Source organism: Rutilus rutilus (assembly GCF_951802725.1).
Source record: "Rutilus rutilus genome assembly, chromosome: 4".
Taxonomy (NCBI): domain Eukaryota; kingdom Metazoa; phylum Chordata; class Actinopteri; order Cypriniformes; family Leuciscidae; genus Rutilus; species Rutilus rutilus.
In genome coordinates, this window is record NC_140212.1 from 42,504,028 (window position 1) to 42,576,116 (window position 72,089).

Genomic DNA, 72,089 nt, shown 5'->3' on the forward strand with positions numbered 1-72,089 from the left:
CCGAGGAGCTATTTTTAGACCTAACTTTACCCTGTCTAAACTGTGTTCCTATGTTCACCGGTCTCTGGAGTGTAGTCCTCATCAGAGCCAAAAGTGCTTTCATCGTGGAAGCTCTTACATGCAAATCACCGTATATGTTATGAATCTTACACGGAATTCACCTTCATCACAGTGTAACTGATGGTAATGGGAAAACATGTATCAATGCAACCTGTTTTTAGCTTTGCCTTATGTTACGAGCTCGTTACCGAATCAAACTCAATATATTTTAAACTTTACCAGTATCGATATGCTAGCTTGATAGTGAGTACTAACAGCCATGTTAGTTGTTTATATTTATAATGATAAAGTTAGGTATTTTATTACATGTGATTCTGACATGATGTCACTACATGCACTGCACTCCTTTCCACTCGGCGCTGGCAAACGCGTCCTCCAGCTGAGCGGTCGGCATCGCACGTTCATGTGTTTTGGGGGCGTGGCTTTGGAAGGAGCCCAGAAGGGAGGGGGTGGGAGTGAATGGAATAAGTAGCTGTGTTTATTGCGCCCTGAGAGAACTACAGACACTCGATTTTTATACTCTCTTTTTCAGAGTACTTACATTTTAATTATGTATTGGTATATAAATAAAGTTGAAAAAAATAGTAAAAAAAAAAGAAATTTTAAAACTGCCGACCCTGCCTTTAAACTGCAAATATGTTGTGTGCAAAAACTTAACTAAAAAACATCAACTAAACAAATAAATGAATAGACATTACTGCAAAACAGTTACTTCCTTTAAATAAAGCAACATGCAGCGTATTTCAATGTTTCTTGTTCTTCTCCTGGACTGAAGCACAGGCTCAACTCTTCAGCACAATGCTGACCCACAAAAGGCAGACCTCTGCAGGATGTTTTCAAAATCTTCTTGAGCAGATTTAAAATTACAGCTCAAGCAGTGGCGGAGGCAGAAAAGTAGATGATGGGTGGGCCTCTAAAAGTGAGGGTGGGCCAGAATAATTCACATCATCCAATGTTTTTCAACTGGCTTTATTTGGGAGAAAAAATAAATGATGGACCGGCCCTCAGTGGCGCCAACTAGGGGTGTACATCGGAAAGTTCATCACAATACGATACGATATTGATTCTCTCAGCCAGCGATATGATATTTGCCGATACCTCAAAAAATTCTGCGATACGATTCGATTCAGGGCTATATCGATCGATTAATCGATATTTAGATATTATGTTCACACAACCAGTTACGTTTTTATTAGCTCACAAATGCAACTAAAATATATAACATGGACGTTTAATCAAACTCTTTGAAAATTGCACACCCTCTCCCAATTGGGACATTTACAACAGAAGAGGTCATTTGCAAGTACTCCGTTCTTGTTCATTTTCATAAATCCAAGTAAGTGCATTCCAAGTAATATCAATCAAACTGCAGCTGGGTTGTTTTGATTAATAATAATAATAACTTAAAAAATACAGGTAAATTACAAAATTAAAAGTTAATTGAAAGTATGTTTTTTATACATTAAAAGTTAGTTTTTTAGCAGATACATTCACATTTCATGTTTCAGAGTTAAACAAAACCAAGTAATTGCTAAATAATACAACACTCGGTTAATCTTTGTAACGTTAATTTCCTCAGCTGACATAGACGCCTGACAAACGTTATTGTTGTGATTAACGTACACGCAATACAGTGAGCTTTTCCCTCACCACTAAACGAGCTGCTTTAGTAAGGTTCCATGAGGTTTCAGCTTTTATTTTCCTTTTACGCCCTGAAGAAGTTATCACGGGTTCATCAAGTTCATTGAAATTATCCATCCTCGATCACTTTTAGTCAGCTTTGACGAAACTCCTCTTAGCTTGCGCGTCTTTTCGAAGTGACATCTGACCTGAATACTGCGCGCTGAGTCGCTAAAACGGGTGCTACTGCTTGTCTGTTTCTGCTGTAAAACATGAACTTGCGATGCCTTGACAGTGGACAATACCGGCTTTTGTGACAAAACGTGTTTAGGGTTCAGTCAGTCTTGTCAGGCGTCCATTTCAGCAGAGGAGATTAACGTTATAAAGACACACCGACAGACAGTATGGTGAGTAAACGAAAATGCCCGCTTTGGTGGAAGGATGTTATGTGAGAATGTGGAGAGTGTCATAATAAAGCTACCATATATCGATATTTTACATGTGGCATCGATGCATCGTATCGTTAGACGTTAAATCGATGCATCGATCCATATCGATGTATTGTTACACCCCTAGCGCCAACTCACTAAAAGTCAAGGTATGTCAAGTTCAAATGATGTTATTTAATCTAACAATATTACGTGACAATATCAATTCAAGTAAGTCAAAAACGACAGATAAGAACAAGACAAAACTGCAGTTACAACATTAACCAACAGCACAAACCGATTTAAAACTTAAAAAATATATTTCCAAAATGTACAATTAATTTATTGATTGCACTATAAAAAAAATAAAGATAGAGGTGATTAAATAACAAACATGTAAAACAACAACATCAAAACAATAAGAAATCTCATAACAAAAGGGACACATAATAGTTACTCCACCTTCCCAGAAAACCACAACACACAAGTTTCACAAATTAGGCCTGTTGTATGCCCTAGTGGCAGTTTTGGCCTGCTTCACAACTTCTGCAGGGGGTTCGTATCTGAAGCAGGGTTCAAGACTGCTCATTTTCATTGTCATGATTGATTAGATTAGATTAGATTAGATTAGATTAGTTCCCTTTCGTAAAGGGAACTCCCGCTGCATCGATACTCGATACTTTGGGGAATGCCTTCGGCATGAAGCGTCTGAAGTCAACTATGGAACTATCCCAATCTTGATTGGTGCAACGTCACCCGTGACGTCGCATGTGACGGTGATCCGGAAGCTACAAAAGGGTCACAGGAACCAGGAAATGTTAGCTTCTGGTCTTCAGCAAGCGCTCTATGTCATCTTGTCTGTTCTATTTGGTGTTGTCTGTCCCGTGAAAAGAGTATTATTTATGGTGAATAAAAGAGAAGCTATTCAGGCAGTGTGCGTCCCCTTGCCCACGTTATTTAAGCGAGGGTGACACACACTCGCTTTGTGTAGTTTGTCTGGGAGTGGAGCATGCACGAGCGGTGCTCGAGGGCGCTGTCTGTGCAAACTGTTTTCAATGAAAAAGCTCCGCTCCCGTTTGAGCTTGTTCGATCAATTAGATCAGGCTCGCGTTTCCAGTGCATCAGGTCCCGCGTCTGTTGAGGCAGCGCGCCGCTTGTATGCATAGGATTCGCACGTGGGGCTGGCATATGATACTGAGACGGTTGCGACCCTTTCTCAGTGTTTATTAACCAGCTCCACTGGTCTCGCGCACGGTTCGGAAGCCCGCGCTGCGGCTTCTTCCGACCGTGTTAAAGACAGAGCGTTTGATTCGATCAAATAGATCAGGCTCGCGTTTCCAGTGCATCAGGTCCCGCGTCTGTTGAGGCAGCGCGCTACTTGTATGCATGGGATTCGCACGTGGGGCTGGCATATAATACTGAGACGGTTGCGACCCTTTCTCAGTGTTTATTAACCAGCTCCACTGGTCTCGCGCACGGTTCGGAAGCCCGCGCTGCGGCTTCTTCCGACCGTGTTAAAGACACAGCGTTTGATTTATCTGGCTCCGAGGAGTTAGATATTATTTATCAACACTGAATCACGTGGATATGGGGATTCGCCACCCCATATTCCCGTTAGTGAGGAGTTGCTGGAGATTGTAATCTGGGCAGTGGTTCAATTAAATGTTAAATGGCCATATAATAAGCAGGAAGCGACTAAGAAAAATAAAATGAATGAGCGCTTCCTGCAGACCCAGTCACAATCTTCGTGTCAGAGCCTTCCCTTTTTTCACTGATCTCCATACTGAGGTATCGAGATCGTGGAAAAATCCATTTTCATCTCAATTATTTCCCCCCCATGTATATATTTACTCATCCATTAGGGAATCTAATGAAAATGGTTATGAGGTGATGGCTCGGGTTGAGGAATATTTTGCGAAATATTTTCTCCCCGACATTGCGTCACCCCTGATAGCTCAGACACTTCCCTCCAAATCTCGTACATCGAATTTGTTAGGGAAAGCATATATGGCGGTGGGTCGAGCCGGTGCATGCCCACACACAATGGGGTTATTACAGGCATATCTGGCTGACCTCCTCAAGCAGGTGGATGATAACTGGGAGGTCTCACTCAATGGTATTACTGAATTTCATAGAGTAGCTGACTTATCTCTTCGTATTATTAAAGAGACGGTCCGTGCTATTGGCCGTTCTATGGCAGCACTAGTCGTCTCAGAGAGACATTTATGGCTTAATCGCTTGTGGATCGGGGAGAAAGACAGGGCTTTCCTTCTCGATGCTCCCCTTTCACCTTCCGGCCTCTTTGGCGACGCGGCAAGATCCGTTGTCGAGAGGCTTCAGGAGGCAGAGCGACAATCAGCTATCCCCAGTTGTCAGTCCAGGTCTCATGGGGTTGCTGCCAGGGGGCAGCCTCATGGGACAGCCGCCAGCTCCTCATATTTTGAGAAGGTTTCCTCTCGTGCCCCCCCGTATAAGGCTTGGGGCCAGAAGAAACTTTCTCGCACGAAGCACTCCATACCGAAGACAGGTCTGAGGACTGTCTCTCGGGCTAAGATGGCTTCAACTAAGAGGTCTTGTCGTAACACGCAGACCCTTATGGGCATTCCCCCAGGAGAGCGAGTACAGGAGTCTCGCCCCCTTATGCAGCCCTTAGGAAATCGATGTTTGCTTCCCGCCGCCGATGGCGCTTCGGGACACATCGGCTTCCAGCGAACACAAATCGCAGTATCTGCCCGATAACGTTGCGGCCCTGTCGAGTTCGCCGCCTCTCAGGAGGTCTGTAGAGAGCATATTTCGGTTAGTTCCTGCCAGTTAGCTGCTTCAGGTCACCGAAGCCATTTGGAAATTTATAGCCGAGGCCAGTCTCGAGGGACTGGTCCCCATAATGGCATATTTAGACACCCCGAGGGGTCTTCAAAATATATCCTAGGGGGTCCTGCTTACAGTGGAGCTAATATACAAATATTATCTACTAAGGGTGGTTCACATGTCGGCCAGCCCCGAGCAGGGTCGGTTCTTGGAACAGGAAGTCTAGTCCCTCTTAACACAGGAAACCTCAAAGTGGGCTCTTCCTTGGTTACGGGAGCCTGGGTTCTACAGCTGGCACTTCATAGTTCCTATGAGGGGGGGAGTTAGGCCTTATTTTGGATCTCATGGTACTGGATCAACCTCCGAGGGGGTTCAGATTCAAGTTATCGACTGTTAGTCAGACCAGCTCCGAGGACTGGTCTGTCTTGATAGATCCACAAGCTCCTTAACTCCTCTTTCCCTTCTAACCCTATCACAGGAAGTTTCCGGATCCGCTTTTGGGGGGAAAAGCGCATCAGTTCTGGACTCTTCCAGTCGGCCTAGCCTTATCCCCTCGCACCTTCACTAAATGTATGGACACGGCCCTTGCTCCATTGAGACTTCAGGGGGTCCGTATCTTATAGATGACTGGCTCATTTTGGCTCAGTCGAAAAGAACTAGCAATTCAACATCGAGATGTTGTTTTGCGTCATCTGAGGTGTGTGGGGTTGAGACTCAATGTGAAGGAAAGTTCCTTAACTCCTCTTCAGAGGACTACGTCCCTGGGAGTAGAGTGGGACTTAGTCACGATGCGGGCACAATTGTCTCCTGCTCGTATAAATACTATCTTAAACACATTGAAGAGTATTAGGTTAGGCCAGGCTATCACTGTCAAACACTTTCAAGGAGTTTTGGGTCTTATGGCTGCAGCTTCCACGGTAGTACCCTTTGGTCTGCTCCATATGAGGGCCTTGCAGTGGTGGCTCAGGAACAAGGGTTTTTGTCCTCTGGGAAACCCTTTTCGTACGATCAGAGTTACGCGCAGATGCCTTCGTTCTCTTGTCGTATGGAAGAAACCATGGTTCCTGTCTCAGGGCCCGGTTTTGTGAGCACCATGTGAGAGAAAAACTCTGACCACGGATGCGTCCCTAACGGGCTGGGGTACGGTTATGGAGGGCCGTTACACCCGAGGTACTTGGAAAGACCATCATCTCACATTGCATATTAATCGCTTGGAGATGTTGGCCGTATTTTTGCCCTGAGGCACTTCCTTGTAGACCTCAGAGGCCATCATGTTCTTGTTAGGACAGACAATATGTCGGTGGTCTCTTATATCAACTGCCAAGGGAGGATTGAGACCTCGCCCTCTTTGTAGACTGGCGCATCAAATTCTTCTTTGGTCCCAGGACAAATTTCTCTCCATCAGATCTATTTATATTCCTGGGGTTGATAATATGGGAGCAGACATCCTGTCGAGGCAGGGGCTGAGGCCCGGGGAATGGCGGCTCCACCCTGAAGTGGTTGAGCTTATATGGAGAGAGTTTGGCCGGGCGGAGGTTGACCTGTTTCGCTTATCATGAGAACTCTCATTGCCCGCTCTGGTACTCTCTCTCACATCCAGCTCCTTTGGGCTTGGATGCCATGGTACAGATGTGGCCGAGGTCACATCTGTACACTTTTCCCCCGATCGCTCTGCTCCCTGGGGTTCTAGAAAGGGTCAGGAGGTACGGAGTGAGACTACTCCTTGTAGCTCCGTACTGGCAGGCCCGAATTTGGTTTTCGGACCTTATTAGTCTCTTGGAGAGTTCTCCATGGAAAATTCCTATTAGGAGAGATCTTCTGTCTCAGGCTGATGGTACATTATTTCATCCCCGACCAGAGTAATGGAGACTATGGGTCTGGCCCCTGAGGGGGTCACACCCATAATTAGGTTGCCCTTTCCACCGAGGTGGTCAGGACATCCATACTAGAACCCCACTCTACTAGGAACTAAACAATTAAGTTAGGGAGGGCATTGAACCCAGTTTATTACTGCCCACTGGCTTCAGTACTGGTGTTCCATCCCGCTCTCTAACGGGATCTCCTGTTCATGCTTAGGGCCTCTGTGGCGGCCTCAGTGCCCTCCGCAAGCCTCTAAGGGTGTTCTCGAAAGGACGTTCCCACTGAAACTCCATGTTCCTGTAGATTGGAGGATGAATCCTTTTCATCCAGCCTATTGGCATCAGGCTGATGGGTTATCCCTGGCACCCATCATGTCCTGTGGGTGAGGTATACGAATATATATTTGAGATATATAAGTATATATAGGAGAATCTATTGAGTCTGCTTCCTGCTCGTCTTACTCCCTGGAAGAGTGGTGGTGCTGCCCCCTCTTACTTGCTAGCGTGGGAGCCACTCAACGTTATTTTTGCCCGGTACTGAGGTACCTGTAGGCAATGTTAAGATTCTTCGGGTATTCCATCCTCCATCGCATGTGTCGGATGGTCAAGGTCGTAGCCTTTGAGGTTCCTACATTAGGCCTTAGGCTGAGAGGAGTCAGTCCATCTAGTTATGCATCAAGGGTTAGGAGCTATTCCCTTTATTAAGAGTACAGTTGGTTATCTAAAACCACTTATATTTGAAGTACAAGGTGCGCTTTTGCTTTCACCTCTCATCTAATATTTTCTACGGTCTGGGGCTCCCATCCATGAGGTCAGTCGAGCCTCCGGCTCCAGACCTCCCCTTCTTGCACCAAATCTTATGACAAGCTAGTTTGGATCTGCCCTCCACTCATTCTATCGTCCGTGAGTGTGCCAGATGCTTTACACCAGGGCGTTTTCTCTCAGTGTGGCGGCGTGGGTATTTGTTCCCCAAAGTATCGAGTATCGATGCAGCGGGAGTTCCCTTTACGAAAGGGAACGTCTCGGGTTACGTATGTAACCCTCGTTCCCTGAGTAGGGAACGAGACGCTGCATCCCTCGGCCACACTTTTCGCGCCCCTGAGAACGACTTGCTTTGACCAATTAGAAGCTAACATTTCCTGGTTCCTGTGACCCTTTTGTAGCTTCCGGATCACCGTCACATGCGACGTCACGGGTGACGTTGCACCAATCAAGATTGGGATAGTTCCATAGTTGACTTCAGACGCTTCATGCCGAAGGCATTCCCCAAAGTATCGAGTATCGATGCAGCGTCTCGTTCCCTACTCAGGGAACGAGGGTTACATACGTAACCCGAGACGATTTCTTTATTTGTCATTGTTCAATTTCACATACAACACATTTTTTTAGACTCTCCAATGTATACAGGTAAGAGTAGTTAAATACATATTGCAATCAAGGCCATATTGCTCATAAATAAATAAAGTGCTCGTAGTGCTTCACATAAGTTATCTTGTGTGTCAAGAATGTGTTGTTGTGATGATGATGGTTTGGGGATGTATTTTCAGTTCATAGTTCATTATCGTGATAGCTTTGGGATAGAAGCTGTTCATGAGTCTCATTGTGCGTGATTTGATAGACCTGTAGCGTTTTCCGGATGGCAGTAGTTCAAATAAGTGATGGGCTGGGTGATACGGATCGTTCAGAATGTTGTGTGTTTTCTGCAGACAACGAGAGGTAAAAATGTCATCCAGGGCAGGTAGCGTTTGTTTGTAATGTTCTGTGCGGTCTTTAGTACTCTCTGCAAGGCTTTTTTATCAGGTGCCAAGCTTCCTCCATACCACACCAGCATTCCATATGTGAGGACACTTTCAACGGAACAGCGGTAGAATGACACCAATAGCCGTTGTGACAGGTTTATTCTCCTAAGCATTCTTAAGAAATACAGCCGCTTTTGTGCCTTCTTGACTAACGCTGTGGTGTTTGTAGTCCATGAAAGGTCCTCAGAGATGTGTGTGCCCAAAAATTTAAAGCTAGACACTCTCTCCACTAGTCTTGTGAAGAAATAATCAGTATGGGTTTCATGACCTTATTTCAGTGACAATTTTTTGTTGTATTTTCACAAACCACGCATAAATGTCATTATCTCAAAAGTACAAACTTTTACACACATGCTGCTGACATATTATTGTAGCAGAGTTTGTGCTGAATACAGTGTAATCAGACTTTAGCCATGAAAATGTCACAAGTAACAGAAATAAGCACAAATGTCAGAGCATGTCAGAACACCTCCAGGGCCAGAAAACACCTCAGACCCCAGAGGGTTAATATATGCCTGTGCATATGTGGTACTTAGTAAATAATAAACTATCAATAAACAACTCAAAACATGCCAATACGTGGAGAGCTGAGCCGCTGCGTGTGCACGCACCGCCATCTTTGTCTGACCAGTCCTTTGTTTGATGACAGGGTGCCATTAAGTGACAGTCTGTTCCTGGTGTCAGTCTTGTTTAGGCCAATAACTGAAAAGGTTCGCTCAGCATCCGCATTTGAGTGTGGCAGGCTCAACAGAATCTGGGCAACCTTTGATCATTTGGGGAATTTTAAAATGCCACTTGCCCGATTCTTCAGACTTCCAAGGTATCCCCATAGGCGGTCCATCCTGTAGTACTCGCCATCCTCATTTGTCCTGATGACCGCTTCTCCCCAGATGGATGCTGGGATATCCTCCTTCTCCATCATTTGAATCTCCAAGAACTCATCATTTAGCTGGTTCTGCTCCCTGGCTGGTAATAGGGCAGGAGATGGTTGAATCTAAACAGACATATATTGGTTTGAGAAAAGTGTCTTTGCAGCAGAAACAGAATGAACCAATATCACTCTACAGCCCAGATGGTTGCATACATACCTATGAACAAAGTAGAGCGCATCATCCAAGCTGGTATCCATTTTTTGTCTGAAGTCAACAAATCTTGAATGCTCCAGCATAGGGTCATGTAGTGGGAGCTTAGCTGTGGCATACTCGACTGCTTTGACAAAAAGCTCCTGGCTGCAACATGGAACTTTTTAGCAGAGTCCTTTTTTAGCAGCAACACCTGCTTCCACAAGGCGGTTTAATGTCGTCCTTGTTGTGAAGCCAACAGCAAGCTGAGAATCTAAAAGGTATGTATGGATAATTTAGTGCTTAGAGTAATAGAAGACCTGCATACAATGCAAGCATTATATAAAACCTTTGTTTTTGTTACTCCTAATATTCACCTGGCAATTGGCTCTCCTCATCCCTGAGGTCCACTGTGTCCACATTGACCCCTCTAAAAGCTCCTTGTTTCAAGAACTTGGACAGGAGTTTCTTGATGAAAAACCTGATCTTGAATACACAAATAAAAGTAAAAGTCTTAGGTTATCAAAAATACGGACTCTCACACATTACCCTAAAAAATATACCCCCTTGAAAATTATCCCTATTTGCACAATTACTTAAGGCACAGGGCTAAAATAACTCTAAAATAGTTAAGTGAATAGTATAGTAGACAAATAACTTTGAATATATTTGAGAGTGCAACTACAAATAACAAACTAAATGCAACAATAAGTGTTGGCCGCTGGAAGAGCAGGTTGAAATGTGTAAATATTATCAGTGTCGACTGGTAGAATAGGAGATGGATCTCCGACATTGGGTCCTGAAACACTTCACATAGCCTGACACACCTGGCTTGCTTCTCATCTGTGAAGTTAAAGAACAGGCACATCCAAACAAATGAATAATAATTTGAAACATTCTCATATTCCTTACAACTGTATCAACTTGTGACAAACCAAAAACATTTTTGCAAAGAAAATGATACATTGTAACATTAAATGGAAATATCATTCATCAAATAGGTTTCAAAATCCTCTAAACTAGGCTTATACTTACGGATGCTTCCAAAATAACTCCTGAGTGCATTATAGAGACGTAGAATCTGACTGACCACCATCTCCAAACTAAGCCATCTTGTGCTCACATGCAGCAGTGTCTCCATGTAGCCTGTGTCACAAAAAGTACAGAACTCTGTGATGATGAAAAATATAGATTACAGCAATCAAGCAGTTCAATGATTTAAGAGAAAAAAATTATGTATTACTATTATCTGTATGCAAACTATATCTTGAGAACTGAAATGGGTGCTCAACATCAAACCCTGTGTTCTGGAAGGATTTATTTTCTTTTTAAAGAAGGAATGTTAACGCAAATGGGACAGGTTTCCTAAGGAACACCAAATTAACATTAATAGTCTATGTGCCATTATGTGGTTTCTTATTTGAGCTTGAACTACATCATCTTTATAATGCTATGATTAGACTAATTGAGCAATTTACCTCACTGTACACTGTGACATGGGCAACCTAGGATGAACACTGAAGGGTTTTCTTTCATCACTCTCAACTTGATAGAGTTCCTGTCTCCCATATTGACGCTGGCATTGTCCACAGAAAGAGCAATGCAATTCTTCCATGGTATACTGTGCCCTTTCAACAGAGTCCATCTTGCTGAATATGGTTGCCGCAGTGCCACAGCCTTCTCCAGTTGTTATTCCCATATCCAAAAATCTATGGGCATCCCCATTGGTCTCACAGATTTTGACAGTCAAAGGGTTCATCTTTTCCTTTCCTTAAGAACAAGCCACAAGTTTTACACAATCAGACAATAACTGAATCTGCCATCGTCATTGTCAGTAAACAGTAACAGTAAAGCAGCAGTTCAAGCAATGCACGACTTGTCATTCTCTAAACCTATTCTATGTTGGATTGATTAGTTGTTGGATTCAAGCACCATGTAAAAGCCTAATGGGAGAGGGAAATAATAAAAAGGTCACCTGTATCATTGGACCCATCTGTCGACAGACTGAATGGTTTACTCCTCATGTTGCTCAGCAGCTCGTTCAGCAAATAAGGACTAATTGAATTGTTGATGATGGCTGATGTTTTTGTTCTTGCGGAACAATATTTCTTGGCAATTTTAGAACCAGGAAAGCATTCTTTGAATAGTGAGCTGAGGTGATCTGCAAAGGCTAATGGGATATTGTGGCTGACCAGGGTCACTGCCACTTTGACCTCTGCCCTTCTAGTCTGTAAAAAAATGATGAGTTTACATCTGAGGTAAAATATGTGCAAATGCATAGCCAAAGCACACGTATGAAGAGATTGCATTCAAATTATCACCTGAGTGTCCAGATTCATCTCTTCAGCCTTCGAACAAACAAATCTATCTATTTTTTTGGTACTGTCAAGGATTTTTTTGTTTTTTGATGTGACTCTCTCTGGTGATATGCCGCTGAACATCTGCCCTGCCCTGATGCTTGCATTCCAACTCATGCCGGCAGACTTCACACCAAAAGTGAAATTCAGTAGTGCCTGGTGTAATGAAAGGCCACTCTTTAGTCCAGGCACTGATAAATTTGGAATTGTAAGCAGCAGCCCCTGATTTTGCCTTTTTATTCTGCTTGACTGTTGGCTCTGTGCTTGTATCTTCCTTCTCCTGCTCCTGCTCCTCCTCCTCCTTCTTCTTCTCCTCCTCCTTCTTCTCCTCTTCCTCCACCAGCACCTCATCATTCAACACCACCACTTCTTCATTGTCTTTCTCCACTCTTTCCTCTATCTAAATTCCTCTATCTTTCCTCATGCCTTATAATGACATAGTAGCCTAATCATAACCCAGTACATTTCCATTAAAATTACATGCCTAGATTTTCCTGTGCTAACACTGGTAAGACAGGTTCATATTTTGAGTTGTGGTGGGGTATCAGGTGGAGGGCACACTGTCCACCTTTTAATGAATAGGTAGCCTAGTGTAACATTTTTCTTTTTGCTAACAAACAACTGAACAATTAATTATGTGACTAGCTTACCTGCTGAAGCTCTACTTGATTCTTCTCCTCTCCATGTCCATCCTCCGTCTTTCTTTTAAAATATTTCAGCAAGCTCATCTAACAAAACGTAATTTGTACCATGAACCTATTTTTATTGAGCAATTAGCTAGCCCACATAACGCACGTCAGACAACGTTTGTGTGGCGAGTGGCGTCAGGTACTTGAGGGAACTGTATGAAACAATTATATAACGGTCGACTACGCCACCCGGTATATACCGGGAACTCAGCCCCAAGACAAGGGGCGCACAGGTTCGTAACCAAAGGAAATGGGTGAGCAGAGAGACATAGGCCAGGGAGTACTAAAGATGAAGCAGCTTTATTCAAATACAAAATTTAAAACCATCAATACATTAACATCAAGGGCTCAATATTCACATGTCAAAAAGAAAAGGAAAACACTTTACAAAACTTCAAAATAAAGAAATAATAAATACAAACAGACAGGGTCACAATCGCCCGCACACGTGACGAGCGAGCCGGCCAGAAAACAGGCACGCTTCTCACGTTGCTCTCACTCCTTGGCGAGAAATTCTCTGCGCCCAAAGTTGTAAACACACACAAAGTTTACTATAACAAAAGTCGACCGGAATAAGCCCAGGCAAGGCAGCAGTGCGTTACGTCAACAGACGCGCATCTCGTCCAGCAATATAGAGGTGAAACCCTTGCTCTCGTCACTCAATCGGAAATGTTCTCAGCGCAGCACTATACGTGTTCGCTGGCCTCAACATGCCGCTGGTTGCTCGTCAATGAACTCAAAACCCGGGGCAGCCTGTGCACGGCCGTACAGAGCCGAGACGGCACTTCAGCTACTCTCCCATTCATAAATGGCGGCCTCCGTAAAGGGGCGGTACAGGTGTCAACGCATCCCAAGTGACAAAAACCTCCCCATTTTATACCATTACACCAGACTGCTGATAGGTTCAATGTTTTCACATGACACTGGCCAATGATCAACACGGGTACACTTCACCCTGCTACATTTGCAACTATAGTTGAAGTCTGTACTCTTGGCACACAGACTGATTAGGCAAGGCTACGTCTGTAGTGACAAGGCACAGCATTTTATTATCTGCTTACCTTGATTGTCATCCAAACTTTCAAACGTGCATCAGTGGGCTCCGACTCCGAACCATGCTCCGAACCTATGCTCTGAACTCTGAACTTTTCACACACAACTGACGTATCAGGTGCAAGGTTTTCAGCGAATCAACGATCAGAGAATACTGATCAGATACTGGCAGATGCTGTGGGCCTTAAATTCCTCTCCTGTCATTAATACGCTGTGGTCTAGTCTAGTCATTAACAGAAAATTATAGGATTGAGAGGGGAGAAAAATGACATTTCTTGCGTGTAGGTGAGAGCGAGATGCATGAGAGTTGGCAACCCTGAGGCAGGACACCCAGAGAGAGACCATCACTGCGCTCTCACATACAGGGCAGGACACACAGAGAGAGACCATCAATAATATGACCTTTGATCCATTTTGAACTTTAACATGCCATATTTGAAGGCCTGAGAGTTATTTTGTACCTATAATATCCAGGTGCATCTGTAGGAGACATGTTGCTTCCACATTACATCTCAGGGCATTTTATGGTCTCTCTCTTTAAATCTAAATCTAGTTTAAGGAAATTTTTTACAGAACATATAATAAGGTTGTCTCATCATAATTCAAACACACACACATTTCAAACCAGCATTACACACAAACTTAAGTTGTACTTTAAAATGAATATAAATGAAATGATTATAGCATTCAATATAAAAAGAAACGTCTAACTAAATTTACTGAAACACAATGAACCAGTTATTTTAATTTTAGATTAAAAAAAAAAAAGTATTGAAGAAGTAGTTCCTTACACAGCAATGACCATACCATGAATGAATTGGATAACAAAAATCCGAAAAGTTTAAAGTCAAGTCAAGTCACCTTTATTTATATAGCGCTTTTTACAATACAGATTGTATCAAAGCAGCTTCACATTGATAACATGAAAATAATACAACAAAGTTTATTTCTAGAAGAAAATTGTGTTATCGTCCACCCTAAGTAAGGCATATCAATAATATTGTTGAATATTAAATGTCCCTAACTAAGCAAACCAAAAGCCAAGGCAAAGTTGAAATATAAAACCTGTTTCCTGAAGTGCTTCTCACTCCAATGCCCGACAGTCTCTGAGACTCGGCGCCCTGGATGAAACATTGTTAATGTTTTGTTTGTGCTATATTTATTACAAAGCATAATCTTAAAAGTTTAAAATATAATTAAAATTAAAAGATTGTTTAAAATAAATCTTTAAAGTATTATTTAAATTAAATCTTTAAAGTCGTAATAAAACAAATCTTCTAAATCTTAAGACCTATGGAAAAAACTTGACTTAAACTTAAAGTATATTTTTTATTTATCAGGGCACATGTGAAAATTTGGGGTCTCACAAGTCATCTCACACATGTGAAATGTTCAATAATTCCTAAAGTTGGATCTGTAAGAAAATCACCACATATCTTCAGAGAGAGAGAGCAACAATGAAAACATTTAGAACCTGTGGTGCCTCAGGCTGCCCCCATTGACGGGATGCTTATAAGGTCCTTCTGATCACCACCACATCTTCAGAGAAAGAAGTTCCTTGACAATCATTAATGATAGTTTCAGGATATAGGCTGACAGACCAGAAGTGCCTCTGTGCATCATGTCGTAAAACTTCTTCAAAGATTGTGTCCCCACTAAACTCTCTTTTGTTCAGCATCCACGTAGCTTGTGGGAGTGGCATTTTCCTCACACAGGCAGCCCTATAGGCCATAGAGCACTGAGGCTATGGCTCTAGTGGCCATATTCTATGAGAAATGTACATTTAATTTAAATGTTTAAGATTAAAAACTAAAAAGGGTATACATTAATTATTTACCAATGCATGCGGATATAAAAACAGAACTATATTTTGTGTTGAAAACATATACTCAGTTCTTCAATAAGTAGAAATAATTAATTTAATTGATAATATTCTAATACATTCTTAGATAAATATGTATATATATTTACAGCTCTGGAAAAAAAAAGAGAACACTGCAAAATTATCAGTTTCTCTGGTTTTACTATTTATAGGTATGTGTTTGGGTAAAATTAACATTTTTGTTTTATTCCATAAACTACTAACAACATTTCTCCCAAATTCCAAATAAAAATATTGTCATTTAGAGCATTTATTTGCAGAAAACGCCCACTGGTCAAAATAACAAAAAAGATGCAGTGTTGTCAGACCTCGAATAATGGAAAGAACATAAGTTCATATTCATTTTTAAACAACACAATACTAATAGTGATACTTTTGCAGTGGTCTTTTAATTTTTTCCAGAGCTGTATACACACACACACACACACACACACACACACACACACTATATTGGCAAAAGTTTTGGGACACCCCAGCAAATCATTAAATTCAGTTGTATATAAAATTAATCACACAGGCATGCAGACTGCTTCTACTAACATTTGTGAAAGAATAGGTCGCTCTCAGGAGCTCAGTGAATTCAAGCGTGGTACCGTGGTAGGTTGCCATCTGTGCAATTATGCAATAAAAATTCTCTGGAGTGACAAATCACGTTTCTCTGTCTGGCTATCCGATGGACGAGTCTGGGTTTGGTGGTTGCCAGGAGAACAGTACTTGCCTGACTGCATTGTGTCAGGTGTAAAGTTTGGTGGAGGGGGGATTATGGTGTGGGGTTGTTTTTCAGGGGTTGGACTTGGCCCCTTAGTTCCAGTGAAAAGGAACTCTTAATGCTTCAGCATACCAAGACATTTTGGACAATTTCATGCTCCCAGCTTTGTGGGAACAGTTTCGGGATGTTCCTGTTCCAACATGACTGCGCACCAGCGCACAAAGCAAGGTCCATAAAGACATGGATGAGCGAGTTTGGTGTGGAGGAACTTGACTGGCTTGCAGAGTCCTGACCTCAACCCGTTAGAACACCTTTGGGATGAATTAGAGCGGAGACTGAAAATTTGGATGGCTTGGAACCCAAATAAACAACCCCACACCATAATCCCCCCTCCACCAAAACGTTACTTTTAAATTAAACCAGAAAAGACATGTAAACATATAAGACATATAAACATAATAAATAAATACATAAAATATTACTACTATGTAAGGGAATTGACAGTTAAAGACCCAAGAACCAGATATGATGAATGAAGACCCGGAGTCAGAGGTTAAATCAACTGAATAAAGTTTTACTGAAGAATAGTTTACAGTTTACGGTTTAAACACTCAGCTAGGAGTTCATAGGCCGCTCTGCTGTACATTCACAAAACCACAACAATTATTATCTACACATGTAACTAAGCTATGTCATTACTTCAGATTGATTGATTGTGATTGGTTAAGAAATAGATCAACTTATAAAAATATCCACAAATGGACTGATAGACAGAAGAATATCTCCATTGATTAAACGGATGACACATGGATTCTGGTTTTAGGCATGAAGTGACCCTCCGAGGTGAATAGTCAGAAACAGGGAGTAATTACGATCAAGAGGAAACTCAAGGAACATATGAACAAAAACACAGGAAAACTAAACATAACCTTAATAATAAAAATTATAATATTAACATGATAAATACTGTAAATGACAGATGCAGATGACAAACTACATACATGACTAATGATTATACATGATTATAACATAAAATCAAAGAAAATAAAGCACAACACAGATGTATGGTTGAAGTAACACACACACACACACACACACACACACACACACACACACACACACACACGTTTGAGATTCTTCATTTACACAAGAATTGATCAACAAACTGCATTTGATTCATTATTTTGAATCTGTCTCTTAATTCCCTCGACTTTGACTTTCTGTTCCTGTATTTATTTCATTGTTGCTTCTAATTTAACATCTTTGTCTTTTGAGATCATCTTTACATGTCTTAAATTCAGTTTTGATTTGAAAGTCTAGTTTTGCTCGTATCATCCAGACATGTTTGCAGTGAGTCTCATTGTCTCATATTTCCTCTCTCCTGTTAGTATCACTGTCTGTTTTTCTCTTGCTCTTCACCTTGTTTCTCACACTCATCCTTAAACCTTCTCTTACTTTTATAATGGAGTTTAGTGGGATCTCATTGATTACTGAACAATACCTCTCTAATGTCGACCGGAAGAACCTGAACATGTTTCAGTGACAGAAGTTCAGCTGTAGTAGTAATGTAATGAAGAGACTCTATAACATCTCACAGTTACTGTCACCATTACCTGTATGTCTCTGTCTTCATAGACTCTCATTTTGAATTCCCTTTGTCTTGTTGTGTCTGGTTTTCAGTTCCTGTGTTCAGTTCATTTCCATAGCAACCCTTGTTTGTAACCATGACAACTTATCACCATCACCTGCCCTTGTTATCTAGCCTGCGTCCCAATGTGCATACTATCCATCCTAAATAGTATGTGACATTAGTAATTGTCAATACTATTTAGGGCAGATAGTATGCACATTTGGACGCAGGGTATGTGTTTTTAAACCCTCAGTCATCTAATGTTCGTGGTCTTGTGTTAAGGTTTCCTGCTGATATTTATTTAATATAAGTGTCAGTCGTCTTTCTGCGCCAATACTCTTTTCTTGGATTATCTAGTCAAGCCAGTGTGTGACAGTCACTGATATATCATGCAGCTCAAAGCATTATGGGTAGAATCTCTCTAGAATCTGTTCTGATTCATCAACAGTTTCACTGATCTAGAATAAAGCCTAAACCCAGGATAGAGCGGTTGAGTGAATGTGGTCTGGACTGTGTGTATGAGGCTCAGTGTGTCAGAGACGCTGTAGAAGGACAGAGTTCCTGCACTGTGATCCACATACACTCCTGTTCTACACACTCCTGTTCTCCTGCTGATGGGCTTTACAGGGAGTTCAGTCCATATGTTATTGTGTCTGAATGAGTAACTGGAGGGAGAGCAGAACAAACTCCAGGACTGATCATTACATCCAAACCGACACTCATTACCCTCTCCCTTCCTGCTGATGCTCTTATATGACACTGATATCCACACACGTCCACTCCACTCAATCTCCCAGTAACAGCGTCCACACACACTCTCTCTACACAACACCTGATACACATCAAATCTGTCTGGATGATCAGGATACGACTGGACTCTGTTAATGAATGTAATGACTCTGTTCTCCTCAGACAGACGGAGGCGTTTATTCACTGTGTTCGGATCCAGAGTGAACTGATGAGAATCTGATGGAGAGAAAACACATCAGTGATTTACAGCAACTTTCTATCTTGAGTCTTAAAGGAACACACAGACTTTTTGGGACTTCAGCGTATCCCCCAGAGTTAGATAAGTCCACACATACCCTCTTCATCTCAGTGTGTGCCGTAACTCTGTCACACGCACCCACCGCTAGCCTAGCTTAGCACAAAGACTGGAGGTAAACGGCTCCAGCTAGCATACTGCTCCCAATAAGTGACAAAATACAGTTTTTCTCGATTGCTTAACCCTCTGGGGACCAAAAACGCGCCCGCGCGTTTTGCTCGTTTTTTTTTTTTTAGCAATGAAAATAAACACTAAATGCTCTGTTAATTTTGATCTTTCATTTTCATGTAATACATCAATCGATCCTGTTCAGTTTCTATTTTTTTTCTGTATACTCACAATAAAAATAAAGTGTTTTGCTTTTTGACAAATAAAGAAAAATTAAGATGATGCGATTTCTGCCTTCTCTCTGTCAGTAAACTCCCGTTTGAAACGCGTTCGAAAATGATCTATAACTCCGCGAAAATTCAGTCAAACAGGCAAACAGACCCACGGGCATAAAGCTTGAGATCGCATCTTTTAATTGAAGTCATTTATATAAAAAACAAATATTCTTAGTTTCTGTAATCTGTATACAAAGAGAGCGACTCCAGTCGAGCTCATTACGAGATGATTCACAGTAATTTGACCACTCCCCGGAGAGCGCGCGCTATTCAAATGCAAATTCTGAGAACCATTTCAGTCTGTGAAACGCCCACATCAGCTGTAAACAAAGCGCGTCGCGAGCATGGTCGCGAGTGAGACATTATAGCCTTTATGGAGAAAAGTTTCAGTGCTGATGAGGAGAAATATCTCCTGATATGAGCAGCAGATCGCGCTGAGGAGTGAGGTAGGCTGTTTTCTTTTCTCAAGTGTGGAATAACGTTATGGAATAACGTTAGTGTAGGCCTATAAACCGCAAAAGGATGAATCGCATTTCTATAATATGACTCGCGTTTCTGTGAGATGAATGAAGGGTACATATTTGTAAAGAGTGTTTAGCCTAAATATGAATCGCGTGTCTGTGTGTGAAAGAATAAACTGCTTTGCCATAGCCTACTGAGATGAGTAAAAATCGACTGAAATATGTTGAAATAAAACGTATTTGTATAAGCAACGTAAATTAACATTTATATGCCCTGATATTTCAATAAAACAACGTTAGTCAGGCGTTAGTCACACTATTTTTGTCAAAAATAAAGTCATAGACTAAGATGTTAGATGTTCCAATGTTGGCTATATTCAAACTAATGAATACATATTATGATAAAATGTAGGCCTATAATCTTTTTTTTCTTTCTTTCTTTTTTTTTACAAAGAAAGTACACTTGAAATATTGTTGAAATTGTAATTATTGTTGTAATTGTAACATTTTTAATAAAATAGCTAAACATATTTACAAGATAGATGTAAGCGAAATCTTAAATGGTCAATATAAGTATTCTTCTAAATACATTGTCCTTGCATTGTGGCTCAGTCAGTGTCACACCTGAATGAATGGCTAATTATGCAGAGTCATTATGCAGAGTGGGTGGGACTTTGTAATCTAAGGTGTAAACTACTCCTCCCCCTCGCATATTGGCTTTCCAAGCAAAACCTGTTTTACACCATTTAAATCAATGTATTTTTTTTTGTGAACGATAAAGCAAGACTATTTTCACATAATTTTGAAGCCAGTACTCAAAGGTACAACATCAATTAGACAAAAGTCTTGTGGACACATATTTAATATGTGTTTTGTGGTCTTAATTCAGCCACTTTCATTTTTATTTTTTCCAATAACCACGCATAAACATTATTCTCTTAAAAATACAAACATCTACATACACGTTGCCCGCATATTATGGAAGCCCTGTTTGTGCTATATAGAGTGATTTTACACCTTTGCCATTAACATGTTTATAAATAACTGAAAAAAGCACAAATTTCAAGGCATGTCAGAACATCTCAAGGGCTCCAAAAACACCTTGGTCCCCAGAGGGTTAAACACTATAACCAGGCTTTTGAACTAAAATTTCAAAACCTTAATGCCATTTATCAAAAAGCGCACCCATTTCCCTAAACTATAAACACTATTCCCCGGTTTTGACATGAGTCAGATTTGTTGAACTGTCACTGCAAAACTCTACACACAAATCCCTTCATTTCTCACTGCCTAGACCATGTTGTCATATAGAAAGCACTAGCATTCAATATTAGTGATGGGTCGTTCGCGAATGAGCCGGATCTAAGAGCCGGCTCTTGTCGGTGAACGACGGGAGCCGGCTCGCATATCTGAAGAGCCGACTCTATTTTAAAAAATATTGCCTATAGAAATTAAATCATTATGTAGGCTAATAATGAAATAATTCATGATTTTAATTGCATTTAAAATAATTGACTAATTCAAAAACCAACAAAAACATAATTATATAGGCCTAAAGGCGCACACACATTTGTTTCGACTGTCTGATCAGCCTCACATTCTGTTCCTGTCAATCATACACGCGATGTCAACCAATTAAACTGCATGAGGGAGGGCCGAGCTAACTCACACACACACACACACACACACACACACACACACACTAGAGATGCGGATAAACCGTGGATCAGGCGGATAACGTGACGAAAAATAATATTTTAATTAAATTCGGGCGGGTGGCAGTTGAACCAATCAAATAAAAAAAGTTTGCCATTAAGCAAACCTGCAAGCTATGCCCAGCTGTCTACTATTGGAGGAGGCCTAAACGTCTCTTAGATGAGACCGCCTGGGTTATTTTGTTATTTTGTTTCGATATTAATTATATTTTAAAACAGCCAATCGTAGACTACTGTGGAATATGCATTTAAAAGACAGTTATGGTCTGATATGACTCAGAAATGACATCGGGCAATTGTAGCGCAAGATGTTCAGAAGAACGCAAGAGCTAAACTTCTACAAGCTCAATAATATACACATTAAAAAGTAAAAAAAGAAGGTAAGAAAAATAGTCAGTCATAACTTTGCCCAATAATAAGATGTGCAAGGCAAGCAGGCTAGTTATGGGGTTGTTATGGACAATTAAAAATTTGAATATTCACGTTGCACAGTTGTGCGGTGGACTTTCAGCGAGTTAAAACATATATTTTTTAAAGAGCCGTTTGTGAGTCAAAAAGAGCCGGCTCTTTTCAGTGAGCCGAGTCAAACGAGCCGGCTCACGAAAAAGAGCCGGAATGCCCATCACTACAAGAAATCCCTCCGCAGCGCATCTCAAATTCAAACGTCTAAACCCCGCCCTTGCTTCAGTTTCATTGGTTGAAACTGTAAACCAATCATTTTCCTTTCTGCCCTCAGAACATGTTTGAGTAAGTAAAACTCCCATCTGCTGATTTCATCTGAGGCTGTGTCTGAAGTCAGTTGCAGTTCTTGTGTTTCTGCTCGTCTCTTTTTCTGTTCTCTTCAGAGGTGTAAAGTCCAGGTTCAGAAAGTAAAAGTCCTGCTCAGAATTTTGTTCCAATCACCTGGATTTGCTAATTAGCAGTTTTTCAGCCAGGAGATAGAAATCAGCTGTCTGAGTTCATGGGTGGAATAAACATATGGCAGGACTTCTACTTTCTGACCCCTGGACTATACAACTCTGGGCCACAGTGACACCCTGTGGCGAAATACAAGACGTATAGCTCACTGACGTTGATACGGTCTGTGACTGCGAGGTATATGGTCAAAATCCTAAATCTTACTGTTTGACATGGATAGGCTACTCTTTATTCCGGACATGGCCGTAGAACATCGTTTGGTCTGGATTTGTAAAATGTCCTGGGCTAACAAACATGAAACAGGGACTCTGAAACGGAAGCGCTTGATATTTTCCATTTTTCGGTCAGAACTCACGGAAAGGAAGCAGGGCACATATAGGCAACAGTGAAGTCGACGCAAGCATATTGACCAATGCTTTTGAAACGAGACCATTGAATTTTAATGTAGCCTAATTTGAATGCGCATCCGCAACCTCTCATGTCCAAACGTATTGGACATGAGAGGTTGCGGATTTGCATTCAAATGTGAATCAACCCGCTACACTAGGCAGTATAGTATGGCTACCATTTATACTATCATAATATATTTTGCCATAGTATTCATTTACTCCACAAGAAGGGTTAATTGCCCGCATCACATTATTGGTGTAAATCACTCATTTTATTGGATGATCTCAATAAAAGCGCAACACGCAAAACATAATCAACAGCTACAGCGGAGAGAAAAGAAAGAGAAGAGCGACAGCAGTTGAATTTCGGGGCTGAGCTCCGTCGGGTTTGTCTTGACAAAGTCGGACCAACAACAAGATCTAAAAGCTGCTGAATTTGCTGCCGTGGCAGGCAAAATTTATTTTGAATGGCAGATTCTGACTTGATAGCCAGGGGACTAAGGTTTTCACGGATGAAATAGTGCACATAGAAATGTCTCTGTGGATGACGCCGTCTTTTATTTCAACCCGTTATATTCGCTGTAGGCTATCACTGCCATAGTTTGACCAAACTCCCGCCACAATCATTCCCTTTAAATAGACTCCATAATTGTTTTTTCTGATGATGATGATGATAACAATAGCCTAATAATAATAATAATAATAAAAAGAAAGAAAGAATGATAATAATAATAATACAAATTAAAAAGTTATGTAGGCTACTAGCTATTTTTTTGTTATATTTTTGGCAGTTTTTGGGCTACAGAAATTTTTACAAAATTTAACAATAAATAATTTGATTTGATCTTTTAAGTAGCCTATTAGATACAGATAGCTTCGATATTTGATCACTATGGTTGGTTACAAAGACTTTACTATTCTGAAAATAATAACGAGATACAAAACTGTAAATATTCAATCGACTTTTCTTAAATTCAAAACAAAATATTAAAGGGATAGTTCACTTTGAAATAAAATTTTGGTACGTTTTAGCTTACCTCAAGGGCATCCAAGATGTAGGTGTCTTTTTTTCCGCAGTAGATTCAATTTTGATATTTTTAGGTCAAACCGTTCTTGTCTGTCAGTCCCCAGCCAGCACAGCCATGTGGGGCCCAAATGGGTTTGACCTGGGCTATCTAACTGGGACCCAGCCAGTTTTGTCCTCGGTTTCCATGTAGGCCCCACATGGTTTTGCCCAGATGAAATGAACACTGCTTAGTATGCACAGTACAGGCTGTTTAATGTAACACTGAATCAGTGTTGGAGGTAATGAGATAATTAAGTGATTGAATAATGATTGTGCATTAATGATGAACACCTGCTGTTAACAAGCAGAATCACTGAAGGAAAGAGAAACACAAGAACTACTTCCAGCCACAGCCTTGGATGAAATCAACTGAAGATAAAATACATTAAATCTCTCAAGATCTGATTAAACAACTCCACAAACAGCATTACCAGCTTCACTTATTACAAACCAGACTGACTTTATTTATGTCAGACATCTAACGAAAAGAATTAAGAAGAGGTTTAGATGTTGATTACTTTTTTGAAAGTAATAGTTTGATTTGATGTTACCATTGTGGCGATCAGTGTGTGCTTTAGTCAGGCTCTTGACTTTTTAACATTAGTTTTTCTCTGGCAGCTGTGTCTGTTTGTTATGGCGAGAACAGCAAGAGAAAATATGATCAGATGCTGTAAGCTGATTGATGATATGAATATGATCGTCATATAGTGGCTTAACTCATTGATTATTTTTGAGGTTCATACGGGTAGTATGTTATTCATTTTGTTTTATTGTTGTGATTCTGATTGTTGTGATCTGCACTGTTCATGTCCAGATTTATAGTTGTTCTCTCTTCGATCTATGGTTTTTCTGTCGTCTAAGAAAAAGGACATGGAAATTGATACGGCCATAGCTAACGTTAGTGCTTCTGAGATGGTTAAAGCGCGTTTTTTTTTTTTTTTTTTGGCGAATTAGCAAATGGTATGCAAACATACAATCAAACATAATACAGTGAAAGATAATCTTTAAAGTTTATTTGGGGCACAATGATCAGGCATAATAATCTTAATCACAAAGAAAATAATATTAAGGTTTATATAAACTAACAAAATAATAAACGAATAAATAAAACATTAACAAAAGATTAAAAAAATCTCAGAGAGGCACGCATAAACAAAATTAGTTTCTAAAAAAAATTGAAAAACAGAATGGGCAATATTTCTCATGAAAAAGTGGATAAGTGTTCATACCATAGACTGTACAAAATAGGTTCATACACAGCGCAGATCATAATGAGCGAGCGAGTTTGAGGAAGCTTGATGATGACGTTGATCCGCGACCATGGTGTGCTGTAGTCCGTTGATAGCCTACCGTTAGCATTTTATATCCGACGGCTTTATTTAGGCTTCAAAATGTATACATTTTGGATTAACTTGTAAAGATTATCTTGATAGACAAAACGTGTAAGGGTCACAACTCTTTGTTGAACACAGATCTTATTTTTTGCGATTTTCCAAAAGTCTATGGGGAAAATGCATTGCTTTTTGATCGAGGGAACCCATGCGCCGCTAACTTCCGGGTTGGCCTACAAAGTGACGTCATTACTTCGGCACTCTATTGATGAAATCATCATGTAATTGCCTGAATCCCTGATCATGTTCAGTGTCTAATGCTTTGTAGTGATGGGTCGTTCGCGAATGAGCCGGATCTAAGAGTCGGCTCTTGTAGGTGAACGACGGGAGCCGGCTCGCATATCTGAAGAGCCGACTCTATTTTTAAAAATATAGCCTATAGAAATTAAATCATTATGTAGGCTAATAATGAAATAATGAATGATTTTAATTGCATTTAAAATAATTGACTAATTCAAAAACCAACAAAAACATTTATATAGGCCTAAAGGCGCACACACATTTGTTTCGACTGTCTGATCAGCCTCACATTCTGGTCCTGTCAATCATACACGCGATGTTGTCAACCAATTAAACTGCATGAGGGAGGGCCGAGCAAACTCACACACACACACACACACACACACTAGAGATGCGGATAAACCACAGATCAGGCGGATGACGTGACGAAAAATAATATTTTAATTAAATTCGGGCGGGTGGCGGTTGAACCAATCAAATGAAAAAAGTTTGCCACTAAGCAAACCTGCAAGCTATGCCCAGCTGTGAGTACTATTGGAGGAGGCCTAAACATCTCTTAGATGAGACTGCCTGGGTTATTTTGTTTCGATATTAATTATATTTTAAAACAGCCAATCGTAGCCTACTACCACTGTGGAATATGCATAAAAGAGAGACAGATTATGGTCTGATATGACTCAGAAATGACATCGGGCAATTGCAGCGCAAGATGGTCAGAAGAACGCAAGAGCTAAACTTCTACAAGCTCAATAATATCCACATTAAAAAGTAAAAAAAGAAGGTAAGAAAAATAGTCAGTCATAACTTTGCCCATTAATTAGATGTGCAAGGCAAGCAGGCTAGTTTTTGGGTTGTTATGGACAATTAAAAATGTGAATATTCACGTTGCACAGTTGTGTGGTGGACTTTCAGCGAGTTAAAACATATATTTTTTAAAGAGCCGTTTGTGAGTCAAAAAGAGCCGGCTCTTTTCAGTGAGCCGAGTCAAACGAGCCGGCTCACGAAAAAGAGCCGGAATGCCCATCACTATTCAATATTATTCACTCAAGTCAGCACAGCTTCAGCTCAGTTAGCACACAATTACCCAGGTGAAAACACTAAGAGTCAAAATTGAACACACATCAATCAGATCCTTCAATAGATAGATAAAAGGGCCAAATCAGTTTATTGGGTTTTTGAACAATGGATCCAGAAAGACATGAAGGAAGAGTTAGCACCAACATTTTCCTATTTACATGTTGTGATTTGTATAGTCACAGCATGTACAAATAACAAGGTCACATGAGACACAGCCATCTTCTAACCGTATACATACTGGGAACTATATTCTCAGAAGACAAAGCTCTGCTACTTGGGTGGAGTGAATGAAATCTCCTCTGATCTGTTGTGAGGAAATCTTGAGTTCGGTACTCAACTTTCAGGTCTGTTGCCAAGCAACCAACAATAATAAAGCACTTAAGAAAGGTTAGCAAACAGATAAGAGTTCTTAAGTAGAATATTTCTGTAATCTATCTGTGAATTATGAAATTTTTTACAGTTAATTTTTAACTGCTTTGACTCAATTTTTTCAAATATTTCAGCATGTGTTAGTTTCAATTGTGTTAGTTCAATACACAAAATAACAAAGTATATATATAGTGTGTGAGAGAGTGTGTGTGTGTGTGTGTGTGTGTGTGTGTGTGTGTGTGTGTGTGTGTGTGTGTGATGAGTAGGTTTAGGGGTCGGGTTAGTGAGTGAGTGTGTGTGTGTGTGTGTGTGTGTGTGTGTGTGTGTGTGTGTGTGTGTGTGTGTGTGTGTGTGTGTGTGTGTGTGTGTGTGAGTGTGTGTGTGACAGATTCATGGCAAGGAGCATTAATTCATCGTATTCCAAAAAAAGACAACATCCCTGATGATCCATCAACATGGAGGGATATATCCCTTCTTCCTACCATCTATAAGGTGTTCATGAAATGCATACTGGCCAGAGTTCTCTCTTGGTTGGTGGAAGCTGACATCTTATCCACTAAGCAAAAGGCATACATCAATAGACATAGGTATTTTGCCTCAAAACAGGAATGACTTTAAGCATGAGTCATGTAGACGGTACTGTACATGTTAGAGATGCATTTGGAACTTTATCTCACAATGTCATGATCAGAACACTGGAGGAAATACAGCTACCTCAACTGTTCATTGACATAGTGAAAGATGTATATAGAGGCTCCTTTATTGAAGTAATCTGTGGAGAACAGCTCACTCAGCCAACATCACTTCAGATAGGCATTAAAACTGGCTGCCCTTGGAGTACAATTAACTTTATAATTGCCATCAACCAATGGTTAAAGTGGATGCGTCAATGTGCGCCCCCCGGTTCCCCATTGTCTGCATCACTTTACAGAACAGATCACTGAAACACTGCTACATATCTTTAATGGCTGCCATGCTTATAAAGGAATGTACATCACACGCCACGAAAGAAAAATGGACAATATAGTGAAGGACATATCAAGCCATTTCTCATCTTCAGTAAAAATGTACAAACATTCCTGTGTAAAACCATCCATGTTTAAGCATTATGATAGTAACTCTGAAACCTTTTCACATTTGTTTACTAATACACCAGATGTTGTTGTGATTGAGGAGATCAGTGATGTGTTTGTTTTGGAGGTTCATGTACCTTTGACTCTAGTATGGAGGAAGCCTTTATGACTAAGATTATTCAATATCAACCACTCCTAAACACATCTCAGAGTTTGGTTATCGGAGCCGATTACTGGTGTTCATATTGGCAGCTTAGGACACACACACAGGCTGGTTGTATGAGGGCTTCAACAACTTGGGATGCCCAAAAAGAGGGCTAAATGGCTAGCAAAGCACTGTTCTCTGTCTGCTATTATATGCAGCTCATATCTGGCGGAGACGGTGTTACTGGGACCCATAACAACTGAGTGACGCTTAATAATGTGAAGATCCGCTGTAGTCACTGGTCCATGATTCTGTACATGTATCTGACAGCAACTATAGTATTTATGTCCCTGTAATTCATTTCTTTTAAGTGGACTTAAATAAATTGTTAAAGTGTGTGTGTGTGAGTGAGAGAGAGAGAGAGTGTGTGTCTGTGTGTGTGTAAATGAGTGAATATTTGTTTGAGTGTGTGTGTGTGTATACAGATTTAAATTACATTGTAATTGGACGAAGTCTCCCCACAAGGATAGTAAAACCTGAGACACAGAGGATCCACATGAGGGAAATGAATTAATAATAAACATAATAATCATACTAAATTATGTTTTTTAAAGATGTAAAAATGCAGCAAGTTTTCTTTGATGTGTTGGATTAGGGTAAGTGTAAGGCAGGGGTGTCAAACTTTCCTGCAGAGTTTAGTTTCAGCCCTTAATAAACACACCTGATCCAGCTAATCAGGGTCGTCAGGATTTCTAGAAACTTCCAGGCCGGTGTTTTGGATCTAAACTCTGCAGGACAGTGACTCTCCAGGAGCTCAGTTTGACACATGTGTTGTAAAGGGACAGTTTGAACAGAATAAACACCATTATGTCTATGGAGAGACGTGTGTGAGAGAGTGTGTGTGTGTATACGTACATTTGCGTACTCCTGCTGTAATCCTGATCTCTCCTCCATGATCCACACTACAAAACACAAACAGTGTCAGAGTTAATCAGTAAACACACACACAAACACATTCACCCACACAAAAACACTCAAGCAATGGTGCGAGAGGACAGCTGCCATCCTGATAAATCATTTGATATAATTGAGTAAACAGCTATGGAGCCAGAATTGGCTATTGTCATTTTTATGTTTTGCATTTTACTGGAGGACATGGTGAGGATGTTTCAGCCCTGGCGCTGATGGGTCATGTATTTTCGGCTTAGCCAAAGACAAATTGGGACACAGCTATACTCTCTCTCTGTAGTTGCCGTCAAAGGCAACTCATATTTAAGTTCAATATGGTTCACAGTTAAATATATATTTAACCAAAACTCTTCCTGCTCTACATACTTGAGTTTATCCAGTCTGTAGTTTGGATCCTCCAGTTTATCAGTGAGCAGCTTGACTCCTGAATCTCCTGGGTGATTGAAGCTCAGATCCAGCTCTCTCAGGTGTGAGGGGTTTGAACTCAGAGCTGAAGACACATAACCACAGCCTTCCTCTGTCACCATACAGCCAGACAATCTACAAAGACATACAGCAACAGTCCACATGACATTAGTTTGGCAATCAGATGTTGCCATCAAACACGGACCTGTACAGTTTGTATTTGTAGTTGTTTTTATCTGTAGATTCAGGCAGCACAAAAGTGTCTGTGGAAGTGTACCAGAGAAAAAGTATTAATTTACTTTTCTAAATGTAGTTAAGTCATCAGACACATGCATACTTATTTTTATTATAGAAATTGATAGTTGAACATTTATATCCATCTATTCATCTTTCATTAGGTATTTATTATTTTTAACTGTTAAAAAAATTGGATAACCAGCAGTAATTTCAAGTAATTTCCTTTATTTCATTGTTTTGAATTGAAAATGTATAATTTACATTTAGACAAGAAACAAATGTCCTTTAAACTCTTTAATCACAGCCGGGAGAGTACTCGACATTTCCTCAGAGAACTTCCCCCAAGAAGAAGCAAGACCGGAGGATCTCACCGGAAAACACAAATACAACAGTTTTTATAGAATAAGGAGGTGTGGCAAAAATGACACGAAACATTTCATAATTTTCCCACAAGTTGATTGGTCCTTCATATGCAAACCCTTCTGTTACCAGGTAGAACCAAACTCTGTTTTTGGTTTCAAGTTTAGACATCTGTCTAATTTCATTTCCCATATTTGTTATTTATACACTCACACAACCAAAGTCAAAGGGGTATGGCAACACAACATTCAAAAACACAGGACAGAACGTTTTATTACATTGTGTTCAAGTGTTAGCATGTTAGGCCTAAAAAGAGAAATACGGTTAGATTTTAGAAACATGGTTAGTTTAATATACAGTTTACTATTATAAAAAAATCCACCACAGTAACTTCAGTTTATTACTTTTACTTTGAGTAAATATTTCTAAGTACTTGTACTTTTACTTGAGTACAGTTTTTGGATACTCTAACCACCTCTGACGCTTTCTCCAATGGTAAGCGATAGTGATCTTAGAGGGAGTTACTCAGAGTAACTTTAAATTGATGCACAAGGGTTAAATGAGCACTGCGCATTCGTAAATCAAATAGCCACATTTCTCACACGTCTCTCAGAAATCAGCTTTATCAAAAGTATGCTATCATCAACTAAAACTACATCATACACATTTTCTAATATTTTATATCTGTAATTAAATGTTTAAAACATTGTATGATGTGATAAATGAATGAGTGCAATGAAGTCAAGTTGCCGTCTCTGTGCATCTCTCTGAATCATACACATTTTCTACCACTTGATGTGTCAATTTAGGCTAAATGTTTTAAACCTTCTATGATATGATCTTGTTATTTCAACCAATAAATACCTCAGCGGTTACATGCAGTGTAGGTCTTAAAAAGCTGACTTAACTTATGGTAGCAAAAATACAGGTACATCTCTACAGCAACGGATTTTGGGTTCAAGTCAGGTTAAATGATCTCCGGTACAGGTACATCTCATTAGTTTAAAGTCTGTGCAGACCTCTTGTCACTGTATAAATATGGTAAAATATCACATTGCTGAATATGTTGTCTCTCGTTCTGGCATTCCATTGAGAACAGATGTCAAATTATGTGAGAAAATCATTTATTGTGATAACTTTATTATAGCCAGTGCGAAACTAGAAACTAGAACAAATTCCAGTTCTTTTACTTTTGTAACTCTCTTTTGCTGTCTCATAGTTTGGAGTTTCACGAGTTCACACTTAAATACAATCTGATAAGTAGAGTAAAGGTTATGCATATTTGGCCTGCTGTCCGAGGGGAGGGGTCCAAGCTCGGAATTTGGCCTGAACCCAGAGTACTCTCCCCCCCCATTCCAGACTGGGAGAGGAATAGTTAGGAGTGAGGAGATGGTGGGGTGGTGGTGGGATGCTAGAAAACTGTCATGGGACAGAGGTAAGCACTGAATAAAACCTCTGGTGTTTTGATTAGCAAAACTTAAATGCCTCTGGTCATTGCATTTAAGCAATCAATAGATATGTCTGTGATTGGCTACATTGCTCAACGGTGCAAGAACATGGTTGAAATAGAAAGAGCGCAAACACAAATACGCACTGGAGAGTTTGCTAAATATATTTTGACAAATCAGGTGGATTTGCTTTTTTTTTTTTTATTATTATTATTATTTACCTCATTATCTCCAGCTGACAGTTTGGACTCTTCAGTCCATCAGAAAGAAGTTTCACTCCAGAATCCTGCAGGTCATTGTTACTCAGGTCCAGCTCTCTCAGAAAGGAGTTTGAGGATTGTAGAGCTGAATACAAACTCTGACAACACTGAGCAGTGAGATTACATGTGGGAAATCTGAAGAAGGAAAATACAATGTAATTGCATACAGAATAAATCTTTGCAGTGCAATTTTTAATAACTAACTTATTGCAAAAAATGGTCCCACTTTATATTAAGTGGCGTTAAGTACTATGTACTTACATCAAAAAATAAGTACAATGTACTTATTGTGTTCATGTTGTATTGTAAAACACTTTTGCTGCTATTGAGGTGTGATACGGGTAAGGTTAGGGACAGGTGAGGTGGATTGAGTAGGTTTAAGGTGTAAGGGAAGGGTCAACTGTGTAATTACAAATGTAATTACATAAATTAATTACAGCTGTAATTACATGCAGGAATTTTTCAAATGTAAGTACAATGTAAAAACATGTAGTTACACAATAAGTACATTGTATCAAATTATTAATTTCAATGTAAGTACAAAGTACTTAAAGCCACTTAATATAAAGTGGGACCCAAAAAATAAAGTATTTTAACTCAAACCTCAGTATCTCCAGCTTACAGTTTGGACTATTCAGTCCATCAGAAAGAAGCTTCACTCCAGAATCCTGCAGGTCATTGTTACTCAGGTCCAGCTCTCTCAGAAAGGAGTTTGATGATTGTAAAACTGAAGACAAACTCTCACAACACTGAGCATTGAGATTACATGTAGGAAATCTGAATAAGGAGAACACAATGTAACTGCATACAGATTAAATCTTTGCAGTGGGATTTTTAATAATTAACTTATTGCAAAAAATAAAGTATTTTAACTCAAACCTCAGTGTCTCCAGCTTACAGTTTGGACTCTTCAGTCCATCAGAAAGAAGCTTCACTCCAGAATCCTGCAGGTCATTGTTACTCAGGTCCAGCTCTCTCAGAAAGGAGTTTGATGATTGTAAAACTGAAGACAAACTCTCACAACACTGAGCATTGAGATTACATGTAGGAAATCTGAATAAGGAGAACACAATGTAACTGCATACAGAATAAATCTTTGCAGTGGGATTTTTAATAATTAACTTATTGCAAAAGTATTTTAACTCAAACCTCAGTGTCTCCAGCTTACAGTTTGGACTATTCAATCCATCAGAAAGAAGCTTCACTCCAGAATCCTGCAGGTCATTGTTACTCAGGTCCAGCTCTCTCAGGACAGAGTTTGAGGATTGTAGAGCTGAAGACAAATGTTCACAGGACTGAACAGTGAGATTACATTTCTGTAGCCTGTGTAGAGTACAAAACAAACAGCAACAGTAATGCTTATTAGCGTTTATAATCTGGAGCTTGAAAAAACTTTAACTGTAGTGATGTAAGCAAAGCTAAAACAATGTTCTCTTCATAAAACATCAAAACAGTATTTATCTTGTTGAACTACAAATTTATTAAATGTTTAATTTAGGTTCCAATACAATAGTATATAAACCGAGAAAGTTCTGTACACTGTGTTTTACAATTTGAGGCATAGATGATGAGATTCAAAGAAGATTAAGTCAAGCAACCCAGGTGTCTGACATTAACCTTTTGTCTGTATGCACCCCCTGAACAGTGTCATTGTCCCAAGTTAAGCTATGATAATGTGAAGGTATGGGTGATACTGTCAGGCTGATTGGATTAGCATCTATGCATTTAAATGACACTGTTATGCTGATGAGATCAGGAAATTGGCTGACTCCTGTACTTCATTTACATGCCACCTCTATGTAAATCCCTCCCCCTTGAAAGGTATAAACTATAATGTACACTGCCATTAGTTTAGACTTGATGACTGCAGCTACGACAGCTAGTGTTCTCAATAAAGAATCCTTCTGAAGAAAGAACCAAGTCTCCTGGTTTTTGCTTCTGAGTTTCCAACAATATCATCACACACATTACATTTATTCATTTTTCTGAACAGTCTAGGCCAGCAAGTCACCCATTTAAAATGAAGGCAATTACAAAAAACTAACAGTGTTTATAAATGAATGTAAAGGAGACTCTTACAGTGCTTTTCTGGTGTTTTTGATCACTGGCAGAAATCTCATCAGTGCTTCATCAGATCTTCTGTAATTCTGCATTTCAAACATCTCTTGAGTCTCTTCTGACATCAGGATCACAAACACCAGACCAGACCACTGAGCAGAGGAGAGATTCTGTGCTGAAAGTTTTCCTGAGCTCAGATTCTTCTGGATTTCCTCCACAAAGTCATCTTTCAGTTCACTCAGACAGTGGAAGAGATTGATGGTTCTTTCCACTGATTTCTCTGTCTCTATTGTCTGTTTGATATAGTCAACAGTGTCTTTAACATTCTGTGTTTTCAGTTTCAGTTTTGGCAGTAGTTCCTTCAGGTCACTCTGATTGGACTCCAGTGAGAGACCCAGAAGGAACCGAAGGAAAAGGTCCAGGTGTCCGTTCTCGCTTTGTAAAGCCTTGTTGACTGCAGACTTATGAAGCTGAAACAGTGGCTTTTTGGACAGTTTCCATGTCAGATTTTTTGTCCTGGATTCAAGAAATGGGTTTGTTTTCTTGTCTTGGCCCATCATAAACACATAAAGAGCAGCAAGGAATTCCTGTACGCTGAGATGTACAAAGCTGTAAACGTTTCTTGCTGAAACCTTTTCCTCTTGAAACATTTGCGTGCATAACCCAGAGAATACCGACCCTTTTCTGACATCTAGTCCACATTCCTCAAGATCTTCTTTGTAGAAAATCAGGTTTCCTTTCTTCAGCTGTTTAAAGGCCAGTTTCCCAAGCTTCAGAATAATCTGATCAAAAGACACTGCTTTGGCTTTAAGTTCAGGGTCATCACAGTATTTTTTTTCCATCTGTTGCTTCTGAGAAATTAAGAAGCTTGTGTACATCTCTGTGAGAGTTGTGGGAGTTTTGTCATTGCTCTCTCGAGCCAGTAGAGGCTGAAGAACAATAAGAGAGATCCAGCAGAAGACGGGGATGTGGCACATGATGTGCAGACTCCTGGATTTCTTGATGTGACTGATGAGGTTTCCAGCAACCTCAGGACTGCTGTTATTTTTGAAGTATTGCTCTTTCTGCTCATCGTTAAATCCTCGCACCTCTGTCACTTGATCAATGTAGTCACGGGGTATCAGACTGGCTGCTGCTGGTCTGGATGTGATCCAGATGAGAGCAGAGTGAACCAGGTGTCTCTTGATAAGGTTTATTATTATCTTACTCACTGTTGTTTTTTCATGTACATTTGTAAATGTGTCATCTTCTTTAAAGTTCAAAGGAAAGCGACATTCATCCAGCCCATCAAAGATGAACATAACTTTACCATCACCTTCAGGAAGAGAGGGCAATTCTTCAGGACTACAAAAGAAGTATTTGTTGAGCAGTCCCATGAGACTGTACTCTCCTTTAATCAAATTCAGTCTACGGAATGGAAGTGGAAATATGAAGACTATATCCTGATTCTCTGTTCCTTTAGCCCAGTCAAAGATGAATTTATTGACAGAGACAGTTTTTCCCACTCCTGCGATCCCCATTGTCAGCACTTTTCTGTTTCGTTGACCCGTGTCACACTGGACTTTAAACATGTCATTACACACAATTGGCTTCTCCTTGGCAGTCAATCGGTTGTGATTTGATTTGATTTGTATCACCTCATGATCGTTCACTCTTCCTCCAGTCTCATTTCCCACCACATATAAATCAGTGTAGATATCGTTCAGGTATTCCCGATGACCCGTCTCTGAATTACCAACCAATATCTGCTCGTAGTCCTGTTTTAATTTGTCCTTCAGTGTGAGGCTGGTCTCTGTGTAATCATGAAGAGTAGCTTTTCTATCGTCTGCAGTTAATCCTTTAAGAAATATGGGAAAAGACTAAGTGATCGTGTTTTTCATTAATTCATGCTTGTAATATATTCAAATTATTCACAATCTTACTGCATTAGTGTTTACATGCACATCTTATACTGATTATGTTGAAGTTGACAGCATATATGGTGATGGAAATTCCTTGACTAATGCTGACATGAATGCAATTGGTTTTAACCCCCTGAGGTCGGCAAACGAGAGGGCACGTTTTGCTAGATTGTTTTTCACATAGCAGCAAAATAAACTTAAAATACTCCGTCATTTATGGTCATTCAGACTTAAGAAATATGAAAAAATAAACTGTTAAATGTCTACTTTTTTATGTGTCCACTTACAAGCGAAAAAAAAAACATTGTGTTTTTGTAAAATAAAGAAAATAAACAGGGTGTGCTTTCTGCCTGTCCCTCTCGGTGAACGTTTTTTTTGGAGCACGTCTCTAAACTTAAACAAAATTCAGCGAATACTATTCACCCAGGCACAAGCAATATATCTTTATAATCATTCAAGTGTGTACTTTTAAATTATCTAATTCAAAACTAAATCAAATATTCTCTGTTTATGTAATCTGTATGAAAAGAGAGAGATGTCAGTCGTTCTCATCTCAGCTCATTATTTTTAATGTGATCCCGCCCACGGAGAGCGCGCGCTGTTCAAACGCAAATGACTGAGGCAATCCATGCAAACTGTGAACGCCCCCATATCAGCTCGAGAAAACACATCAAGTTTAATCAGATCATTGTACTTGTTTACACCGTCTCGCGGCGCTGTGAGGAATAATACTATTGTAATAATAATAATGGAAAATGTACCTCAGAAGTGCTGGTATTTCGAGGAGCAACGCCTGAGCTATGGAATACTGTATTATGTTTTTTTCCTTCTCAAGTGAATCGCGTTTCTGTGTGTGAATGAATGAACGGCAGAGATGCGCGCTGTTTACCACAACTCGCAAAAAGACGGTTTAAATCTGAATCGCGTTTCTGTGTGTGAATGAATGATCTGCTTTTAGCAAACTATATTGCTATACTGAGATGAGTAAAAATCGACTGAAATATGTTGAAATAAAATGTATTTGTATAAGCAACGTATTAAACTGCAAATTAACATTTATATTCCCTATAATAAAAACGATAGACATATGTTACAGACATATGAAAGACAACATTTCGTTGACTAGTTTTGGATAGATTATAAAGACTGCCACATCAAATAAGCTTTTGTTTGCAAATTTTTGCTCATATGTTAAATATAGTATGTTTTGTCAAAAATAAAGTCATCAAATAATATGTTATTATAGTGTTTGTTCCAATGTAGGCTATATTCAAAGTAATGAATCCTTAACTTTGAAATAGGCTATGTATGATAAAATGTATACTTTAGTTTTTACAAAGAAAGATTACACTCGAATTGTTGTTGTAATTGTAACCTTTTTAATAAAAAATATATATTTACAAGGTAGATGTAAACAAACTATTAAAAGGTAAATATAAGCCTTTTTCTTTAAATATTTTTTATTGTGTTTTATTAGCGACAAATTTGGGGAGAGGATACATATTCCAAAACTGAAAATACAGTATGAGAATTAACTGCACAATTACTAGACATGTTTTCCTTGGATATTATACAATTTGCAAGCACAATTTGTGAAATTTGTTTTTTTTTAGAGGCTTCCAACATCGCTTTGAGATGTACATTTAAAGGCACTATAGAAAATAAAGGTTATTATTATTATTATTATTCCAACTGTGAACCAATTTGGTAGAATTATATATATATTTATACCATGGGCTGTTTAAATACTCGATTCTGATTGGCTGGAAGGTGTGCAGTAAAACCGCTTAATGCACAGGTAGTTCCAGTCAGTTTGATTACAGTTCAAAATTAATCCGCTACTATAAACATTGGTAACCATAGTAACACAGTTACACTTGCAAGCAGAGTGAGGGGCCGATCACACCTGACGCGTTTTTTTGCAGTGAGAGGCGCCTATTTTATATTGGTTTCCTATGGCAGCGAGCGTTCTGCGTGCTGTTTAAATGCGCCTGCTGCGCCTCGCGTCTTTGAAGTTGAAAAAAAAGCAACTCCGAGCGGAAAAAGCGCCCGACGTCATCGCATTTTTTTCCACTGTCCAATCGAATGAAGTGAGAGGCGGGCCTTCCGTTTAAGTGATGAAAGCTACAGTTGCTTGAACGCCGGGAGAGTGCGATGATAGAGGATAAACTTGGTGCTCTCGCAGGTTACCAGGAGCTTAACGACTTCACGAACCGTAACTACCACAATGTTAACAGAAAGTAAATAAAGGTAATAAAAAGCTGATTTGACGTTTACTTGACTGACAGGACAGCTGGTTCATTGGTTGCCTAGCAACATAAAAAACGCAGCGCACTGCTCTTTCTGTGTAATGTAAAGTGCTGTGCACCTCGCGTTTTCGAACCTGAAAAACGCGTCAGGTGTGATCGGCCCCTGAGAGACACATATGAAAACGTTTATTTATTTAGGCTAAATGGATGATTTTTGCATATCGTTTAATTTGTATGGTGAATATGGCAATTTTGAGAAATGGGCCCAGGCACAAGACGAAATAGAAGACTTTGGAGAAGACGTACATGACAAAAAGCGGCACAAAGAATTAACAATAAATAAATGACATGATTAGTTCAAATAAAGATTGCCTTGTCACTGTCAGTGTTGCCTGTCATTCATAAATAATTTTAATAAATCCATTAAAGAATCATTAAGTTAGCTATATGCTTAAGCAACGAGGGGACTGTAGACTTTAAAGAAGAGATGCACACAGGTAACTCGCGCACGCATCTCTCTCTCTCTCTCTGTTCCTTCTCTTTCAGTTCTCTGTCTTAATAATGCATTTAAATAAATGTGATAATTCATTCAATTAAAAGCAATCCGATGGCTCTACTTTATTTAAAGCGGACGGAGTGCCGTAACTTAAGAAAATAACCGTCATTTTTACACGTCTGTTAAAAAATTACACTGTAAACATCAGTTACAGCTTTAACTTGTTTTTAACTTGGCAAATAACCAAGGTATAAGCGGGATAGTCCACGGCTAGCCATGCATTAAAGAATTTTAATGCACTTCATAGAGGCAACCTCATAGAGGCAACCTCATAGAGGAAACCTTGAGGCTCCGCTTCGCGTCGGGTGGTTCTTCGCCTCTACGTCGTGCATTAAAATCCTTTAATGCATGGCTAGACGTGGATTATCCCTTACTTAATGCATGGCTAGCCGTGGATTATCCCTTACATATATATATATTGCTCTTGCATTCTTTCTTGTGGCTCAGTGAATGGCTCATTATGTATGCAGCCCCATTATATGGGCCATTGTCTCCTCAGGTGTGAACCACTTAATATGCATGATGGTGTTGGATCATTGATGCCCCTGCGCATATTGCCTTTCCAAACAGAAAGTGTCTTACAAAATTTAAATCAATGTATTGTTTTATGTGAATGATTAGGCAGGATAATTTTTCAGATCATTTTGAAGAAAAAACTCTAGGCGACGACATCCATTAGTCAAAAGTCTTGTGGACACATATGTAGTATGTGTTTTGTGGCCTTATTTCAGAAACTTTAGTTTTTTGTTTTTTCAATAACCATGCATAAACATTATTTTCTCAAAAATACAAACATGTACATACATGTTGCTCACATATTATGGTAGCCCTGTTTGTGATAGAGTGTAATTACAATAGAGTGTAATTACACCTTTGCCATTAATATGTTTATAAGCAACTGAAAAAAAGCACAAATGTCAGGACATGTCAGAACATCTCAAGGACCCCAAAAACACCTTAGACTCCAGAGGGTTAATAATAATAATAATAATAATTCCTTCCAGAGCAATACATGCTCTGTCACTATTGGACTCAGGTCAACTTAGTTCACTTAAAAATGAAAATTCTGTCATCATTTACTCACCCTCAAGTTGTTTCAAACCTGTATGAACATATTTTTTGGAACTATGGAACTACTATAACTACTATGGAAGTCAATGGAACCCATCAACTGTTTGGTTACTGACATTCTTCAAAATATCTTCCTTTGTGTTCAGCAGAAGAAAGAAACTCATACAGGTTTGAAACAACTTGAGGGTGAGTAAATGATGACAGCATTTTCATTTTTAAGTCAACTATTCCTTTAAGGCCATGCTGACCAAATAATTATAAAAATAAAGAAAGCTTTTTGATCAAACCATTGACATCTAGCACACCAAACAAGACATGAGACTGTATTAGGGTTAGGTTGGGGTTATTGCAATGACCCTACATATGTAAAGTTTTAATTCAGGGTTTAAGACAATTATAAACTATTTAACCATTTGTAAAATCATGACTAGACAGTCTGTTCTAATAAATGTATATAAGATAAATAAATAAGATAAGTAAATAAATAAATAAGATCTGATGCTGTTCTTCTTGGCCATGTAATTGTTGCTTGCTGTTATATTTTATTGTTTCCATGTACAGACAGGGATTATTTACCCCTGATCTCTTCTGAATGAGGTCCAACAGTGGCAGACGTATTTATATTGCTTCCAGCCTGACTTGAGTGTGTGAGAGAGAGAGGATCAGTCACTGGGAAACATAAATCACACAAACACATCAGTAGAGCAAAGTTTAAGTCAAACCATTACATTGGTGAACAGTCAATCACATTACAGTCACTGTGAATTAAACGTTACCTTGCTTGTGATTGTTCTCCAGCTGATCAGCCAGAAGATTCTGGTTCATCTTCCTCATAATCGCTACTGTGATCTTCACAGCTTCTTCTGGCCCAAAACGTGATACCATCTTATCCACTGTGTCTAAGATATCTGCTTTCTCCATTTCAGACTTTGTTATACACTCATGATCATTCTTTAAGTGCCACTTAAACTTCTTCTGTTCAACTTCTTCCAGTTCACTCAGTGATTTCTCAAGCAGATCTTCAACTTTAACAGATGCCATTGTCCTTCACAGATTCACAGCTGCAGGATAAAAATAAAAAGATCTGAATTAGTTTCACTCTTAACATGATGACCTAAGCGCTCAAATGTTATTTTGATTATGAAATGAATCTGTGATTGGATCAGGACTCTCATCCAAACTAATCTGTTAAAGGGGTCCTATAATGCTCCTTTATGCATGGTATCTATCTGAAACATGATAGTAATGAGTACCCTAGCAACAGCATAGCAACACCCTACTTCCACCCAGAGTACTCTAGAAACTGCATAGCAACCACCCAGAAACGCTTAGCAACAAAATAGCCAACACCCTAGGAACCACTCCTGCAACCACCCCAAGTACTCTAGCAACTGCTTATCAACACCCTAAAACCTCTGTATCTATCTATCTATCTATCTATCTATCTTGTCTGTTTTTCTGATAGACTGAATTACCTTAAAAAATGTATTGATGTTTATGTTTTATTTGATGTGACAGCAGTCGTCCGTGAGGGGCTGCTGTCTCTTATCTTTGTTTTGTATTTGTTTTATTTTTGGCATTAAAATGTGTTCGAATGTTCACCGGTTCCCGCCTCCTTCTTCCCACAACATGTAACCTTGTTACATGCCCCTTTTTGAGTGGAACCAAAAATGTGCTGTTTTTGTGTCTCTTTAAATTCAAATTAGCTGTTGCTCCCAACCCCCCTTTCCAGAAGTGTTTTCTCGGATACTCTGCCGGCAATAAATAAAACATCAGCCTATTTTCTTCTATTTAAATCTGATATACCAGAACTTTCCCGGAAAACTAATAGAATCAGTTTTTTTAAAGGACTTGTGACATAAGAGTGAAACTATGTGGAGAATCACTGTCTGTCATCAAAAGACCCAAAAACAACCAAAAACAACAAAAACAATTTACAGGTAAAAAGAGACAAACACTGAAACAGAGACAGAGAGCACACTGAAATATATTGTTAAGAGACAGACAGCACTGTCAGCAGAGGTTTCTCTGAGCTCTGACCAGCGTTAGCAGCATTATGACGTTCATTCCGAGTCCGTAAGCAGGACATGATCGGAGATGGGTGCATGATAGAAAACACAACGCGGGTCAATATGTAAGCTGTGTCCCAATGTGAAGGCTGCATCCTCCGAAGGCCGTATTTGAAGGCCGACTGGCCGTATTTGAAGGCTGAATGCATCACAGCGGCGTGACGAAGGACGCCCCAATAGGCTATGTGCACAAGCGTCGCGACGAACTTCCGCTATTCCGCGGAGGCCTTGGTACACTGTGGGTCTGTTGAGTTGCAGTTTTATTGTGGAAATGAGCACGAGTGAAACCTTACAGTGTGTGGTGGAAATGTGAGTGTGGGAATTGTTTTTGCTGTTCACTCGCAATCACAGCTGTCTGTTCCTCCCTCTGTCTGAGTCCAGTGAAGAGCCTGCTAATGCTTGAAGAGCCTGCTAATGCTGTGAGTTACAGGTGTCTATTCCTCCCTCTGTCTGAGTCCAGTGAAGAGCCTGCTAATGCTGTGAGTTACACGTGTCTATTTCTCCCTCTGTCTGAGTCCAGTGAAGAGCCGGCTAATGCTTGAAGAGCCTGCTAATGCTGTGAGTTACACGTGTCTATTCCTCCCTCTGTCTGAGTCCAGTGAAGAGCCTGCTAATGCTGTGAGTTACACGTGTCTATTTCTCCCTCTGTCTGAGTCCAGTGAAGAGCCGGCTAATGCTTGAAGAGCCTGCTAATGCTGTGAGTTACACGTGTCTATTCCTCTCTCTGTCTGAGTCCAGTGAAGAGCCTGCTAATGCTTGAAGAGCCTGCTAATGCTGTGAGTTACACGTGTCTATTCCTCTCTCTGTCTGAGTCCAGTGAAGAGCCTGCTAATGCTTGAAGAGCCTGCTAATGCTGTGAGTTACACGTGTCTATTCCTCCTTCTTCTGTCTGAGTCCAGTGAAGAGCCGGCTAATGCTTGAAGAGCCTGCTAATGCTGTGAGTTACACGTGTCTATTCCTCCCTCTGTCTGAGTCCAGTGAAGAGCCTGCTAATGCTGTGAGTTACACGTGTCTATTCCTCCCTCTGTCTGAGTCCAGTGAAGAGCCTGCTAATGCTTGAACAGCCTGCTAATGCTTGAAGAGCCGGCTAATGCTTGAAGAGTCGGCTAATGCTTGAAGAGCCTGCTAATGCTGGAAGAGCCTGCTAATGCTTGAAGAGCCTGCTAATGCTGTGCCGAGAAACGCGAAGAGAACGGTGAAGAGAATGCGGAAGCTGTGGATTATGTCCAGTCCTCTCTCTGTCCGAAGGTGCTGAGAAACGCGAAGAGAACGCTGAAGAGAATGCGGAAGCTGTGGATTATGTCCAGTCCTCTCTCTGTCCGAAGGTGCTGAGAAACGCGAAGAGAACGCTGAAGAGAATGCGGAAGCTGTGGATTATGTCCATTCCTCTCTCTGTCCGAAGGTGCTGAGAAACGCGAAGAGAACGCTGAAGAGAATGCGGAAGCTGTGGATTATGTCCAGTCCTCTCTCTGTCCGAAGGTGCTGAGAAACGCGAAGAGAACGCTGAAGAGAATGCGGAAGCTGTGGATTATGTCCATTCCTCTCTCTGTCCGAAGGTGCTGAGAAACGCGAAGAGAACGCTGAAGAGAATGCGGAAGCTGTGGATTATGTCCATTCCTCTCTCTGTCCGAAGGTGCTGAGAAACGCGAAGAGAACGCTGAAGAGAACACGGAAGCTGTGGATTATGTCCATTCCTCTCTCTGTCCGAACGTGCTGAGAAACGCGAAGAGAACGCTGAAGAGAATGCGGAAGCTGTGGATTATGTCCATTCCTCTCTCTGTCCGAAGGTGCTGAGAAATGTGAAGAGATACATGAAGAGAACCTGAACTGAAGAGACTTTTAACATTGTTTTTATTATTTAATAAAGAGTATATTTATTTTGAATGCTGTGTCCGTCATTTCCTTTGTGTCCACGGCCGGCTCCTCAGGGGCGGCACGCAAGCGAAGGGGTGGGCGGCCCGCTGGCGCTCCACCCCGACCTGTGACAGACGCATGCACGTTTAAACACAATTTAAACAACGTAGGGCTATTATTCCATGCATTACTTATATTAAGTTGCTCAAGCAAGTGGTCAAATTTTTACCTGTAAATTGACAAAAACAGCCGACTCTCGTGCCTTTTCTTTTCCATTTAAATTTTAATAAAATAAATCTTGCATGTCACAAAGAACTTGTTTTTCCACCTCCACGAATGAGAGTGTTGATCATTATGTCGCCTTGTTGAATTAAATTGAAGTTTACCTTGCTTTACCCCGGTCTTCTAAAAGTAAAAAGATGACTGTGAAAAATAGTAGTAGGCCTATAGAATTAAATGCATTTATGGTGAGATTACTACAATTTATTGACAAATTACAATTTATCTAGATCGTTTCCGCACCGAGTCTATTTCTGCTGTGCTGCAAACGCTGAATTAAAGTGACAGCGCATGTTTCGTGGTCAAAATTAACAAAGATTGACATGAAAATGTAGTAATTTCACCATAAATGCGTTTAATTAAATAAATTGTAGTCTCATTCGTGGAGGTGGAAAAACAAGTTCTTTGTGACATGCAAGATTTATTTTATTAAAATTTAAATGGAAAAGAAAAGAAAAGGCATGAGAGTCGGCTGTTTTTGTCAATTTACAGGAGGTAAATATTTGACCACTTGCTTGAGCAACTTAATATAAGTAATGCATGGAATAATAGCCCTACGTTGTTTAAATTGTGTTTAAACGTGCATGCGTCCATTAAAGAGTGTAGGTTATATGTGTACAAAGAGAATCGCAATGCTGAAAAAACATTTTATTAAATAAAAGTTGCAGCGTAACTTCTGGATTTTAAATAAAAATAGTAAGTGTTTGTGGTACAGCCGTGAATCAGTTATTCACTGCAAACGCATCATATATGAAGCACTATAGCGCGTGCTGCTCCTGCACCGCACACACACACATGCACACACACTGCACACGGAGTATGTGGGAAACGGCCGTAAGATCCACCTACAGTTCTTAGAAACTTAGATGTGTCACGCACATAGTATCTCTTTATTTCGTACAACAGCAGCACTCATCTTGTTTGTTTACAGCGGATGCCGATGAAGCGGCCGTAAACCGGAAACTGATATGCCGACAACTGACAATAGCGGAAGTTCGTCGCGACGCTTGTGCACATAGCCTATTCAAAGGCTGCATCCTTGGAAGGTCGCATTTGAAGGCCGATTGCGTCACTGCGGCGCGATGAAGGCTGTCCCGATTCAATTCTGCATCCTTCGAAGGCCATATTCGAAGGACTTTTGCTTCAAATTCTTGTATACCTTTTTTTTTTTTTCAAATAAAATTGGCAAATGAAAATCATTTGTTCTATAGGCTACATTAAAGTACTTTTTCCAAATATTTACAACATACGTTAAACATAACAAAATCAACATAAACATTTAAATTTACAGTACATAAAATAAGAAAAAAATAATGTAGACTTTTATTGAGCTGAGCAGGGAGACCCTGGTGGTGCCACTGGACCTGCCCCTGGTAAGGCCTCCTGCTGGTGGGACATCATCTGGGATGGTCTCCAGAGTGTTTCAGTGCATATTTCCACTATCCATTAAGTTGTCTACCAACAGGTTTGCAGGGCTGATTCAGTCGATGGCTTTCTGAAAAAAGGACTTTTAATAACTACTAATTCTGCATTGGGGAAAAACTACTAAAACCTTAGTTAAGCAAAATTATCTTGCATACTCTAATATACTTAAAGGGACAATAAGTAGCTTTTTAGGTATTTTATTATCTCAAATCAATATTTTTATTCATAAATATGCCCTCAATGGTGTACAAATACCTATGCCAATGATCAGACTAATCCTCGTAAACGAAGAATTTATTATCTTTATATACATGGGACGGGTAGGTCCACGGAGGCTTCCATGTAGTTCCGCCATCTTGAAAAACTATAATAGCAGAGAGGGACAAAAAGTACTAGGCCAACGCGTTTCGTTCAGAGCCAGCGTCACGTGACTGAAGCCAGCAGAAGCGGAGGAGCAGAGCAGTTGAGAGGCGCTTGTCACTTCCGCGGCAAGTTTAAAAGGCTGCACTGCACGGTTATTTATACACCGTTCATTCATACATACATATGAGTCACAGGATAAGGAGTCCTCGTCATCGAAAAGTCCAAAATAGACTGTAAAAGGAAACGTGACCGGAGATTACAAAAACAAGGGTTAATGTCGGGATAGCTAATGCAGGAGAAAGCTTTCAAAACAAGAGATGCTGAAGTTGCCTGCTTTCTTCTCGACAGGTAAGTCAATGTTACGGTCTTAATTACAAGCTTATTTTTCATTGCTTGGTTGTGAACTTTATTATATAGATAGTAGAACATTTATAGTTATATCTATTTATCTATTCATAGTAAGTTAAACAGGCTCTTTGATGAATAGCAGCTATTGAGTAAAGTAACGTTAGAGAAGGCACGGATGATGATGATATCTAACAGTGCACATACTTCAAAAATATAACGAATAAAGGCGGCATTACTACTAACTACCATAGGTAATGTTTTTCACAGTCAGTAATTTATACTGTAACATTCTTTTTTTCGTTGATTCAAGTTTCAGTTTGTTTTAAATAAATAACAAACCTGTTCACCCGAAGGAAAACTCAAAGTGCTATTATAAGACATCCTGTCATAGCTTTTTGGTACATAACGTCTACCGTAGATGCAACGCGCATTTGGAAAAGTGAGGCGCTGGAGAGCATTATTCGTTTGAATGCAAAATACAGTTTCACCACTAGATGGGAGAAATTCCTACTTAGTGTCCCTTTAAAGTATCAAGAGTAAAACTAAAGGTATGTATTCTGGGGAAAAAACTCCTTGTCATGGTTTTTATGATGGTTTTGCATTTATATTAGGCTACCACTGCATTACTGCGTATGTTGCATTTTACTTCTGTATATTTTCAAGGTTGTTACATTTAAACTATATACTTTTGTGTAGTTTAATGTAAAAACGTATTGTGATGTGAGGGGAAAAAAGTACTTCAGTAGGTTACTTCACATTTGTACGTGAATACTTAAAGTATGCAGTTCCAAAAATGTAAGTAACAAAATGTAGGTCTATTGTCAAAATAGTAATAAATTGTTTCTAACTACAGCTGCGTCCCATATCAAAGGGCGCATCTGAAGCGCTCGGACCGGTCTAGCCTACGGAGGATTGTTCTTGTCGCCTGGCAACTGTGACAGCTGCCGATGACGAGTGGGAGGAATACTGGACTTTTTTATATTCAATTGGGATTTATATTCAAACAGGGCTAAACCAAAAATACATAACCTGGCAGTGCCGGGGATGAAACATCCTCACCATGTCCTCCAGTAAAATATAAAACATAAAAATGATAATAGCCAATTCTGGCTCCATAGCTGTTTACTCAAATATACCAAATGAATTATCAGGATGGCAGCTGTCCTCTCACACCGTTGCTTGGCGACAGGAGCGGTGATCGGGAACACCTGGTTGCACAATTAGGAAATCCTACGAAGGCTACATGGTGCGTCCTTTGAAGGACGCATAGGCTGCATCCTTCGAAGCCTTCACATTGGGACACAGCTGTAGTGTTTTTTATTAATTTGGTGCTATTGTGCCCAGCTGAGTAAACAACACTTGGGTTTACTATATATGCGTCGCATGAAGGCACTTTCTGCTGCTTGCAAATTGAATCTTTAGAGGAGACAGTTGATTGACAATTGTTTTTGCCCCCATTTTTCATGAGCTGAACTCAAAGATCTTGGCCTATTTCTCTCAAATATTGTTCACAAATCTGTCTAAATCGGTGTTAGTGAGCACTTCTCCTTTGCTGAGATAATCCATCCACCTTACAGGTGTGGCATATCAAGATGCTGATTAGACAGTATGATTATTGCACAGGTGTGCCTTAGGCTGACATAAAACTGGCCACAAATGGCCACTCTAAAATGTGCAGTTTTATCACACAGCACAATGCCACAGATGTTGCAAGTTTTGAGAGAGCATGCAATTGGCATGCTGACTGCAGGAATGTCCACCAGAGCTGTTGCCCGTGAATTGAATGTTCATTTCTCTACCATAAACCGTCTCCAAAGGCGTTTCAGAGAATTTGGCAGTACATCCAAACGGCCTCACAACCACAGACCACGTATAACCACACCAGCCCAGGACCTCCACATATCCAGCATCTTCACCTCCAAGATCATCTGAGACCAGCCACCCGGACAGCTGCTGCAACAATCGGTTTGCATAATCAAAGAATTTCTGCACAAACTGTCAGAAACTGTCTCAGCTCATCTGCATGCTCGTCGTCCTCATCGGGGTCTCGACCTGACTGCAGTTCGTCATCATAACCGACTTGAGTGGGCAAATGCTCACATTCAATGGCGTCTGGCACTTTGGAGAGGTGTTCTCTTCACGGATGAATCCCGGTTTTCACTGTACAGTAGTGATGGTAGGTTCGGATCATTTTACTGACTCTCTTGTTCGATCTCGTTCATCAAAATGAATGAATCTTTTTTCGAGTCATTTAGTCAATTTAAGGGGCTTTAAATGTTATACTTTTAGCAGGCAAATTGCCGAACACATCCACCTACGCAATCTTGATCATATTCTGAATTAAGAAATCATTATAATGCAGTCAAAAATTGTTTACAGGGAACATAAATAATTACTTTACCTTCTGAGTCTTTCGTTCATTTCTCACGTGACAGACTCAATGAACAACTCACGCTCTCTGCCATCTGCCCTGTACAGTAGTGATGTGTAGCGTCATGTGGGTGAGCGGTTTGCTGATGTCAACGTTGTGGATCGAGTAGCCCATGGTGGTGGTGGGGTTATGGTATGGGCTGGCGTATGTTATGGACAACGAACACAGGTGCATTTTATTGATGGCATTTTGAATGCATAGAGATACAGTGACAAGATCCTGAGGCCCATTGTTGTGCCATTCATCCACGACCATTATCTCATGTTGCAGCATGATAAAGCACGGCCCCATGTTGCAAGGATCTGTACACAATTCCTGGAAGCTGAAAACATCCCATTTCTTGCATGTCCAGCATACTCACCGGACATGTCACCCATTGAGCATGTTTGGGATGATCTGGATTGGCGTATACGACAGCGTGTTCCAGGTACTGCCAATATCCAGCAACTTCGCATAGCCACTGAAGAGGAGTGGACCAACATTCCACAGGCCACATGATCAACTTTATGCGAAGAAGATGTATTGCACTGCGTGAGGCAAATGGTGGTCACACCAGATACTGACTGGTCCCTGAAAGTCAGGGAAGAGCAGAAGCAAGAGACAAAGTGATGATAAGTTTACTGTTATTCAAGAGTTTATTTAATAATCTTAGTTGTGTATGTTTCAATATGGTGACTTCATCTGGATGCTACGCTTCGCCTGACCAGTACAATTCCAACAAGTGTTATTATATCAAGGGAAAAACAACGGAAAAATACTGATTTACAACACCGTCCTGTGACGCTAAAAACCTTGAAATGGAGACATTCTCTCATCTCTAACTCATGAAGACAAACATCCCTTCAAACCACACAATCAAGAGATTAAACAACAATAGCAAGCACTGCAAGAGCAAGAAAATAAGTAATATAAAATGACAAATGAATAAATTATGTAAATTAAGTAATAATATGAATAAATGATAAATCTGTCACATTCACCGTCTGTCATCGTCCTGTCTTCACTACAGTTCCCAGAATCCTCTTTGTTTCCACACCTGAACTCACTCCCTTCATTACCCACCTATTCATCATCATCATCATTTGCATCACCTGTCTTGTGTTCATCTGTCTGTGTATTTAAGTTCTCTCTGTCCATCATTCAGTTGTCGGTCAATGTTTGTGTTAGCACTCTGTTGTCTGTGCACGCACACTGTTTCGTATATTCTTCAGTTTAAATAAATATTGAGTATTTTGGATCTTTTGCCCGGAACTTCATCTTCTTCAACCTTGAGACGTTACAAAATCAAATGACAACTAAATTAATTAATATGGAATTAAATATAAAAGGAAATAAAATAAAATAACACCAATGTATGATTGCTTTCTTAAGTAAAACACACAGGTTGTTTCAACTTTCATGATCATGATCAAACTGTAACTGTAACTCCTAAAACTGTAACAAATAAAGGTGCTTACAAATGATTCCACATTGGCCCCAACACTGATCCAAACCATGTGTCCCACTCAGAGACATGATCTGTATTAAGTTTAGTTACATGTTCATGCAGAACTGTAGCTAAATTGTTCACTGCTCTTCCAGTGTTGTCTGGGATATATGAACAACAGTCAGTTCCGTAACAAAATATCAAGAGCCATTCGATTTTGTAAAACAACCTTCCTCATTACATGCACTTCCACTAAAATCTCAGCAATAGAGTTTTTGCTGTGACCACAAACGCCTCATGTAGTGTCTGTACCTTCATTCTGTAAATTGATCATATTTTCAGTTTCAGAGATAAAATTCTTGGTCTGTGTTATGATTAAATGATGTTTTACACAATCTTATCCTCTGACATTACTCACATTGCCAGTAATAGATAAACCAAATAGCATCTGCCTTAAAATCCCTTACAAAAGAATAGATGAGCTTTGTAACCACAAACAAAGTTTGTGTCATTAGAACAACGAGTGTTTCGATTTCTCATTGTTAGAAGAGTTTTTTTGTCACATCTGGAAAATTCACACATCTGGCTTAGACTTGCTCACTACATTCTTCCTTTCAAGGCACCAGGAAGACTTATTCCCTACAGATGCACATTACGAGCAAACTAATATCCATAATCAGTATTGCTGTAGCCTGTATGCAGTCAAATGCCATGAACTATAATTTTAATGAGAATAATTTCTGTAGTGACATACACTGCTCATGAACATCAGTTTGTTGTCCCAGGAATAATCAACCACATTAAAGACACATATGTAAGGATTTGATTTTGTCAGTGGTTCAAAATTGTGCATTTAGCTCAAGTTTCACCCTGTAATTTAGTACAACTGGAATTTCCAAAAGTCATTGTGAAAATCTTCTCAGCTCTATATTTCTTAGCGCCCCGACGAAACTAAAAAATGCACAAAATTTACAAAATGCATGGTTGATATAAAAATTTGGATGACTAGCAATTTCCTACTACTTAATTCTGAAAAAACAGAGTTTCTAATTATTGAGCGAAAAACCTCCGCACGTAATAACCTAGAATACTGTCTAACACTTGATGGCTGCTCTGTTAAGTCTTCGTCGTCGGTTAGGAACCTGTGTGTGCTCTTTGATACCAATCTTTCACATGGAAGCCACGTTTCTAGCATCTGTAAAACCGCATTCTTACATCTTAAAAATATGTCGAAATTACGACATAGGCTCTCAATGAAAAATGTGGAACATTTAGTTCATGACCTGAAGGCTAGATTATTGTAATGCTTTACTGGGTTGTTGCCCTGCATGCTTAATAAAGTCCAGATCGCCCAAAACGCAGAAACTAGAGTTTTTACTAGAACCAGTAAATGTCACGGTTGTCTCTCTCTCGTCTTGTGTGTGTGTGTGGTGTTCGTACTGAGCGTTTCGTGTGGGCGTTACCGCTGATTACCTGATTCCCTCATTCAATCAGCCAGCCTATTTAATGCCTTGTCTTTCGTCTTGTGTTTGTCAGATTGTTGTTGAAGCTTCCTGGTGTCTCTGCCTGTTCCCTGTTCTCTTCGTGTGTTCCCCTTTCTCTGGACTCTGATTTTCTTCGTTCACCATCTCACCACTCGGATACTTCCTATCCCGGAGATTGCCCATCTCAGTCCCTGCGTCACCGCTCTGCTGCTGTCTGCTGTGCTACAGCCTGAGTCAACCATTGTTCTAATAAAGAGCCTTTTACTTGCAATTACTTCCGCCTTTACGTGACAATAAATATGACCATATTAGCCTGGTTCTGTCAACACTGCATTGGCTCCCTATTAAACATTGTATACATTTTTAAATATTGCTGATTACTTACAAGGTACTAAATGGTTTAGCTCCGCAGTACTTGAGCAAGCTCTTATCCTTCTGTGGTCAACATACGCTCCAGCACGTTTTGCTGGATTTTCTTCACATAGCAGCAAAATAGACTTAAAATTTTCATTTACGTCATTTATGGTCATACAAACATAAGAAATATATAATATTAAAAAATAAACTGATAAATGTCTTTTTTGTGTGTCCACTTACAAAAGTAAACAGGGTGTGCTTTCTGCCTCTCCATCAACTTTTTTTTCTGGAGCACGCCTCTGCTCACGCCTAAAACTCAGCAAAAACTAGTCACACAGACATGAGCAATTTATCTTTATAAACATTTAATTCAGCGCTTTTAAATGATCTAATTCAGAACAAAAACAATTCATCTCTGTTTATGTAATCTGTATGAAAAGAGAGAGATGTCAGTTGTTCTCATGGCAACTCATCTGCTAATGTGAACACGCTTACGGAGAGCGTAGAAACACTATTGAAACGCAAATGATCTGAGGCGATCCATGCAAACCTGTCAACGGCCACATCAACTCAATAAAACACATCAAGTCTAGTCAGATTCATGCACTTTACGTCATCTTGCAACGCTGTGAGGAATAATAATCGTGTAATGGTAATATAATCTTGGAAAATTTTACGTCAGAAGTGCTGGTTTCAGTTTCACTTCGAGGAGCAACGGCTCTAGCTGAGGATTGTGAATAGTAAGTTCTTTATTCTTAAGGCGATATGGAATAGTGTCTATAAACCACAAAAAGACTGTTTAAATATGAATCGTGTGTCTATGTGTGAATGAACAGCACAGATGCACACTGTTATTTACTACAGGCACTTGCATTAGCAAACATGCTATTTTACATGAACGAACACATCTACTAGTTTAGCTTTTCCCAAACTATATTGCTATACTGAGATGAGTGAAAATAGACTGAAACATGCTGAAATAAAATGTCTTTGTATAAGCAACGTATTAAACTGCTAATTAACATTTAAATGCCATATATTAATATATCATAAATACGATGTTACAGATGGAATATGAATGTTTAGACACGATTTTGTTGACCAGTTTTGTATAGATTATAAAGTTTTTACTGTAAAATAGACTACTGCTACATCAGTGAAGCTTTTGTTCGCCAATTTCTACTCGTATGTTAAATATATAGTATGGGATATTTTGTCAAAAATAAAGTAGGTATATTGAATTATCAACTAAGATGTTATTATAGTGTTTGTTCCAATATATTTTCAAACTAATGAAACCTTAACTTTGAAATACATACGATAAACTTTATGCTTTTTACAAAGAAAGATTACATTTACAAAGAAAGATTACATACAAATATTGTAATTGTTGTTGATTTACATGTGAAAACTTTTTAAAATAGCAAAAAATACTAACAAGGTAGATGTAAACAAAATCCTAATAGGTCAACATAAGCCTTCTCATTACATCATTAGTGACACATTTGGGTAGAGGAAAAATATGAAATATCTAAAAATACAGTATGAGAATTAACTGCACAATTACTAGAAATGTCATTGTCTTCTCAGGTGTGAATCACATCATTATTCATGCCCCCACACATATTGCCTTTCTAAACAAAAAGTGTCTTACAAAATTTAAATCAATGTATTATTTTATGTGAATGATTAGGCAGGATGACTTTCACATCATCTAAGCAAAAACTGTAGGCGAAAACATTCATTAATCACAAGTATTGTGGACACATGTTTAGTATGTATTTTGTGGCCTTATTTCAGAAACTTAAATTTTTAGTTTTTCCAATAACCATGCATAAACATTATTCTCTCAAAAATACAAACATACATGTTGCTCATATTATGGTAGCCCTGTTTGTGCTATATAGAGTCTAATTACACCTTTGCCATTAATATGTTTATAAGCAACTGACAAAAGCACAAATGTCAGGACATGTCAAAACACATTGGACCCCTAAGGCTTAACGCATTATAGTCCTTCACGTCTATTGCAATCTCAAAATTCCAGCCAGTTGATAATACCTAGAATAACAAAATCGACTGCTGGCGGCAGATCCTTCTCCTATTTAGCACCAAAACTCTGGAACAGTCTTCCTAGCATTTTTCGAGAAGCAGGCACACTGTCAGCTTAAATCTAGACTACAAACACATCTCTTTAACCTGGCATACACATAGAACATTATACATTTCTATTATTCAAATCAGTTAAATGATTATTATACATAAATTAGATCAGTCGGGAACATTTCCTATAACACCTACTTGTTGCATCATAAGAAGAATGGCATTAGTCTTTCTGTTTATTCCGAGGTTTCCTGTAATCAGCCAGATCCAGATCAGATGGAGGACCTGCACCTAGGCACGACCACAACTAATCCCTGTGAAGGCCTCATCGACACGACAGCCATCGGCACTGATCCTCAACAAACTCATCCTCATACTGGCGTGACTCCGACTTCCAACCAGATGGAACTGGATAAATATTATGAATGTTCTGATCCAATCTGATTTCTGACCTGTAATGCTGCATGAATCATATTCATACACTGTTCGCTCGTTGGCCAGAGGAGAACTGAGCGACTGAGCCTGGGTTCTCCCAAGGTTTTTTTTCTAAGGAATGAATATTATATAGCATGAGATATACATTCGATTTTAAACATGAACACGTTTCTCTACCTTGTAAGGATAATGTAAGTTCCTTTGGACCGCATATAAATGCCCAACCTTTGTGTGCTGGAAATGAAGACCATCTCTCCAGTAAATTGTCTTTCTTTTCTGTCTTGACATATAATAATAAATAAAAGATCTCATAGCAAAATAACTGGTGTTTGTTTCCGTGGCTCGGGGAGAAAAGCTTAATTACAAGTCTAGACTAGTGCCAGTGCTGCCAACTCTCAGACATTCAGTGCGAGACTCACACTATTGACACTGTTCTCACACTTACACACGTTACACAACCATATTCTCACGCAGTGAAAAATCATGAAGCAAAGACACTGACACCGACAGACAAGACAGAGCATGTTACTATGATATAAAACAAAGTCTCAGCTTACAAATTCTGTCAATTTTATTACAAACAGTTTTGGCGCTCCATAATTCTCACACCAAGCTAAATTCAAAAGTTGGCAGCCCTGCTAGTGCTAAGCTAAAAATGGTAATTTCCCTTTGTATGCAATTGTGTGAATCATTAGCCAAAAAATAAATAAAACGTTACATTGACTGATAACATTATTATTATTATTCTTTTTAGATATCGTAATATATTTTTATCATTAATCATTTTGGCCACGACAATCATGTAGTGAAAAATCTGCTATCGGGAAAGTCCCAATCTAAATGAGAAATAAATGTTCTGAGATGAATGAAGCTATTTATGAAGAGAGATACAGAGACAAATGAGGCTTCAGAAAGCGGTGTTGTTTAAATCTGCAATGCAAATAATTGCTTTGAGTTTTGTTGAGTTCTGTATAAACAATGTATCAGTGCTGTATATTAAGTCTAGATCAATGTTAATCCATACATGACACTTCTAAATCTATATCTATAAGTATTTTATAAAGTAGTATTTACTAACCATGAATAATGACGATTGGTGTTCCTTGTTCCTCCACTGAACTTGAACCGTCATGAGCAGAAGTTACTTTAAAACTCCTTTAAATTTGCATTTTCATAAAGGACTGTGGGGGGAGTTTTCTTCAGAACTTAAACCTGTTAAAACAGAACTTTTTCTGAGGAGTTGTGACATGTTGCGAGTTAAGCTTCTTTAGTGAAAACACCCTTTAAAGTGCAAACTTATTTCTTTACACACCTGGAATTTTGGCTTCTAAGCCTTTTCCTGTATTTTATTTTAAAACTTCCTCTGTGGACTGATTTCAAAGCCCTCTGAGACTCTAGGTTGTAGCCGTGATCTTCCTGAAAGCAATCACATTTTGCACATATAACAGTTGAAGCTGCATAACTATGATCATTATTAATATCCACTGTTACAGAAGTGTCAGCTTGACAGATGTCTATGGGCCTCATTCACCAATATCTTCCAAAGTATTTTCTTAACTTTGTACTTAATAAACTTCCTAAGAAAAGTCTACGTCGGATTCATGACATGTTCTTAAACAACAGAATTGTGGGAATGAAACGTTTGCCGCCGAATACGTCACTCCCATTTCTGGCTGACTGCTTCATTTTCTTTGGCGGTTGCCTCCGACTAACGGTGCGTGTCCACTACAGGGGCAAAACTCCGCTCAGTGCCACTGGCAACGCTATTATGCCTCCGCTTTGGGGCGTGTGAGTAAATTTACCGTGGAGCACGCCTCTGAAACGAATGTCTATTCCTCTTCTTTTTTTTTAATGGTGGTTCGCAAAACCAAGTACTTTATTAGCGCCATCTATCATCTAAAGTTCAAACTGATGAAACAATTCATCAGCAAATGTTCAAGACAGACCTAAATAAAACACACGAGTAACTAAAAAATAAAGGGTATAATTTATGAATGTTTAAATAATCATTCAACTGACACATTTTTAGGCTTATTTGATATTTGAAAATTTCGTAGATTCAAAAAAAGGGCTGTTTTTTACATTTACATTTACATTTACATTTATGCATTTGGCAGATGCTTTTATCCAAAGCGACTTACATTGCATTCAAGGTACACATTTTTTTTACATTTTATCAATGCTTGCTTTCCCTGGGAATCGAACCCATGACCTTGGCGTTGCTAGAGCCAATGCTCTACTGTTTGAGCTACAGGAAAGCCTTTTTAAATAAGTCACTCCACTGTACTGTTTATAAAAAAACTTGCGAATGTATTGACTAGAGCTAAACTACAATCTGAACAAATGATTGAATGCAAAATAATTTAATAACATCAAATAAATAAAATAAAGCACTACTGACAAATAATCGGCATGTAAAATATGCTTTTATTCTGGAATTAGGTAATGCTGGGTTATAAAATGGTATCCAGCAATGTTTGTCAGTTGCCATCATGGACTATCGAACGAATATTGTCATTATCACCCTACTTTACATGCGAAGGACACGGCGCCATAGGTTCTGGGTACACCCTATACGCCAGTACCGCAGATCACACAGCGAGTACTACCGTTTGGTACAGGAGCTTCATTTTGACGATGTCTTGTTTCAGAGTTATTTCAGACTGAACAAGACAGAGTTTGATAAGCTGCTGACCATACTGGCACCTAGGATAACGATGCAGAACACATCGTTTCGTCTGGCAATTCCCCCAGCTGAGCGCCTTCGTCCCCTTGGAATTATAAGGTTCTATCTGCGTTATGAGCAGTTTTGAGATATTGACCTTTAAAGTTTTTGCATTCCATTCGACTGTGTAGAAAGAACCTTTTTATTTTCTAAATAAAAAGTTCCAAAATGTACACAACTTAAAAAACAACATCACATAATGTAAAGAAGTGGTACAGAATAAGAATATGCGAATAACTAAATTTTGACAAAAATGTCAGATAGAACCTTATAAATTCCAAGGGGACGCCTTGCCATTTGCCTACGGTGATTATTTATAGGATTTTTAATGTCATTTTTGCATTATAGGCCTTTTACATGTTTATTTAAAAACATAGTTCTCACGTTTAACTTGGGAGAGTAATTAAATAATTATTTATAAATAAGAAGAAGAAGAAGAAAAAGAAGAAGAAGAATATAGTTAATTTTATACATTTTCTTGCAAGATGAGAAAATGGAGAATTGTTGTTATTTTTTTAAATGTTGTATTATGTTGGGATTTAAAAGTTTTCTTTGTTACCTTAAATTATACGTTTATCTCTGTAAAGCTGCTTTGAAACAATCTACATTGTTAAAAGCGCTATATAAATGAAGATGACTTGACTTGACTTGTTAGGTTAGTGAGGTGGGAATCTGTTTTGAAAACCAATTTCATAAAAAAAATTACTTCTTTTTTGTTATTGTAGCCACAATTGATTTGTTTAAAGTGTGTATGTCAGGTTAAATTTTTTTTTTAGATAAACACAAAATAGTTAGGGGAAATACACGTTTGACAAGTTGATGTATTGTTTTTTATGTTTTTCGATACATAAAGGCAGAATATAAGATAAAAAAGTTCGTTATTTTCAGTACTCGCTTAAAACTGCTCCTCCCCCTAAACGAATCGCTTGACGTCATAAGAGGGAGACGTCTCCCCAGTTCAGAGTTGAGGAGAAGTTTGTGAGCTGTGTTGATAATTGTACGAGTGATAGAGCGAGAGAATTAGTGATTAGGACATTTAGTTAGTTAGTTAGTTATTTAAGTTAGTTAGTTATTTAAGTTAGTTAGTTAGGTATACGCAGGCGTATTTTCACGATGGTGAATTACTGCGTTTGTGCTGGGTGCAAAAACACCGTTAAAACCGGTCACAGAGTCCACTTTTTCCCAAAAAGCAGGTCTGTGTTCCGTGCCTGGGTCAAGTTTGTTCGGACCAAACGCGCTGATTTCAGTGCTGCTTCCGTATCCAAGACTTCGGTCATTTGTAATGAAAATGACGGAGAATGTTTTTATGTTTCCACTGTTCGATCGCGTCCGCGCCTAACGTTATCTCTTTCTCTCTCTCACACTCACACTCACACTCACACACACACACACACACCCACCAACCAACCAACCAACATATTCCAGCATTGCAATCTTGACATCGCAGCCTGTTCATTATAGCCACGGAGCTTCAGAGCTGAGGCGGAGCTACAGAATGGCGTCCCTAAATAACCCGCGTGACTAACAGTAGTTCCGCATTAATTCATTTGCACGCGAGTTTTATTTATTTTTATACCGTTGTAGCGACAATGGCATCTGCTTTTCAGATTAAGTGAATCATGCGATGGCGAACACATCGTCTTTGTCCTCAGGAAGACAGCGCTGGTTAATAATTGCCCCACGAGGACCAATTTACCAGCACCCATGTGACTCGTATCCCCCAACCTTACAGCCTCATGACATTCCGCACACACACACAAACACCCTTTTGTGTATAACTGAGAATACGAGAAATATCTTTTCTTTTATTTTTATAATGTGTGGACATTCCTATATGCACGTGTAATAGAGGTGTGGGTTGCTAAGAGTAAAATCTTGAATTCTAAATGTTCACTGAAAGAAGGTTCCTCAATAGTGTCTTGTAAACCGACCCCGACATGGTCGTAAACTTTATGACTCCAAAGCTGCATCTTATCCAGTTCCTATGCAAGCCAACATTCCAACACATGGAACTTTTCAGGGAACTTTTCCGAGAAAACCCTTCAAATGTTTGATACGTATTCCTTTGTTTCCCAGGTGTCTTCACTTACCATAACGGAAACACTGACAATTTTATTGTGTGTTTAATCAAACTTTATTTGTGTGTAATTATGCATATAAATGTAACGTTATGTTTCCCCAATCGTTACCTGTCATAATGGATATCTATGTAATCCTCTCCATCTCACGGAGACGAATCTTGACTGCAAGGTACAATAATACTTAAATTGTTCCAGGAACTATCACATTTCTAAGTATGAATCCTTTCCCTCATAAGACATATGGTAAAAGGGGGGCGTGTTCTTCTTCACACAAAGAACTGTTTCCCGCTTCATATCAGGAGAGCTGATTCGCTCTGTCACAAAACAGGGCGTAAACAGATGTCTGTTAAAAGGACGAGACCCCCACTTCTCATCCTCTTCTCTCATCGATCCCGCTTGACCTCCTCCTCCTCTTTCTCCACGTGCAGCGCTGCTCCGGTTGGACAGGCCCTCGCCTCGGCCTCTGGGACACATGGCCCGCGTCATGTAAAAGCCTGCCGTCTTTGCAACCAAGCTTTGCAACCTCTTCCGCACGGAAGACGAACTTTCTCGGTAATGTTACATCCAGTGAGCCTTTAAACTTCGCGGCACCTGAAGACGCAACAGAAACAGGACACCATCCGCGCTGTCCTGCCAGTTTCAGCATCGCGCCGAACAGAGAACAAACGTGCAAGTGACGGTAACCTTATCTGATAAAACTGCTTTCCAGGTTGTCTCGCGAACTTTGGTTTCTGTATGTAATAATTACTAGCTTTTCTCTTCTCTTTATTCTCTTTTCTTTCTTTCTTTCTTTCATTTCATTCTGATCACTTATGTTATTGTTTGGTTATATGTTGTTTGTTTATTGTTTGCATTTTTACGTACGTTTATATTTGTAGCTTATAATCTCTAGCGTGTGCCATTTTATTAATAAACCCATTTATACTTTTAACTGTCTCTGTGTTTGAAAACCCACTTTTTATGAAGTCAATGAAATCAAAGATCTTATTTAAGCTACAAGCTCGATATTAGACTACATTCAGTAGTTTTAATTTATAAACTCAGAAAGTTGGGTGTCCGTGGCCAGGACATGAAACTCTCTTGAAGTTTGTGAATACCTCTTCTTGACTGTAATGATTTTACATTTGTTTCGCTGGACGAATTAAATGTTGGTCAGATAGTTATAGAACAAGGTAATCTCGATAATTGATAAAATAAATGTACATGCGACTTATGAATTATGACAAATAATATGATAAATGATAAATATTAACAGGGTTCTCAAGTTTTATCAAAAGCTTGGAGTGAGATCACATGCGGTTAGGGGAGGAGCCCTAATGGAGCCCCGCCCCCGCCCCTCCGTCCCCGCCCCCCAATTTTAACCATTGTTCATAATTAACCAGCACAAATTGAAATTATAACAATTGGTAAATCTGATAAATGACAGAGCAATTAATCACATCAAATATAGGCTACTCTTTAATGTTATATTTCAAAATGACAAATATACAAAAATATAACAAATTGCTCCAAACAGTTTGGGAAAACAAATCTTTTTGCATTTTGAATGTGTCTAGTCTAACCCTACCCTATTGTAAACAAATGACATAGTATTAAGGTGTGTGTGTGTGTGTGTGTGTGTGTGTGTGTGTGTGTGTGTAAGTGTGGCCTGGTAAACCTTACATTATGGGGACAAAATGTCCCCACAAGGATGGCAATATCCGAAATCCTTGTTCGTGTGGGGACATTTTTTGGTCCCCATGAGGAAAACGGCTTATAAATCAAAAAAGTTATGTTTTTTTGAAAATGTGAAATTGCAGAAAGTTTTCTGTGATGGGTAGGGTTAGTGTAAGGGAATAGAATATACAGTTTGTACAGTATAAAAATCATTATGTCTATGGAAAGTCCCCATAAAAAATTAAAACACTACATGTGTGTGTGTGTGTGTGTGTGTACACAAGAGTACACACTGCAGCTTATGAAATGTGTTTTGTGTTGTAAGTGTTTGTTGCACATTTTGACGCCTTGATAACATTGATATATTTAATGTTCTGGCCTAAAAATGTTAGACGAGCTTTCTTAATTCCAACTTACCTTCTCCATCACGACCAGATCACGACGTGTGTTCGCGTGATGTTGTTGGTTACTTAGTAACGAACGTACGGCGGCCGAGAATTTTCCGTCAACTTCCGTGTGTTCGCGCCTATGGTTCGCGCATCTATGTTGCCTAGTAACGAACGCAATCTGGCCGAGATACGTGCTGGCGGCAGGAAGCTTCACTTTGTGTGCCTGCGCCTCGTATACAACGTTATATATAAAGCTTGCAGGACAACTTGGTTGGCATTGCCTTTTCAGCGTGAGAAATACACGGTGTGGCGTGTGAGCGTGTGAACTGGTTGAATTGCGTGTGTCTCACGGCCAATGCGTGAGACTTGAGAACCCTGTATTAATATTACCAAGATTCCCCATATTCTTGAGCTAATTCATATTTACCCAGAGTCGTATTCCCTACACCGTGTATTCTCAGTGTATATTCATGCACCGTACCGTTTCGGTTCAATGCTTTTACATGTACCGTTCCACCTCTAAGTTATGCCTATACTTACCAAGACACCTGACCAACTCTCCACTGGTTCTCTTCACACCAGATGTTTATGGTTCTTCGATAGGAAGTAGTTACATTTCTGTTTGGCTCCTCATCCGTCTCACGCCTGGGAGGCTCAAAATTGTATGGCTGTGGGCCATCGTAGGTTTGAGGGGGATTTTGGATCTCCTCAGGCTCAGACTCAAAACTCTCCATACTTGAATAGAACTTTTTTGGCACGTCTCCCTCTTATGACGTCACAGCTCAGCGGCGTTTTAAAAATATGATCTTGACAGAAATGGCTATAAAGCTTACTGTAGGGCAATTACAGAAATAATTTTAATGATAATTACATTTTCACTCAGACATCTAAACATTATTTAATATATCTAAAAAAAAAATTTAACCTGACATACACACTTTAACATTAATTTTCTAATAAATACCACACAGCTTTTTTTTTTACAGTCTACCTTTTGTTGTTGCAGCTACCTTGCCACTGGTGACTCATTCACAACAATAAGTTACAGCTACCGTGTGGGTGTCTGCACAGTGGCACGCATTGTTGGGGCAGCGTCCCAGGCTATATGGGAGTGCCTGTTGGATGACTATATGCCTGTGCCATCAAAGCAGGACTGGAGCAACATTGCTGCAGGTTTTCTAAAGCAATGGAACTTCCCAAACTGCTTGGGTTCCATCGATGGCAAACATGTTGTCATCCAGGCCCCTCCAAACTCAGGGTCTCTGTTTCATAACTACAAGGGGACCTTCTCTCTTGTGCTTCTGGCAGTTGTGGATGCCAAATATCTGTTCCGTATAATAGATGTTGGTGGATATGGACGTAACAGTGATGGCGGGACCCTGGCCAACTCTGCCGTTGGTGAAGCCCTGAGGAATGGAAACCTTGATCTCCCAGATGACTGTGTATTGCCAGGATCTCAGCACTGTACTCCACTGCCACATGTGTTTGTGGGGGATGAAGCCTTACCTCCTGCGTCCAATCTCTCCAGGGAAAAACGTATTTTCAACTATCGTCTCAGTCGTGCCAGGTTGACTGTGGAGTGTGCCTTTGGCATACTAACAAGCCAATGGCGTATGTACCGTCGACTGCTCACTGTCAACCCAGCATAGGCAGAGGTGTGTGTGAAGGCCACCTGCATCCTCCACAACTTTCTTAGGATGTCCAGAAGAGGGACCAGAAACCACCTATGTGTCTCTTCTTGCCAGAGAGAGGGGCCAGCGGCACTACGGGAGGCTCCAAGCCTGGGAAGCAACAATGCTGCACGTGTTGCCATTTGCATCAGGGATGCGTTCTCTGCTTATTTCTGTACAGAGGGTGCTGTGCCCTGCAACATCTTGTGCTGTAGCTTAAACCCCAATTAAACAAATAAACAAATAAACTCTGCACCGTAGAAGAGATGTGCCTGATGCCTGCAGACCAGAGCTGTCTCTTACTGAAAATGTATGACCCATCATGAAAAGGAGAATCAGACAACAATGACCATGGACTGTTGAGCATATGTATTATATCAGAAGAGATTGGGCAAAAATTCTGCTTGCAGACTTCAAGAATTAGTATCCTCAAATCACAAACTATTAAACAGTGTAATTTAAAGGAAATGTAATGTGACACAGTTGCAAACATGCCTCTGTCCCAACTTATTTGGACTGTGTTGCAGCCATCAAATTAAACATGTGTGTATATGTACAAAATACAATTCATTTGGTCAGTGAAAACATTGAAAATATTTTCTTTGTACTTTTGTCAGTTTAATAAAGGTTAAAGAGAATTAATAAATCATAGATTCTTGAGTTTATTGCATTTAACAAAATGTCCCAACTTTTCTGGAAATGGGGTTGTAATTGAAAAGCATACTTTATTTTCATGTGTAAAGGAAGTACTTCACACAGACATAACTACTTCTATATCTTTACTAATTCTCATGTCATTCCAAACACTTATGTTCTGAAACATTTCTTTTGTTTGATCTCCTTTTTTTGATCATATAATCTTACTTACCAAAGTTTGACTTTTATATTATGTTTTTTCAAACCGTTATATTCAACAATGCCAATGTACTCAGTTTTTATACACTGTAAACCCGGATAAGTTCTACTAACTCCAAAAAATTTAGGCAACTGATTGCCGCTATTTTTGTAAGTTTGCAAACTTAAATATCATCAGTAAGCATATAGCTACTTACTTTGAGTACCTGTAAATTATAAATAAACATTAATTTAAATCAAAATATATATTTAGTGTATTGCTCATCTTTAATGCAACTCAAAGTTTTGAGTACTGACAACTTTAATTATTTCACTTAATTAAAATATCCCTCAAATATATATCAACACTTTTAATTTATCTAAACTTACTTTAATGAACTTTAAGTGTTATTAAATTAAATTATATAATTTACGTAACTTAAATTGTAGTAGTAATGTTACTTAAATATTTTGTGGCAACTGATTGCCTTGTTTTTTCAAGTTTCCTGTACTCAAATATATACATTTTACAACTTAACAGTACAAATTACAAATCTGAAATCATTAAACAAAGTACAAAAATTTATTATAAAACATGAGAAATTAAAACAGTTCTGTGCAATAAAAAGGCACACCAGGTCAAATAAAAAACATTGAAATATTACCTAAACAGCCATTATGCCAACAAAAACTGTGACAACAGTTCTGTGCAACAAAAAAAAGGCACACCTGGTCAAAAATAATAAATTAAAATTTTACCTTAATGAATACAAAGCAGAATTAAGCTTTCTTGATCTGCTGTCTTCAATTTTTTTTAATTTTTTTTAAGAAATTGCTATTTTTGTTTTTGTTTATATTTTAGGCAGAGCACCAATTGTTGTCTTGTTGAAATCTTGCACATATGCCTGATGTCACATATGCCAAAGAAAACAACACAACACAGGCACACAGTATAAAATTACTGTGCATGAATCAGCAAGTCATTCTTTAGAGCCAGCACCCTTGGCTTAAGTTTGCCATCATCAAGACCCAAAAGAACCTTCTGAATAAACTCAAATGTGTTGGCCATCTGTTTTGGATATGAGAGATCCAATGCATAGATTAAGCCAAACATCAAAAGGAAAGCATCAGAGAGTCTCTGAAGGTTTGTTATGACAACTTCATTCTCAAGGATGATCGAAATCTTCTCTGGATTGTACTGAACAGCAATGTCTGGGAGTTCTCGGACGACTGTCAAAAGGGCAACTGATGAATCAACATCTGGCTCTTCTGAATCATCTTCAATCTGGATGTAAAAAGTATTGAAACACAATTACCAAATGCTATCTTACCAGTGTGAAAACAAATGTTGACATATAATCCTACGAAATATGCAGAATAAGTGACTTACAGTGCATGTTTTAAAGAATTTTGAAGTGTCTTCTCTCAGATACACAGGAAGTGCACAGAGCACTGTTGTTCGCCTTGTGTGTACATCATGTTGATCCTTAAAGTTCACATTGAAAACAATGTTAAAAGTGGAACACACATTTTAGCCAGCACAAAACCAAACAATGCTAACTTAAAACGGAATGAATGCCAAAAAGTTGATCAAGGCATAGATAAAACAAGTAATCACGGTAAGAGTCCTGACTCTTAAAGTCTCCGCCCTGTCACACACACCACATGGCTGTGGCCATAATGGCCAGTGTCGCGGTCATTGAGGGCTCAGGAACAGACACCACCGACTCAGAAACAGACACAGAAACAGACACAAGCACAGGCACAGACTCAGGAACAGACAGTGGCTCCGGCTCAGGAACTGGAACAGACACAGACACTGGCTCCGGCCTTAGGAACAGACACTGGCTCCGGCTCAGGAACAGACACTGGCTCCGGCTCAGGAACAGACACTGGCTCCGGCTCAGGAACAGACACTGGCTCCGGCTCAGGAACAGACACTGGCTCCGGCTCAGGAACAGACACCGGCTCCGGCTCAGGAACAGACACCGGCTCCGGCTCAGGAACAGACACCGGCTCCGGCTCAGGAACAGACACCGGCTCCGGCTCAGGAACAGACACTGGCTCCGGACTGACAGCTGGCTGCACGTGCACGGGCTTCGGAATGACAGCTGGCTGTACAGGCACAGTCTCCGGAGTGACAGCGGGCTGTACGGGCACAATCTCGGACCCGTGGTCGAGGCCGAGAGGTTTCCTCCTCCTCCGCCGTCTCTGATGGCGAGTGGACGGCTCTGGACTGGGTGGAGCCCGCGGCGGGGGAACCTCTGGATCGACGTGCGGCCAGAACGGGTACTGGGACGGGATCTCCTCCCGCCCACCTCCACCTCCTCTGCGACCTCCGCGGGTACCGCGAAATTTTACCTGGCGGGTCCCCACGAAGGAATGTTCACGGAGGGGAACGTTAACCGACCTGGTTTGCCCGGTGTTCTTGCGCTGTGGCTCAGGGGAGTTGACCGCCATTCTCTCCTCCGTAATCTGAGCCCACAGTGCAAAGCATTCGAAAATGTTCATTCTGGGTTCTGGTGCTGATGGTCCTCCTTGTTCCCCTCTGGCAGCGGGGAAATTGCGGCGGGCACTCATACTGCTTGGATCCTAGGTGGTGTATCAATCTGTCACGACCGCCAAAGAGAATGAGCACAGGATCCAAAGTGCAGCAAGTGAGGTGTTTATTATAAAAAGGGTAATCCAAAAAGCGAAATCCAAAAACAGGCAAAGGTCAGAATCCAGGTAGGCAAATAACAAAAACAAGAAACAGACCAGGCAGGGAAAAACTCAGGCAACAGACGCGGTGTGACATTAAACATTGATACACAAAGAACACAAGACAAACAGGGCTTATATACATGAATGACAAGGGGATAACAAGAGACAGCTGGTGATTACAAAATACAGACACCTGGGTGCAATTCACAGACAGAATTGTGGGAGATGAAGTTCCTAGTGCAAGACACTGTGGGGGTAAGGAGGACATCTAGTGGGTACCCGGGGAAACACAACCAGACACTGTGACAATTCCTGCGTAATGCAAATGTCATCTGCATCTTCTTATCAACAACAACAAGATTTTTTTCAGCCTTCTGAACTTCTGTAATTTCAACCCTCTGCTGCTCTAGAGTCGAAGAATCTTGACCTTGGGGGAAGTCTGGTAAGTAGTTTACCTCGGCACGTCTTGCCCTTTTTATGTTCGAGTGTGATGGTTCATTGTCTGGACTGCTTTTGCTTCGTTTTCCAGCGTTCACTGCAACCTCCATACATCCTGCTCTCCTCAGCTTGTTTCGGAAGTTTCCCATTTTAAGGTCTCTTTTACTATTGGCTTTGATAAGGAAAATATCTCATTCAAGTGTTGAATGATTTCCTGTGAAGCTGTGTCCGAGACATGGAGGATGCTTTGCATCTTCAAAAATAATGAGGACAAATTACATTTTAATTGACATCTCAACTTGTCAATATCACACTGCATCTCTGCTACATCAAGGCTGTCATTACTTGGGCCAGGTTCATTTTCTGTAGTGTCAGATGCTGTAGCATGAGAGCACTGTGGTACATCTGATTCCTGACTGACTATTAGACCATCTTTATAATCTGAGGTGGAATGAAATTGGTGGTTCTTGCTCTTGTGTGAATTGAATGACGAGTACACATTACTTTTAAATTGGCAATTCTTGTATGGACATTCAACCACTTCATGGCTTTTTAAATGGACTCTCAGGTGCCTGAAGAGAGTGGTGTCTGAGAACGGCTGCTTAAATAAACAAATTGGACAGATAAAAACTAAAGGTTCCGGATTTTGAGCCTCTTGTGTAATACTGTCTCTTATGTGATATCGAGATAAATGGGTTTTCAGGGCATTAAATGAGTAAAATGAACATGCACAGTCTTCATGTAAACATGGCAACGGACTAACTTTTGAATAATGACTATGCTGCAATCGAATGTGTGTGAGCAAGTGTGTTCTGGATTGAAATGAGGCTGTACACAGCTTACAGTCCCAAGCCATCCCTCTAATTCACCAAACAAAAATCTTAGACAAATTTACCTGGAAGTCGTCCCAATTTTTGTAACTGTAACTTTTAACTTGCTCGGCAGAGATCCTAAAAATAAAAAATAATTTAAATGAAACCTAAACTTCAGATGCAATAAATAAACATTTAATTCAGTAGCACATTTTTTGGGGGGGTTACAATTTTTTATATTTTGTAATAGAATTATATTTGCAAGAATGTGTGTCTCACCTTAGGAACTGCAATAGGAAGAACGCGGACTCAATAGGCCTGTGCATCAAAAGGTCGAAGAAATGATAACACAAAGAAAAATCATTTTCATCAAATGATCTGCAGCTGACTCCACCTATACAAAAATACACACATTTTCAGAAAGGCCATACTGTAAGACTGCATATGCACTGCATCATTTAATATCCTTTTTTTGTAACAATCTTTCAAAACAAAAGACAACCTTATTTGGCACTTTTTAAAAGAAATTTTGAATTTTAACAGGCAGTGACAATCCTAAAACATATAGGGCTAATTCAGATGAAATAACATTTAACTTCAAATTTACAAAACTTCCATCAGTGAGGCAATTTTCATTACCAATTTATTAATGTTAGTCTAATAAGATTATATTTACAAGAAGGTTCTTGTCTCACCTTAGGACCTAGATTTGCGGGAACAACCTGGACTGGACAGGCCTATTAGGTTCAGACGACTTTTATGCACCGAATCGTCGAAGAAAACTACCCGTAACACAAAGAAAACAGATTGAACACGTATTTTCATCAAATAACCTGCAGCTTACTTTACATATAGAAAGATAAACGACTTAAAAAAAACAAAAAAAACAGAAAGGCCTAACATACAGACTGCATGTGCGCTGCATCATTTCATTTTCACAAAAAGTATGCATCCAAACAAAAGACAACCTTATCTATCACTATCCAAAAAAAAAAAAAAACATGAATTTCAACTGGCAGTGACAATCCTAAACACATAATGCCAATGAAATAACCTTCAGATTTACGTCAACATTTAGCATCAACCGGGCAATTTTCATTAAACAAAATCTATGTTCGTGTAAGGATTATGTAGCAAAAATGTTCGTGTCTCACCTTGGGAACTGAAATTGTGGGAACAGCGTGGACAGGTGGACCGGACAGGCCTGTTAAGTTTAGACTATTTTTATGCTTCAAAACGTCGAAGAAAACTATCCATAACACAAAGAAAAGAGATAGAACACGCACTTTCACCAGATAACCTGCAGCTGACTTCACGTATAGAAAAAATACACAACTTAATATGATTTAAAAATGTTCATGTGCGCTGCATCATTTAAAATCTTAACGTTACAGAAATGTACATATGTTTGTACACTTTTAACTGGTAGCTCTATTCTAAATATTTTGAAAAATGGAAAACCTAACGTGGGTGTTAGTGTAGCTGATACCAACTAGACGGCAACATTATTTGAAACCGCTGAATACTTGCATATGTTTGTAGCCATCCAAACAGTTCGCCCTCAGAGCGCAAACTTCTGTGCATCTGTTTGGAATATGTCTGAGTGCAAGTTCAGCGATGACGTCACTTTTTTTTTTTTACGCCACTAGAGGACGTATGTTTGACATTAAAGTATTTGATTATGGTTGAATCTATTTTTCAAGTTCCCTAAACTCTTAACTTTAGTGTAGTTGTAAAAACTCAAAAAAACTATTACTGTTAATTTAAATCTCTGATAGATGTTGAATAAACTGAAAAATAATAGTTAGCTAAACTTTTTGGCACATTTTGAGTAACAGGTACTTTCCATTTTAAGTTAGTTATACTGTTTGGGTTTACAGTGTATTATTAACCATTATGGTATGGCTTTTAACCATTGATTGTACTGATTACTGTACTGATTGAAGAAGTTACCATTTTCATAGAGTGTATGTAAACAAAGATCCACAGCTAATAAAAAAATTAATAAAAAAAGACAAGCCATGCATGAATGTGAACATAAACACAAGTATATCTGATTAAACCAAAATGTATTTACTTTTACTTTTAGGTGCCACTCAAACTGCTTTATTACTTTCTACTTCAGCCTCATAAAGAAGACGATGCATATTAAAGGGATAGTTCACTTTGAAAATAAATTTTGGTATGTTTTAGCTTACCTCAAGGGCATCCAAGATGTAGGTGTCTTTTTTTCCGCAGTAGTTTCAATTTGGATATTTTTAGGTCAAACCGTTCTTGTCTGTCAGTCATATAATGCAGGTCTATGGTCACTGGCTCAAAACACAAGCACAAAGTCCAAATTAAAACAATTCCCCATCGTCCAAATTAAACAATTCCCCATCGTAAGTACACATTGATGGCCTAAGACACGAAACGAGCGGTTTGTGTGAGAAAACGAACAGTATATATCGTTGTTATCTCTTGAAAACAGCACATGTCCAAATGATCTGACGGCGCGGGAGGGTATAGATATATACATAGACGTCGCCTTGGCTACGGTTTCGTTCCAATGAACTGCAGTAGCGAAGGCGACATCTAGTGTATACATCTATACCCGACCGCGAGCGGGTATAGATGTATACACTAGATGTCGCTAGGCTACGGTTTCGTTCCAATGAACTGCAGTAGCCAAGGCGACATCTATGTATATATCTATACCCGCCCGCGCCGTCAGATCATTTGGACATGTGCTGTTTTCAAGAGATAACAACGATATATACTGTTCGTTTTCTCACACAAACCGCTCGTTTCGTGTCTTAGGCCATCAATGTGTACTTACGATGGGGAATTGTTTAATTTGGACGATGAGGAATTGTTTTAATTTGGACTTTGTGCATGCTCTTTGAGACAGTGACCATCGACCTGCATTATATGACTGACAGACAAGAACGGTTTGACCTAAAAATATAAAAATTGAAACTACTGCGGAAACAAAGACACCTACATCTTGGATGCCCTTGAGGTAAGCTAAAACATATCAAAAATTAATTTCAAAGTGAACTATCCCTTTAAATTTGACCTCTGATCTCTTTTGTATCGGGAGCCTTTTGAGGACCGGGAGAATGCTTTGTAGAAAGAGCTCATCTTCATCATAATGTTGAGCTGAATTTGGAGCAGGGCTAGATGCACTCTCTACTACTGAGAGCATCCGTTTTTCAAAGGATGACATTTTGTCCTTTCGAACTCGCTTCCTTTGAGGCTGTGGTTGGAAAGACAGGCTATATAGTGGCTGACTATCAACACATTCCTCTGGTTAGGTGCTTCTGCCAGATCCTGTAGTAGGGGATGCTGGGGGCTGACTGCACTGACTGTGAGAGGGCACAGGTGAAGCTGGTCAGCTAGACACACTATTAGGGGAGCTGGGACAGTTTTCCATATTAAACTGACTGCCTAGGTGCTCTAGTGGATGCATGGCGGGGCATGTGTTCGCTGTCTGTCCTGCAATTCTGATGTGATCTGGCTGGATGGGATATCTTTGCACTGGATGCCTGGGCACTCTGAACGCGATGTACCGGTTGTAGAGGGTGGAGAGATTCTTGAAATGTTACTTGAGCTCTCCCTGAACTCCAGGAATGGGGTTAAGAAGCTCATAATAGCAGAATATTTCCAGTGTTTATGAACCCCTAACCCCGCTCCACTCCTGCTGGCCTCCTTCTCTCGGTTCTTGTTCTGTATCTCTTAATCCCTTCCATTTTTTTTGCAAACATCAGCTAAATGTGGTGAATATAAAACCAGTGTATGAACAAATGTAATTGTTAAATCACACAAAAATGTAATTGTCATATTGTCATGGAACATTTACTACAAAAGATACATTTACTTAAGATGCAATTTGACATAAGATTAAAGATAGGCCTTGTTTTCAGATCAATTTCTCAAAATGAACAGAGGTTCTCTTTGAATGAAGTGTATTTTTTCTTACCAGAATGCATGTTTTTTTTTGTAGTGACTCTTGATTCCATGATAAGGTAAGGTTTAGGAAATGACATTTAAATTACTTTGAAACTCTGAAGCGATACAGTAATAGGCTATATTTAAAATATATCAAATTATTTTATGCACTTATTTTATTGCAAATTATTTTATTGCACTTTTATGCACCAATAAACCAAAAATAATTCCTTTTGTAAGACTTACTTGGCAATATATCTGGTAACACTTTATAATAACTGCACACTATTAATCATTAGTTAAGCATTACTAAACAGTTAATTCATCATTTATAAAGCATTAATATACATTAATAAGCAGTTTATAAATACAGCTATAAATGCTTTATTCTGGATTTATAAGCATATCTATAATGTGTTTAGTAATTGTATTTTCATACTTTATTAATGATCAATTTATCATTTCTAAATAAAGTATAGCATTATTTACATTTTTCCCATCTTATATGTGAACACAATGAAAAAATAATTTTTAAC

The 72,089-nt window shown here is 39.4% G+C and overlaps 1 protein-coding gene across 1 annotated transcript; it reads right to left on the reverse strand.

Annotated features, from left to right (window-relative positions):
* Positions 1 to 9,343: 9,343 nt before the first annotated feature.
* On the reverse strand, positions 9,344 to 40,782 carry LOC311289836 (NACHT, LRR and PYD domains-containing protein 3-like; the record flags this gene model as incomplete). Its single annotated transcript, XM_084408082.1, has 12 exons — positions 9,344 to 9,540; positions 10,013 to 10,121; positions 11,263 to 11,405; positions 18,682 to 18,921; positions 29,143 to 29,189; positions 29,563 to 29,736; positions 31,868 to 32,041; positions 32,510 to 32,683; positions 32,786 to 32,959; positions 33,986 to 35,801; positions 40,318 to 40,410; positions 40,518 to 40,782. 12 exons carry the CDS (start codon positions 40,780 to 40,782, stop codon positions 9,344 to 9,346), a joined length of 3,606 nt encoding a protein of 1,201 aa, XP_084264208.1.
* Between the last annotated feature and the right edge of the window lie 31,307 nt (positions 40,783 to 72,089).